The 72,089-nt window shown below is 44.9% G+C and overlaps 1 protein-coding gene across 1 annotated transcript; it reads right to left on the bottom strand.

The window, feature by feature from the left end:
• Nucleotides 1-32,568: 32,568 nt before the first annotated feature.
• Nucleotides 32,569-46,699, bottom strand: LOC147106264 (uncharacterized). The gene is made up of 5 exons (XM_086009752.1): nt 46,525-46,699; nt 46,160-46,216; nt 45,918-46,073; nt 42,403-42,474; nt 32,569-33,739 (listed from the first exon to the last, which is right to left on the bottom strand). Exons 1-5 carry the CDS (start codon nt 46,660-46,662, stop codon nt 33,632-33,634), a joined length of 531 nt encoding a protein of 176 aa, XP_085865878.1. The 5' UTR covers nt 46,663-46,699; the 3' UTR covers nt 32,569-33,631.
• Between the last annotated feature and the right edge of the window lie 25,390 nt (nt 46,700-72,089).

The raw sequence follows: 72,089 nt of genomic DNA, 5'->3' as shown, positions 1-72,089 counted from the left end.
GCAGGTTATTGGTGAGTAAGTGCCGCTTGATAGCACTGTTGATGACACCTTCCATCACTTTGCTGATGATTGAGAGTAGACTGATGGGGCGGTAATTGGCCGGGTTGGATTTGTCCTGCTTTTTGTGGACAGGACATACCTGGGCAGTTTTCCACATTGTCGGATAAATGCCAGTGTTGTAGCAGTACTGGAACAGATTGGCTAGAGGCGCGGCTTGTTCTGGAGCACAAGTCTTCAGCATGATAGCCGGGATGTTGTCGGGGCCCATAGCCTTTGCTGTATCCAGTGCGCTCAGCCGTTTCTTGATATCACGTGGAGTGAATCGAATTGGCTGAAGACTGGCTTCTGTGATGGTGGGGACCTCAGGAGGAGGTCTTTTAATAGTAAAAGAGTTGTCAGAGGAGCGGTGGGGCTGATTAGGGACCAAAATAGAGAACTATTGGTGGAGGCAGAAGGCATGGCTGAAGTACAAATGAATACTTTGCATCGGTGTTTACCAAGGAAGAGGACTTTGCCAAAGCTATGGTAAACGAGGAGGTTGCTGGGATACTGGATGAGATAAAAATAGATAAAGAGGAGGTAATAGACAGGCTGGCAGTAATTAAAGTAGATAAGTCACCTGGCCCAGATGGGACGCATCCTAGGTTACTGTGTGAAATAAGGGTAGAAATTGTGGAGGTGCTGGCCACAACCTTCCAATCCTCCTTAGATACAGGGGTGGTGCCAGAGGACTGGAGGTTGCAAATATTACACCCTCGTTCAAAAAAGGGGAGAAGGATAAACCTGGCAATTACAGGCAAGTCAGTTTAACGTCGGTGATGGGGAAGCTTTTAGAAACAATAATCCAGGAGAAAATTAGCTGCCACTTAGACAAGCTTGGACTAATAAAGGAGAGCCAGCACAGATTTGTTAATGGCAAATCGTGTTTGACTGACTTGATTGAGTTTTTTGATGAGGTAACAGAGGGTGGATGAGGGCAGTGCAGTTGTTGTTGTGTATAAAGGCCTAGAAATTCGGTTTTGGCGCAGTGAGGGCTTTAGCGCCGGAAGTTAGTGCCGGCGCTAAGTCCCCCTGCGCGCGCCAAAAATTCAGTAGCGCCGCGCCCAAATGGCTGCCGGCGCTACTGAGGGGTCTCATCGCCTCAAAACTGGCGCCACGCGCCGCATTGCGGCGCTATTCCGGCGCTGCAGCGCCCACTGCGGTGCGGCAGGCTCGGGAAGTGCAGGCCTCCTCCTTCCGTTAAGGAGGAGCTGCCTGCACCCGGCCGCGGCCCGCGATAATCTTTTTAAAAATGAGCCCGGCACCTCGGACAAGTGCCGGGCTTGCTTCTGTTCCGGGGGGGGGGCGGGGGGAAGTCCGGGGAGGTAGCTGCGGCCAGGCGGCCGGCGGGAAAGCGGCCGGCCGCCGCGGGGCCTTTAATGCGCCGGCGCAAAGTTCTGTAAGGCACCTCTGCCAGAACGTTGCTTGCGGCTGCCACGGGCGAGGCGGCCGCAACTCAATTTCCGAGTTCGGGCGGGTTACCATGGCAACCGGGACGCTGCGCACACCGATGACGTCATCGGTGCCGGCGCAGCGCTACCGGCCTAACGCCGATTTAGGGCCCCTGTCAATTTCTAAACTGGCCATAACTTCGGCGCTAGGCCCTCTAGCGCCTCAAAAGCGGCGCTAAGGCCAGTGAATTTCTAGGCCATAGACTTTCAAAAGGCATTTGATAAAGTACCAAATTTTGCTTGTTAGCAAAATTGAAGCCCATGGGATAAAAGCAGCAGTAGCAGCATGGATACAAAATTGGCTCAGGGATAGCAAACAGAGGGTTGTGGTGAATGGCTGTTTTTTGGACAGGAGGGAGGTATACAATCACATTCCCAAGGTTCAGTACTAGGACCACTGCTGTTTTGAGATACATTAATGACTTGGACTTGGGGGTACAGGGCACAATTTCGAAATTTGCAGATGACACAAAACTTGGAAGTGTCGTAAACAGTGAGGAAGATGGTAATAGACTTCAAGAGGACATAGACAGGCTGGTGGAATGGACGGACACATGGCAGATGAAATTCAACCCACAGAAGTGTGAGGAGATACATTTTGGTAGGTAGAATGAGGAGAGACCATACACACTAAATGGTACAATTTTAAAAGGGGTGCAGGAACAGAGCGACCTGGGGTGCTTGTGCACAAATCTTTGAAGGTGGCAGGACAGGTTAACAAAGCAGTTAATAATGCATATGGGATCCTGGGCTTTATAAATAGTGGCATAGAGTACAAAAGCCAGGAAGTTATGCTAAACCTATATAAAACACTAGTGTGGTCCCAGCTGGAGTATTGTGTCCAATTCTGGGCACCACACTTTAGGAAGGACATGAAGGCTTTGTAGAGGATACAGAAGAGATTTATTAGAATGGTTCCAGGGATCAGGGATTACAGTTACATGGATAGACTGGAGAAGCTGGGGTTGTTCTCCTTGGAGCAGAGAAGGCTAAGAGGAGATTTGACAGATGTGTTTAAAATTGTGAAGGATTTAGATAGAGTAACTAAAGAGAAACTGTTTCAATGGCTGAAGTGTTGATAACAAGAGGGCACAGATTTAAGGTGATTGGCAGAAAACAGAGGCGCCATGAGGTAAAGCTTTTTTACGCATCGAGTGGTTAGGATTTGGAATGCACGGCCCGATCCAGTGGTGGAGGCAGACTCAATTGTGGCTTTCAAAAGGGAATTGGATAAATACTTGAAGGAGAAAAAAATTGCAGGGATATGGGGAAAGAGCGGGGGAGTGGGATTAACTGGATTGCTTGTCGAAAGAGCCGGCGCAGACTCGATGGGCCGAATGGCCTCCTTCTGTGCTGTACTATTCTATGATTCTAGATGGTACTTGAATATTCATAATTCTGTCCAAATATAAAAGAAAATATTGGTAAAACACTCAGTGAAGTAATTTTAGAGAGAGCTGAAAGAGCAAAGCAGTGTTCCTGCCTTACCTTATTGAAGACACCAATCGGTGTGCCATCCATGCCAAAAGAGTGACCATTATGCCCAAAACTTCCAGCTGGCCTGGTGGATCGGGCAGAGCGTGTTTAAAACTCTCCACTTGTGGACATTTTCTCCAGACTTTAATCGTATTTTGGAAGTGACATTTAAAAACACAATTTTTAAAACTCTGTTTTTTATTGGACTGCAAACGTGGCCTCTTGTGCAGGCTGGGCCTTTATTGTGTATTTTTGTTAGTATTCCTTGATAGTGTAGCAGTAACGGAAAGGGAGCTTTAGACAGCCATTGTGCAGGACCCACTGCCTTTGAAGGGGGAATTGATGACATGTTCTGATGCACTGTTCTGATATGAAGGACAGGCTTGCATTCCTGTATCCATTGTGTCCCCCAGTGTTCTGCTGAATAGCACAGGCTGAGCAGTGAATTTAAAAGACTGCACAGAATTTGCAATTTGCAGCAATTGTATTATTTTTTTATTTGTATCATAGGCAGTTTAACAACAGAGTGCAGCAGGAGATAACTGAAATAGGAAGACCAGTCTCATCAATTTAATCCTGATAGTTTCAGGGAGCACAGATGTTTGAATGTCATTATCTATGCTTCTAATATCTACCCAGTCCTCACTCTTATATGGTCGATCTCTGTCTCTTCCCTTCTTTTCCTGGACTTCTCTCTCTTCATCTCTGGTTTTGGACCTTCCACAGCCATCTATTATAAGCCCACAGACTCCCCTAACTACCCTGATTATGTTCTTCCAATTATTCTTCTTGTAAAAATTCCTTCCTTTTCTCCAAGTTTTTCCATTTCTATCACACCTGCTCTGACAACCTGATGACTTCCTTTTCCATATCAGAGCATCTGCAATGCCCTTTGTCCTCAACCAAGATTTCCCCTCAAAACTAGTTGCCATTTCCTGGGCCTCTCTTCTCACCCCCTCTACCTCCACTCACAACAATGATAGGCTCCCCCATTTCCTCACCTTCCACTTCACCAGCTTCTGCATTTCTCAGATCATTTTTCATGACTTACAATATGATCCCACCACCAGGTTTTCTTCTCCCATCTCTGCTTTCCAGAGGGATCATTTCATCCAGGATACCATTGTTCATTCTCTCACCACCCTAAACTCCAGCTTCTCTTTCACTGGCACTTTCCTGTACAATCACAGCAGGTGCAACACCATCCATTCAGCTCTTTCCATAACACTGTCCCGGCCCCAAACACACTTACCATGTGAGACCACAGATTATATCTATTTCTTCCAATCAATAATACTGTATTTGCTGGTCTCCTGTACACTGGGGAGATCAAATGCAAGTGAGATGACTGTTTTGTTGCACAACACCATTCTGTCCGCAAGTATGACCTTGACCTCTGTGGGGCTCACCGCTTTGAATACCCCTCTCATTCCCACTCTGACCACTCCATCTTTGGTCTCCTACACTGTTCTAACCAAGCTCAATTCAAGCTTCATGAACAGTATCTCATCTTCCTACTGAGCATTGTGTAGCCCTCAGGTTTGAACATTGATTTTCGTGACGTCAGACCTCAGCCATATCTCTCATTTCCTTTTCAGCTGACAATGTGCTGTGGGACTGCCAGCATCCCTGGGGCATACATGCCAACCTAGAAAATGCTCAAAAGCTGACCAACTGTTTCAATAAAGCTGACACAGCACCAAAAAGCTGACAACTCAAGACTGGCCCTGATATGCGAAAGTAGTTACACAGGCTTTTTAACTTAAGAGGTAACTATATCCAACATTCCTTCACTTGCAGTGTTCGAAACATACATGGAAGCCTGAGGGGGAATTCCAAATGTTGAAGGCGCAAAATTGATGCTGCATTTCTAGGAGACCTGGAGGCATGTTCTCGTGGATGACTTTGAATTTTTACATTAAAAATGATGCATCTGATTAATTTTAAACGCTTTGGTACTTCAGAATTAATAATTTTTTCATCCTTAAAAACAGGAAAAACAAAGTGATATTTGAAATAACAACAGAAAACGCTGGAAAACTCAGTAGGCCAGGCAACATCTGTGGAGAGAGAAACAGAGTTAATGTTTCAGGTCGAAACCCTTCTTCAGAACTGAGGAAAAAAAGCAGGAAATGAAACAGTTTAAAAGGCAAGTTTGGGGGCTGGGAAATGGGGGAGGGGATGCAAAAACAAAAGGGAAGGTCTGAGAGGTGAAGAGACATTAAGAGATATTCAAGGCAAGACGAGATGGCAATAGGACAGGTAAAGAGACAAAGGATGGCTCTAGATGAAGTGTGAAATGCGCTGGCAGAACGAAAGACAGCTGCCATGTGGGAGAGAAAAAAAAAGGAAAAGGCACAAACCAAAGGTGATATTTGATTTCAATAGACCACTACTTATCCGAAAGTTACCTCACCCACATGCAGTCCCTCACCATCCCCTCCAGCTCCCCAGCGTTTCACAGAGATACTCTTTTTTTCCCTCCAGCGCACAAGAGCATACTGGCACCATTCTCCTTCACCCCCCTCAATGCTGGCACTCTTCTCCTTCTCTCCATTCAATGCTGGCACTCTTCTCCTGCTCCAAGCCAGTTAAGCTTGTATTCTTCATTCCTTTCTCCCAATTCTTTCTGCTTTTTAAAAAGTCATTAAAAATACAAAAACAAAGTCAATGACAGACTACTGTCCAAAAAGTTGATCAGTAGCTACAATATCATTGGCAGCATAATTTTTGAGGGTCCCTATCACATCTTGTAAAATTGTTATCCGTTACATTTTAAGCCTCGGTTTTAAAATTAAAAACTTATGGGGAACTAGGTGGTGCAGTGTGTGAGTACAGTGTCCTTTTCTGCACAGACCTGGATTTAAATCAGTTCCATCTAATGGGGTGAAAGTCTCTTTCCACTGTTTACATGAAATGAGTTAGAGCGTGTGTTCATTAAACAAGACTCCCCAAAATCTTGGCTTTAATTTGACAGTCTCATTCAGACAGGTCATAAGAATAGCTACTATAGAAAATGAAATACCATGCTAACTGTTCTCTTCTGGGAGTTCAGTTAAGACACATTGGCCTAGAAATTTGGCCATGTCCATTTTTGCCATACCCTGAATGGTGAGGTACAAGTACCTCCGATATTGGGCCTTGGGCCTCATTGCCATTGAGCCAGCGAGCTGCGGAGGTTAGCAGGCAGCTCGCCAGCAAAAAGTGATTTAAGATCAGGAAGGGAAGTGACTGAGTCAGGAGGGAGCAGTTGCAATTGGGGTGGGGGGAGCGGTGATTGGGGAAACACTGGTGATCATTGGGGGGGGGTGCAGAGATCAGTGGGGAATGGCAATCGGGGGGAGAAACCGGCAGCTGCCCGCGTTTTTTGAATGTGAGGTCAAGGGGAGTACTCCTGCTCCTCCCAGCTCCACATTCAAGTAAGTACATGTTAAAACCTTACTTTGTCAAACAGCAATGAGATAAGCAACCAGAGAATCTGTTTTGGTGATATTGGCTGAGCGATAAATATTGGTCAGATACTGGTAGAACTCCCCTGCTCTTCTTCCAATAGTGCCATGGGATATTTAACATCCACCTGAGCGGGCAGACAGGACCTTGGTTTTACATCTCATCCAGAAGTCGGCACCTTCAACGGTGCAGCATTCCCTCAAATAATACACTGATGGGTCAGCGTATATTTTGTGCTCAAATCCTGGAGTGTGGCTTGAACCCATGAACTTCTGACTCAGAGGTGAGAGTGCTACCACTGAGCCAAGGCTGGTCAGTTGTGCTTGGTGTGTAAAATAAATCTGTGAACTGTTCTATGGCTATATTTGCTGAATGACTGCAATTTTTGGGGATGTTTTGAAATACTCGGGTAAATTGAACAATCTCATGTTCCCACAAGGGAGCCATACTTGAAGCTGCAGACCAGCGAATCAATGCCTCAGTGTTTGGCCCTGTCTCTTATCTGTGCTCCTTTTGAGAGAAGTTCCTCCGCAAGAGCCTAGGATCACTGAATTTATCCTATTGAGTCCCGGGAAAACGATTCAATTTTCAAAGAACTCCGAGGCCTAGAATTTCAGTATAGCCAGTTTTGGGGCGCTAACGTTAGCGCCCGCCCGAAGTTAGCGCCCGCCCCAAAGTTGCGCCCCCTTGCCGGAAATTCAGTGGCTTCGCCCTAAGAGGTTGGTGGAGCGCTAAAAGAGGCGTTCCACTACTATCTTTAGGCGCTAAGCCGGCGGTGCAGAGGGATAGCGCCGAGGCGGGGCACAGCGCGGGTGCGGTCATGTTTTGATTGACAGCAGACCCCGTGGCGCCGACCAGCTCTTAAAGGGGGAAGGGACGATTTGGTCTGCTGCCACGCCCTGCACACTGCAGCTTTGCAAATAGGCCTCAACACTGCTGCTCAGCCCCAGGGAGTCATGGCAACGCCAGAGAAGGCCCGTGAGCGTGCCCTGCGCTTCTCAGAGGGTGATCTGGAAATAATGGTGACAGCTCTGGAGAAGAGGCGCAGGATCTTGTTCCCAGAGACTGGGAGGAATCCGAACCACCAAGAATACACCAGAGCCTGGAAGCAGATCGCCAACAGGGTGACGTTCACCGGCGATGCCCCCAGGACCCACAAACAATGTCGTAAAAAATACAACGACCTGACCAAGATTGTCAGGGTGAGTACCCTTTCCAGTCTCCTCCTCATTCTTGCATGTACACCTGACATGATGGGCAAAGGGAGCTGAAAGTCCTAATGGCCAGCCCTCAGCCAGCAGCTTTGGGACAGTCATGAGCATTAATTGCCCATTCTGCACTCTACACTCTGGCCAAGCTATTCCACCATGGGAGGCAGTGCACACTACATCAGGGCTACACTCTGGCCAAGCTATTCCACCATGGGAGGCAGTGCACACTACATCAGGGCTACACTCCGTACTTACAGCCCGTCCTTTCTCTTGCAGGCTAAAGTTGCCTATAATCGCCAGGCCCGTGCCAGGACCAGGGGAGGCCGTGCCAAGCTGCAGAAGCTCACTCGCCTGGAGGAGCGCGTGTGTGGGCTCATGGGAGCCCGGCTGATCGTGCCCACAGCGTGCGGAGTAGCCGACCCTCCACTGCCCGGCAATGGTAAGGACCTCGCCTTTTGGCCCTCTTGCGTCGCACTTGCGCATCCGAGCTACCTCCTTTGCCACTGTCCCACCAATGCGCTGAATGCCACCAGTCCTAACTCCCTCGCTGACGCCGTCTCCTCACTCTGAAGCTACTCTTGTGCATTCCTGCTTTCAGCTGGTGACGACCAGGACCCTGAAGCTGCCAGTGACAGCCCCTCCGAGCAGGAGGAGGAGGAGGAGGAGGAGGAGGAGCAAGAGCAAGACGGACCATCAGGGGAACACTCAGGTCCCGCAGGAGAGGACAAAATGATTGACACGTCCTCACTGGATGAGTGCCTGAACCAACTGTCGCAGGGGATTGCAGCTTCTGGGACCAGTGGCGTCCAGCCACCCAGGAGCCCTGCGCGTGGGCCGCGGCCTTCCCCCCAAAGGGGGGAAGGATCAGAGGGGAGTGCAGTTGATCGGGACACTCGCCGCCACCAACGTGGCAAGGTTCCCCTAGTTCGGTCCCCTGCTCCCCAGCGGGAGAGTCCCGACTCCAGTCCGGACACCTTCACCTCGGAGGAGGCGCGGAAGCTGGACAAGATGGCCGAGGATTCGGACCGGCGCCACACGGAGCTCATGAGCGTTGTGGGGCGCATGCCTGAGGCCATCGAGTCGCTGGCGACCAGTGTGCGCGAGTTCGGGGCATCAACTGCCGCGAGTGGCCGCATGCTCACTGATGCCGTCAAGACCCTGGCGGGTGTGATGCGGGCGCACACCAGGACAACAGGGGCACTCACTGCTGCCACACGCGCTGTCTCAGGCAGGCATCGCCAGGGCAGCCGCCGCGCTGGAGCATCCCAGCGAGCCGCCCCTCGGCTGATTGTTGCGGATCCTGCAGTGCGGGCCCGGCCGAGTGCCAGCGCGCCACAGCACCAGCCAGCGCATCCCAGACGCCAGCTTGCTCACATTGCGCCATCCGTCACCGCCACTCCCCCACTGGGGCGTCAAGGGCAAGCGGCTGGAGCTGATGTTGGCCAGGCTCAGGTGCGCCACTCAGCAGCCAGCCCCTCGAGGCCCAAATGCCGTGTAGGCCGCCCCCCAGCGGCATCTGGCGGAAGGACATCTGAGCCTCAGGCGCCTTCCCCCAGCCTCGCAGCAGCCACTGGGCAGAGCTTGCGAAGGAGCAGCAGGCCGGGCAGGGGAGGCAAAAGGCTGGACAAGGTCTCGCCCTCGCGGGCCACTCAGTAGAGGGTGTGGCCAGCTTTCGTTTTATATGGCGGTGGCCATCTTTCTTTTGCCCATGGTTGTTTGGTTCGTGGGCTTATTTTTTGTGTTAAGGCCAAGGTTGAGGCCAGGTTTGTACAAATGTGGAGTTACTCCTCCCCAGTTTGTAGGAGTGAGTCGTTTGTTGGGCTTTTTGTGGGGCCCGTTGATTGTTTTTGGGGATTCATGTAGGAAGGGGTTTTCATTTTTGTGTAATAAATAATTATCTTTATTCATACAGTCTCCATGGTTGTTCTTGTTAGTGTTTGGTGGCTTCGCCGGCTGAGGGCTTGCGGAGCGGCTGCATTCATCTTCCCTCATGGCCACAAGGCATTCCCTGACAAGGGGCTTAGAAGTAACGTGTAATAAGGTGGCGTCGCGCGGCCCTTGGCCCTGGTCGCTCCCTCCTGGGAACGTACTCCTGCTCCTCCTCCTCCTCCTCATGCTCCTCCTCCTGAGGTGCTGCTCCAACGTCAGGTGGCAGTGCCTGAGTCCTGCGGATAGCCAGGTTGTGTAGCATGCAGCAAACTACCACAAATTGGGAGACCCGGTCCGGCGAATACTGCAGAGCTCCTCCGGAGCGATCAAGGCAGCGGAACCGCTGCTTGAGGACCCCAATAGTTTGCTCGATGATGTTGCGGGTGGTTTGATGGCTCTCGTTGTAGGCCTCTTCAGCAGCGGTCCTGGGCGCGCGGAGCGGGGTCATGAGCCAGGTACACAAAGGATAGCCTTTGTCCCCGAGTAGCCATCCTCTTGGGGGAGGCTGTGCCTCGAACATGTCATGCACAGTACTCTGCCGCAGGATAAACGCATCGTGGTTGCTGCCTGGGAAGCTGGCATTGACAGCCATGATGCGCTGCTTGTGGTCACACACCAGCTGCACATTCAGAGAATGGTAGCCCTTCCTGTTGCGATACTGCTCGCCATGCTCCAGAGGGGCCCGCAAAGCCACATGCGTACAGTCAATGGCGCCCTGCACCAAGGGGAAGTCCCCGAGTCTTGCAAATCCCAAGGCGTGCTGATGCTGGCTCTGCAGGGCCATGGGGAAGGAGATGAATTGGCTTCTCCTTCTGAACAGTGCTTCGGTCACCTGGCGGATGCAGCGATGTGCGCCGTACTGGGAGATGTTTGCTATGTCCCCAGCAGCGGACATAGAAGTTCAATGCCACCGTCACCTTCACTTCCACCGACAGAGACGTCCTGCACCTGAGCTTTGGACGCAGATCTCTGCGAAGCAGGTGGCAGATCTCTGCAACCACCTCCTTTCGGAATCGGAGCCTTCTAACACATCGCGCATCAGTCATGTTGAGGTAGGAGCGCTGCTGGCGGTATAGCCTGACTGGGTAAGGCCTACGTGGCCGACGCCTGTAGCCCCCTCTGCCTCTAGCCAGGGCTGCCCCTCTCACAATGCGTCTGCGAGCCCTACGGACATGGCGCTGCAGCTCCGCGTTGGCACCCCATGCAACCCCCATCAAATCCTGGCAAACAGTCAAATTTCCAAAAGGCCACTTGCAGCGCTCTGGCCTGAGTCCAAAAATACCTGAGCTGTTGCTGCTTGAAACCAGTTAGCTATCCTCCTTGTTGTGTGTCCAGAAATGCGTTGCACAAGAGTGTTTGCTGCAAAATGGCTGGGCTTTATACTGGAGGGTACGTCCCCTTTAATTTGCGCCCCCCGGGGCCCGCGCCGGTTGTGTTGCGCTCCTTTTTTCAAACGCTCCGGCCGCCAGCCGCACAATGGGGCGGTCCGACTGAAGTTTGGAATCGGGGCGGCCAAAGGGCGTTGCACGAGGATGTGACGTCATTTTCTGCGTGCGCATCCGGGCGGGCGCTAAACTTTGCGCCGGCGCTAACGGCCAACTTAATTTGGGGCGAGGCGCAAACTGCGCTGCGCCCGGGCGCTACACGCACAGCGCCCGAAATTCACTTCTCTTAAGGCGCTAACTGCTGGCGCAAGCAACTGAAAATCCAGCCCCAAGACTCGACATAATATTCTGCTGCATTACGAGAACGAGAATAACTTTAAACATCCTGTGATGAAGAATTATCTGATAAAATGGCAGAAGAAAATGAAGAAAATCAGGCACCTGTCACCAGTGACCACTGTACCACATCAGCATTCATTGCAATTATAACCACTGTCAATTATCTCCGAGAATCAGCAGCATTAACAGCTGGGGGGATCTCTACATACAGTGACTCACGGTATGTAAAGATTCCTGGTCACAACCAGTCCAGACTATTTTGAAAGATCTTCTGTGGATGGAGTGTTTACTTACTGCATATACCCCCTTTATTTTGGTCTCTCTCGTTGGATCCCATTGCCACATTCTCTTATCCTGCTGGGACTGGATAGCCCAGTTTTATGAATGGGCTATTTTGGAAACATTGATGATGTAATCCATATACCAGAGTTTAGATTTGCTGGATTGTATTATTTTAATACTAGCTGTAATCTCTCGACATTAAAATAACACCGATCAGAAAATCTAGCCACAAAAAAATTATCAGCACAACAAACTTGAGATGTAAGCATAAATATATTAATAATAATTGTGAGAAAAACTAAAAATTGTTGCTATTTGTACCAATATAAAGCAAGTTTTGAGGCAGGACTAATTGGCAGCTTAGTGCAGACACCTGATAGTTTCTGATTTTTTGTTTCCCCTTTAGTGCCATGATATGACAAAGGGGACACACGGGATGATCAGAGTGGATTCTGTTACAAGGGACACACTTCACTCATTTCCTGTCTTTCAATCCTATTTGCATCTAATGCTGCAGAAAGTAAAAAATGAAGAGAGACTGCCATAAACAGGTTTTTTTGACATTAAAAAAAAATCCAGTCTAAATAAAGGTACGTTGTAGGAGCTGGACTTCTGTACCCATCGATTAGCTACACTTTGTAGCTTTGTTTTAAACATCTGAGTATATTTCCAAAAGGAACTTGACATTTATTCCCTGCAGCCACTCCTTCATGCAGTTGAGTGAAAGGTAGCTGAAGAAGCAAAGCAGGATGGGACAAGTGTTGTTTGCGTCTCCCCAGTGCTCTGGAGATTTCTTTGTATTGTATCACTGGTGGATATCAGTAGGTCTGTGGAAAGTATCTAAAATTAAAAGCTAGCCCTTTCAGAAAACGTCAAACGCTGTCACTCATCCAGAGATAAATTAAAATGGTTGATGAATCAATTAGAGATGTATGGGAATCCAAACGAGAAGGGTCCTTTCTTCCCATTTTTTTTTTAAACTACTATTCTTCCCCTCCATCCCCCCCAAAAGAAAGTTCATTGAACGGCTGGACATGTCCTCACAGGAGTCATATTTTTCACATTTTTATTTTTAGAATAATGGGTCTTGCACTATCTGCATAGCAATTTTTTCTAGTCTGTATTTTTCACAGCTCTCAAGAAAGAAATTGCCTTTGTTGTCGCTCTTAGTGCATGCGGATTTTTGTCTGGCCCTTAATACTGCACCATTAACTCCCCAGTGCGGCTGCAGATTGGGCAGGAAAAGTGCCACAGGTGAAGCGGTAAGGTCAAATCCACGATTAGTAAATGTGACCGGGCCCAACATTTCTTGGGTGGGTGGGGGGGGGGAGTGAAAGTGTCATTTTTGAAACAAATACTGCAGGGGAAAAAGTGTTTGTTTGAGGCAACTGTACAGGATGGAGAATATTTAGGAAGGGAGAAATGTTGAAAGCAGTTTCAAAATAAACTGCACCAGATGTGAAATATAAGAATGCTAATGACAGGCTGTGTAAAGTTGAATATTTATTGGAATTTCAATGTGTTAATGCAGAATTCTTTTTAATATACTATCCGATTTGATCCTTGTGTTGTTTCTCAATTACTGATTTAGTGTGGAAAACAAACATGTTTATATTTTTTTTAATGTATACTCTCATTCATTTACAGTATAGTAAAATTGAGACAGCAGGTATTTAATCTGCACATTATGAATACTTTGTGATAAATCTTTCTGTCAAGCATTTTCAATTTATTTTTAATAATTATTTTTAAATAAATGTATTTCTATAATGTGATACAAAATAATCATATACCCATGAGTCAGTTTCAAATTGATTTTTCATATCAGTTCCTTTCAAAATTTTGCAATTCAGTTACGTACAAATTATAACTTTTCTTAAAGAACATTAATGGCAGAATGCATAATAATCCAAGCCTGGTCTTGCAGTTGAACATCGTAATAACGGTATTAATATTCCCTTTTACTTAAAACAGATTATTCCTGTTAAGATATTGTTAAGCTAGATTAATCCCATACTGCTGTACCAATGCCTCGCAAGGCATGATGGACTACTTGACATGGGTGAATGGTTTAAATGTAAAAAAACTGATGCAGGACTGTGGGAATGCAGTACAAATAGATAAGAAAGAACAGAAACAGAATGTTTATAGAACAGAGTAGAGACAGTCTCAGGGCTGAATTTTGTTGAAAGCTAAAGTGAATTTTAAACAGAACTCTGTAAAAAGAAACAAATGACTTGTGTAGCGTGTGATCGCCTAGTTTTCTGTATTCTCATGACGACTTGCAAGTTTATGAAAATGTATAAATATTGTAGCCCCGTGAGTCTAGGGGCGCACTCTAGAGGAGACTTCCTTGTGTGCAATCACAAGGGGTTTCTCAGAGTGAAGTCCAGTACCGGTTACCGGAATAAAACTTTACTTATTTTACAGTTTCTGACTTTGTGTATTACTGAGAAAGTGACAATAGACTGACCGGCGTGTTTAGTCTTCTAAAGCAGCGAACCCTGATACCCCAAGTTAGGGGTAGATCCTCCTCACAGAAGTGAGGGGTTAACAATTCTGGTGACGAGGATGGGATTCCAAAGCACTTCGGTCCAAATCGCAGCAGTCTAGGCTGACAAGTCGCTTTCGGACTATTGAGCAACTAAGTGGCCACAGGTAAGATTTTTACCTTTTTGCTCTGTCTGTTACGAAGTGACTTGCCGCATTCGCTGTGATCCTGGCCTTGTGCCGACGGAATCTTTAGGTAAGAATTCGGGATAACACACTTTCTCAAAGTCAGAAGTTTTAGGTTAAAGTCCTTTGGGTTCGAGTCCCATAAAGTGTTAGGTTCAAGTCCTTTGGGTTCGAGTCCCATAAATAGGTTCAAGTCCTTTGGGTTCGAGTCCCATAAATAGGTTCAAGTCCTTTAGGTTCGAGTCCCATAAAGTGTTAGAAAACAGAGGTTATATTCCTTTGGGTGAAAGTCCCATAAAGTGGGGAAAGGGTTAAGTGCATTAAACCGGTTCGCAAGTACGTACACAAATTGGAAAAAAATCAAGTACGTACTAAGAGTGGGAAAATGGGGGTAGGAAAAAATAAGAGTGGGGAAAATGGGGGCAGGAAATATAATAATTGAACAAAATAAGAAAAAAGGGGAAAAAAGATAAACTTAAAGTTTTACCGACATGGAAGTTATTAACATCTGTGCCGAGACAAATAAAACACAAGATTTGCTGAGTGAAAGGATCCTTAAAAAATATGCTGGAATTTCAGTTTGTGTGAAAGTGTGACTGTTTTCCTGACTATGAATGTTTAAGATGTTATAGTATTTTTGTCTGAAAAGTCTGTCTTTAAAAGAAAGATTCTGTTATGTGTGTTTTAGCTCCACCCAATTCTCTGTGTTAAAAGCATTTTGATTTGATTTTGGAAGTTTTAAGAATGTGCGAATAAGATTGTGCCCCAAGAGAAAAAATCTTTGAACGACAATTTAAAAGTGATGGTGTGTAAAAACTGAGAGGAACAACAAACGTTTGTTTTTCAAAAGATTAAGTTTCAGTCTAAGGTTTAACCTTGGAGTCGCAGTTGCTATGGTGAAATCTTCTAAAGCAGTTTGATTTGATTTGTTTTGTGAAAGACTAATTTTCTCCAGTTATACTCAATGTTTTTACAGTATTTTGGAAAAACATCTGAAGAAAGGACAATAAGAAAATTAATATGACGTAATTTACTGTTTTCTGCAAGAGTGTGCTATTTTGTTTTGTTTGTCTGTTCATAGTTTTACAAAAGATGGGCTTCTGCCTTAAAGTTACAGTTGCCGATGTGCTTGGAAGAAAATTAATTTGAATGTTTACAAGATCTGGATTAAATTGGAGTTATGAGGTTAATTAACCTATTAAAACCAAACTTTCATTGTGGCCACGGTGAAATTCTGGTTGGTGTGAATTTGTGTAGACCGCATTGAATAATACTTAGCTTGTGAATTTTGCTCAATCCCGTCTTTGTCCATATTACCTCCGTGTTCATGTTTGGTTAAAGTGTAAAAACACAACTGTCTTTTTCGATCGGGAAAGTTTTTTAAGTTTACGTGAAGTAACGTAATGATGTGCATTTGATAATGTTTTGCTCCACCTTCTTAGAATTCTGCAAAGGAGTTAACCCAACTTTAGTATGAAGTTTAAAGATATTGGACGTTAAATAATTTAAGTTTCTTAATTTTAAGTTAATATTTCCCCAGTGACAGAAGGAATTTATGATTTGATAACTTAACCTTGGGCTCTAAGCAGAGTCACAATGGAGTCTCTTCTTTCTTTTGTTATATGGAAGTTACCTTGTAAACTAATTGCAGCACTTCTGTCACTAATGTTAAAACACTGTGTAAGCTACCTAGCCTGAGAATTACTTGTTTCTGAAATTGGAAATGGAGGATAAATTGATAGAAATGAAATTGAACATTGACAAAACCTGCCGGTACAATAATACTGCTGTTTGGATTTTGGGATAATTTTGAAATGACGAAATGGACTCAGGCACTATATATTGGGTTACTTTTGGGAAAATAAAATATCCTCTAAAATAATGATAAATAAAAAAGTGTTAATAACTTGGATCAAGTGAGAACGTTTGCTCTATGTTTTCTATCTTAAATATTGTACTGGACAGTAAAGTTTCTCTAGGACTCATGAATGAGATATGAATGGTAATTAAAGGAAAGTGATTGAGAGTGTAAGATGCAGTTAAGAATAGTAAAAAACCTGCCGAGTGTGTGCTCATTCATCTTCAGTGTGCTGTCCCTTTAAAAGCCTGTGCTTCCCTCTTCGAGGTCACAGGCTGCGCGCTTTCTCTCTCTCTCTCTCTCTCTTTCTCTCTCGCGATCATGACTGCGGCTAGAAGTTGTGATTGAAGTTGCATGGTGCGTGTGTGTGTCAACTAATGTGCAATGTGCAATGAATTACGAAATGAGAATGTACCCGATGGCTGAGAAATCGGCTAAAGACACGAAGGCAGCTGTGGATAAAGTAGAGCAGGATTAATTACGAAACAAGCTTTTGAACAATTGCCATACGATGAAGCATCAGAGGATGATGAAATTATCACTCAAACGTTGGTGAGATTGGGGGAATTATTGGCTTCAGCTCAGTCCCGGCAACAGCGATGGATTGTCAAATAGATACAAAATTCATTTTGAACCATTTGTCAAGGGAAGGGTATGTAGTATCAAAAGCAAAGATTCAATTTTGCAAAAAGCATGTAACATACTTAGGGCACATTCTGACACCAGATGAAAAAGTCCTGCTCTCAGAAAGGACCCAAACAATATCCCAACATCTGGAACCTACCACTAAAAGAGGAATACGAGCATTTTTAGGATTAATAAATTTCTGCAGGACAGATGGATACCAGAAATCACTAAACATACGAGGTCCCTAACTATACTAACAGGATCACAGGTTAGAGAACCATTCGTTCTATCAGAAGCACAAAGAGATGCGTTCAATTCTTTAAAACAAGCCTTAAGAGAGGCCCCGCCCTTAGGAAGACCAATGTATGATAGACTATTTAGGTTGTATGTGACTACTACCAATTACTGAACAAATTATCCACACAGCACATGACGTCGGCAAGGATAAGTAGATATGAGATTAACCCACAGAACATGTAGGTGAACCAATACATGACTGTGTAACAAAAATTGAGACCCAAACGATAATCAGACCTGATTTAAAGGACGTGCCTTTGAATACCCCAGACCATGAGTACTTTGTGGATGGATCAGCCTCTAGATCAGATACAGGTGAAGGACAGATAGGATACGCAATTATAGAATCACCAAATGTGGTAGAATCAGGTAAACTTCCAAATCATTGGTCAGCATAGCAAGCAGAATTACATGCGCTAGCAAGAGCATACGAATTATCAGAAGGGATGAAAGTAAATATTTATACGGACTCGAGATATGCCTTCGGATTAGCGCATGATTTCGGAATAATATGGAAAAGGAAAGGTTTTCTGACCACATCTGGAACTCCCATATTGAACCAAGTACAGGTAGAAAGATTGACACAGGCAGTATTACTACCCAGGGAATTAGCCATAGTAAAATACCAGGCACACACACGGTTACATACACAGGTTGCTGAGGGGAATAGATTGGCGATGAAGCTGCAAAATATGCCGCTATGTATATGGACCAAAAACAAATGCCCCAGTTGGAACAAAAGGAGGGAGGGAAGTAAGTATCCCTCTTGTGCCCCATCGTTGGAAGATGTACAAAAGCACCAGGAGGACGCTCCTGAAAATGAAAAACAAGAGTGGATAAAAGAAAATTGTAAAAAGGATCCTTTGACACAACTATATGCCAGCCCAAAGGGAAGGATAGTTGCTCCAAATTGAAAAATTCTTGGTACAACCCAAATTGGGAAAAAGTGGCACAGCAGACAATTGATCACTGTCTGATATGTCAGCAACACAACCCAGGAAAAGCCATACCAACAGTAACAGCAACAACTCCTATCCCAGACGGTCCCTTTTCAAATACTGCAGTTAGATTTTGTACAATTAGAATCAGCTTATGGATATAAATATGTACTAGTTATCATTGATGTATTTAGTAAATGGATAGAAGCCTTCCCAACAAGGAACAATACTGCGAAGACTGTGTGCAAAATAATACTGAAAGATATTGTGCCAAGGTTCGGAGTGCCAATACAATTGAGTTCCGACAACGGACCAAATTTTGTTGCAGAAATTAATGCTGAACTTTGCAATGTTCTCAATATTAGACAGCATTTACATTGCCCGCTCCATCCACAATCAGCAGGACTGGTGGAAAGGGCTAATGGAGCCCTAAAGCTAAAATTGGCCAAACTCTGTGTAGAAACCAAATTAAAATGGCCAGAAGTATTACCAATGAAAGACAGGATTATCACCAGCAGAAATTATCTTCGGAAAACCTTTAAGAACCCCGTTCTCGGCTCCCATCCAAGACGACAGACAAATAGATATTCATGTAATGGACAATCAGATGATGTCTTATTGTATGTCACTAACCTTTGCTTTAAAGTTGTCTCATCAACAGGTAACAGCCGTGACTAAACCAATACCAGAGGATGCCTGTCATCGACTCAAACCGGCTGATTACGTTTTCGTAAAGAACTTCTACCAACAAGGATTAGAACCCAGGTGGAAGGGACCCTATCAAGTACTGTTAACCACGCATACTGCAGTGAAGGTCGAAGGAAAGACAAAATGGATTCACGCTTCACACTGCAAGTTGTCATCACCACTCTTGTCATAATGGGCATAACCTTAACAGCGACAGAGGGACAATGCATCAATCGCTGCTCCAAACAGCATGGGTGCGCTGAATTTTCTTGCAGATGGGGATGTCGTGACAATTTTAATATTAACCGAGGGAACTGCATGAATGACTCTGCCAATGATGATAAAATTAAGGCATCCGCAATGTATTGTAAACAGGGACAGACTACATTGTGCACCTGTACCCAGAGACTTCCCACAGGACGCAAATGGTGTACCATAATTGACGAATGGTCAACCATCAGCACAACAGCCAGTCCGAGAGATAACACTCAGGAAAGGGGATACAACCAAGCAAAATATGAGTGCAGAGAAGGGTATAGAGCTAACGTACCAGGAATGGATAAAAACTGTGCTGATGTGAATGAATGTAAAAACATCACTAGATGCCCACTGGACCTCTTTCAGGTGGTGTTATCACATCAATTAAATTCTACAGGTCAGATGTGTGTAAATGTACCAGGAACATACTGGTGTCTATGCAATTTTACCAAACACTCTTTAAATAGAACTGGAAACTACAAAGGCCAGTATGATAGCCAATGTAACATCACTGTACATAAACCAAGATGGAAAAATTCTTATAATTTCCCAGGATGGCAGAATATGTATGATCCCGGAAGAAATTGGTCCCATAAGGACGTATACGTTTATGATCAGACCCACGTAAACGAGTGTTGTCATGGTCAGAATCGAGTACAGTTATCGGCACTAATAAATATAAATGGTTCCCTCATAAAAAGAGGAGGAAGGAAACTCCTGGCATCTCAAGGAGAAAATCTATACCAGAAGTGGCTCGAGAGGATACAATCTCTCTACAAAAAGGCACAAAATACCGAAAACCACCCATGGAAGAATAAATCACAATTATGCACTCCGAGGCCAGTGGGAACGGCGGGAGGTTTTCCATTGATGGCAGTCACATCTGATGACTGTCTGATATGCGACTTAATGCATAAACAAGCCAAACTTACATATGCTTCTGATAAAAAGTGCAACTTGACAAGGCACAGAATACGACCCTGGTCTGAAGAACATTGCACCGGAACCGATAACTGCAAGAAATGTACCAAAGTAGAAGGTATACCAATAACAATCGTACCGCATTTCGAATGGCATATAGAATCAAAAATTGGTGAAGTGGAGGTAGGGGCGCTTTTCCCCACATTTTGTGACACCACCATCTCCATAAATGGAAAAAGAGAGGGACAACACAATGAAACTATGTGGCCTACCAAACCCCACGATACATCAAAAGGAACTACTAATTGTCTGCAAACTTCAGAATGGGATCTAGAGAACCTAGCCAGACGATCATACCAGTGTTCTCTAACAGCACTTGAAGGGACTATGTGGGTGTGCAATCATACTGGATACCCATATTTACCAAATAATTTTAAAGGAAGATGTGCTATAGCATTTATTGTTCCAGCCTTCAGACTTGAAGATGAAATTCCGAGTGAAGACCCAACCTACAGTCAATGGAAAAAAAAAAGAAATTATGGGACTAATTTCACCATGCGCAAACTCTTGGGCTCAGATCCTTTCAAAACACACCACCAAAACTGGTGGAACCGACTCCTAGGAACTTTAATATCATCTTACGGAGTAATGATGGCATTAGATGAAATAAGAAATTTGGCACAGGATGTGGAGGATATTGCCAGAGACATAGCCATGGCATTGAAACTGATCAATAAGGAAATGGGCCAAATAAGAATGTTTGCCCTACAAAACAGGATGGCACTAGATTATGTTTTACATGCACAAGGAGGAGCATGCGCAGTTATCGGAGCAGAATGTTGTACGGACATTAGTGATTTCTCAAAGCAGATCCAAAACGAAACTGATTAAATTGAAAGAAAGGGAAAAGAGGCCAGAGACATTGATCACACAACGGGAAATTGTGGATGGGGACCGTTGTGTTTATTAGATGGACTATTTGGAGGACTGTTTAGAACCATCTTGGAATGGGTCATTTGTCTGGTTGTCTTATATGTACTAGTCTCGGTGATAATCAACCGACTGATTAAGTGTGGATCAGGAGGTGAAAAGCAGATGGTTATAATCAATCAACCTCAAGGAAATGTCAATGTCACACAGGATTGGACTAGGAGTAACATGAAAGAGCTGCAAGAATTAGAGGAAGATGATAGCATTTACGAAGATTTGGCATAATACGAAAATAAAATGGGACAAGAATGGACCCAACCCCTGGACATTGATAACGGGTTACCTTTGCTTGATTGCATGCTTATATTGTATATTGCATTTACTTCCCAACTGAAATATGGCGACTGACTCGGATAACCATATATGCTGTATATGTTCGGTGGAAACTATAAAGGATAAAAATATAATCTTTGAATATGTAATGTATGTATGGAATAGTTGACACCCTGTCCAGCATGTAGAGAAAAAGGTCGAAGTTATCATGGAATGATAAAAGGAGGGAATGTTAAGCTAGATTAATCCCATACTGCTGTACCAATGCCTCGCAAGGCATGATGGACTACTTGACATGGGTGAATGGTTTAAATGTAAAAAAACTGATGCAGGACTGTGGGAATGCAGTACAAATAGATAAGAAAGAACAGAAACAGAATGTTTATAGAACAGAGTAGAGACAGTCTCAGGGCTGAATTTTGTTGAAAGCTAAAGTGAATTTTAAACAGAACTCTGTAAAAAGAAACAAATGACTTGTGTAGCGTGTGATCGCCTAGTTTTCTGTATTCTCATGACGACTTGCAAGTTTATGAAAATGTATAAATATTGTAGCCCCGTGAGTCTAGGGGCGCACTCTAGAGGAGACTTCCTTGTGTGCAATCACAAGGGGTTTCTCAGAGTGAAGTCCAGTACCGGTTACCAGAATAAAACTTTACTTATTTTACAGTGTCTGACTTTGTGTATTACTGAGAAAGTGACAATAGACTGACCGGCGTGTTTAGTCTCCTAAAGCAGCGAACCCTGATACCCCAAGTTAGGGGTAGATCCTCCTCACAGAAGCGAGGGGTTAACAATTCCACCAAAAATAGAATTCTTCTGAGATTGCATAATAAATATACCATTTGCCATTAGTGATGGCGTTTCTCTATTGTCCTTTTTCTCAAAGTGAACGACTGTGACCTTGCAGGCACTGCGTGCATCAGTAAACGATGAAGGTTTTTCTCATGGGTGGCTGAAGGTGGCTGGGGTGGAGATTTTCAAGGTCACGCTGAGCACAAACCAAGGCAAGGATTAACTTGGCTCTTAAAACCTTAACTTGTGCCAAGCACATTTAAACAAGAACATATAAAAATGAAAATAGATATAATTGAGATTTTTTTTGTGTGTGTAGTATATGTAGAATGTACAATTCATTAACAAAATGTGATAAAGAACTGGTTAAGTATGAGATTAACTGCGTATGTTCAGTCCAGCTCTGGTGCAGCCAAAGGGAATCTTGACTTTAACTTGCTGTTCCATGATATTTGTGTGTGATATTCTATTTTGTGCATCTTTTTCTGTGGAGGGAAAGAAATTCTATCTGTGGTGAGTAAGTTACTGTGCTCTCACACAAATTCTTTAAAAGTTTGCCAGCAGGGAAGCTGTCATTACACTAACAGGGGGTTATCATTCGTGCAGTTCTCTTATCATGTCACCTTGTTTGGAATTTTAATCAACCCATTGGTCAGATTTTCCTGAGTCTTGAGATCCAAACACAGTGGGCACGGTCTTGCCAGTCCTGGGGAGGTGGGTATGGAAGCGGGACTGCTGGGAAAATGGCAGAATCTGAGGGCAGGTGCCCATCCTGCCCCAACCCGCCTCCGTGCCATCTTGCCAGGAGAAACATAGAAACATAGAAGATAGGAGCAGGAGTAGGCCATTCGGCCCCTCGAGCCTGTTCCGCCATTTAATGAGATCATGGCTGATCATCCAAATTCAGTACCCTGTCCCTGCTTTCTCCCCATATCCCTTGATCCCTTTAGCCTTAAGAAATATATCTAACTCCTTCTTGCATATATTTAATGAATTGGCCTCAACTGCCTTCTGTGGTAGAGAATTCCACAGGTTCACCACTCTCTGGGTGAAGAAATTCCTCCTCATCTCAGTCCTAAATGGCTTACCCCTTATCCTTAGACTGTGACCCCTGGTTCTGGACTCCCCCGCCATCGGGAACATCCTTCCTGCATCTCGTCTGTCTAGTCCTGTTAGAATTTTATAAGTTTCAATGAGATCCTCTCTCATTCTTCTAAATTCTAGCGAATACAAGCCCAATCGACCCAATCTCTCTTCATACATCATTCCTGCCATCCCAGGTATCAGTCTGATGAATCTTTGCTGCACTCCCTCCATGGCAAGAACATCCTTCCTCAGATAAGGCGACCAAAACTGAACACAATACTCAAGATGTGGTCTCACCAAGGCCCTGTACAACTGCAGCAAGACATCCTTGCTCCTGTACTCGAATCCTCTCGCTATGAAGGCCAACATACCATTTGCCTTCTTAACCGCCTGCTGTACCTGCATGCTTACCTTCAGCGACTGGTGCACAAGGACACCCAGGTCTCATTGCACTTCCCCTTTTCCCAATCTATTGCTGTTCAGATAATAATCTGCCTTCCTGTTTTTGCCACCAAAGTGGGTAACCTCCCATTTATCCACATTATACTGCATCTGCCATGCATCTGCCCAATCACCCAACCTGTCCAAATCATACTGGAGTTTCTCTGCATCCTCCTCACAGCACACACGCCCACCCAGCTTTGTGTCATCTGCAAACTTGGAGATATTACATCTAGTTGCCTTGTCTAGATCATTAATATATAGGAGGCGAGTAGCCGACCCGCGCCGGGTTCCATCTCCTTGGAAGCGGGAAGGGGATTACAGCCACTTAACTGCCTGTTAATAGGTAGTTAACAGGCAGATAAGAGGATTATCCCCATTTTACCCACACAAGTGCGGGCTTCCCGAAGGCTGTGAATCCCGCCAGGGTCACCAAGGCGAGCAGTGGATCTGCGGGGGTCTGCGGGGTGCAAAAGTGCGCTGTGAAGGTAAGGGATAAGTGCAAGTGTAGAGAGGTGAGTATGTGAGGTAAGTGGAAAGTGTTAGAAAAAGTTTACTTACCTTTGTTTCTTCCTGCAGGCTTCAATCATTGGGGATGCGGAGAGTCTCGCATCTCTGTGACAGAGATGACAGATGGCTGCTGCGTTCGCCGATGCAACAACCATCTAATTTCTGCTAAAGAAAGAGGTTTGATGAGTCTTGAATACAAGAACTCATCAAACAACAGAGAATGTCCGTGTTTGACAGCTTCACATTTTTGACAGATGAAACGTCATATGCTGACGTTCTGTATAACTGGCTTCCCCTTAATTGGCCTGCTAAACCTGCTGAATCTGAACTGCAACTAAACTGTGCCACAAGTATGTCACTGTCAATGATTGTGAAGATCACTTTGGCCTTATCTTTTATGCCTCCTGCTCATTCCAGGAATGGCGTCCTATGGGGAGGGTACCATGGTGTGCCAAACAAGGTAACCCTTCTTAGAATCAATTTGAGCATCATAGTGTCCACTTTGCAGCTATGAATCAGGAGGTCGGGTACTGAGCTGCTTAGCTACTTGCCAGCAGACTTCTCCACATTACGTTTCCTTTCACTTTGTTTCTGCTCAGGCCGCCTTTTCCCATTCAGCTCAACAAAAGCTGCCAACGAGTTGAAGTGCCTTTTGAGACTTTCCAAAGGCAAATGTTGACCACCTAGCCTTTAAGCAGTTGCATCCCTTTGAATTTTGCCTAAAATGTGATTTACGGATCCTCCCATCAGGCTTGCTCCCTGCACAAAGCTTAAATCTCCACAGGGAATTATGAATAATTATGCAGATGAGCTGACCATGGAAACGCGCAAACAATCAGCTCACTGCACTTCTGGCTAGCTTTCCACTACCGCATAGTCATTCAGGACTGAACTTGGTCAGGAAATCCTCATAATCTACATTAGGATGTTACTAAACCACAGGAAATATGGTAAAACGTTTAGTAAACAGTCTAATACAGGCAATCACACACAGAACAAACACCAGCTTGCCAAGCTAAATAATCATTTTATATGGATGTTCATTAAATGTAGAATTGGCTGTATTAAAATATTTACTCATTTAGAGTTGGCTGCAAACGCCAATAAACGTTCACTAGCAGAGAAATAATGAAACAGTCACGAGTCCTCTGATACAGATGGCACTACGCTGGTTAGAATCTATCGGAGAACTTTTAATTACTAAACCTGTGGCATTGACTATCTCTAGAATTCAGTGAAAGGGACCAATGGTATCCAACATGGTTTTCATTCAATGCTAAACATTGGTGTGAGGCTATTATAAGAATGGGTTCATTGTAAGTTTACCATAGTTACTGACCATAAGCCCCTGACAACAATCCTCCATCCAAAGTCCCCAGTTCCAACCTTAGCTGCAGCCCGAATGCAGAGATGGGCTTTGATTTTGTCAGTGTATACGTATGACATTGAGTACAAGCGATCAGCTGATCACATTAATTCGGATGCTATGTCCAGGTTGCCATCCTCATCACAAGTTACACCCAATAAGGAAGAAGTGTTCTATTTCTCATACATTGATGAGCTGCCAATCACAGCTGAAGAGGTTGGTAGGGCAACCAAACGTGACCCAGTTATGACAAAGGTGTATGATTATATAGCAAATGGATGGCCAAACCAGGTATCAGAGGAACATAGCCATCCATACTTCATTCATAGGAATGAATTGTCAGTGGATAAAGATTGTATCATGTGAGGAGCAAGAGTGGTTATCCCAAATAGGTTCAGGTATAAATTGTTAGGAGATCTTTATGACCAGCACCTGGGAATGTGCTTGACCAAGAGCTTTGCACACAGTTACTTATGGTGGCCAGGTTTAGATAAAAAGATAGAGTACATAGTCAGTCAGTGTACAACATGTCAATTGGTGAGCAAGAAACCACCATCAGTACCATTATAGCCATGGAAATGGCCTCCTAGAGTGTGGCAAAGGTTACATGTAGATTTTGCTAAGCCAGAAGGACAGCAATTGTTCATAGTGATGGATAGTCACTTAAAGTGGATAGAGGTGTTTCCGATGCTGTAGCCTAACAGACAGTCCCTTGAAGGGCCACCTGTTAGGAAAACCATGTCTACATGTGGCCTAAGCGCAGCCACCACTGGCTGCCCCAGAGCAAAGCAGTCGTGCAGTGAGGGGCCTCAAATACACATTAGGCCCCTTATTTTCATATGCAAAGCCTGTTTCAAGAGTGGGCACTGCATGTCGATTTTATTTGGCCTTTTCCAATAAAGGCTTAGGAGGTAGTTTAGTGGCCGAAGAACGGGCGACGCATGGCAGAATTTCTAGGCCAATGTCGAGTAAAATAGTGGATGTTTACTTTTCATCTGGCCCAGGAGCACTTGCTGCTGATACTGGGTGTCAAAAGTAGGAAAGTATTGCATTCCTCAAACCTGATGTCCCTCAACTTGATTGCAAAACAAAATCATAAAATAGAAATTTAAAAAACATTTATCCAGTTTTCTTTCATATAAAATGTATTCAACATTTTCCATTCCAAGTTAGCTGCATTCATGTGCAGTAGATTTATTAGCTATTGAAGTATATGACTCAGTTCTTCAAAGGTATATTAATAAATGGTTCTTATCTTCACACCTATTTTTTGCAAATATGTGGTTTGAGGCAGAGACTGCATTCTGCCCATTATCTCCTCTTAATATAGCAGCTCACTCTGTAAATTTTCCCACAGCTGGGCGAGTGGGTGAATAGGTCAGTGTGCTTGCCTGCATCTGAAGGTCACTTAGGAAGCAAACATGTAGTCAGACAAATTGTATGAACAGTCACTTCTATTTTCCCTTATCTAAAATGTTCCACATTTCAAATGAGAGCTCCAGAAACTCCTTGGGCTAGAAATTCATGTCGGGTGGTAGCGCAAAATGAGCGGCATCATAATGGTCGCCTGTTATATACACCACCCAGTATTCAGTGCCGTGGCAGTGATTCGAATTGAATATCAGGCGGCCGAACCCATACCGCTCATTTCAAGCTACGGCCAGAGACGAATTTCTACCCCCTTGTGTAACACAATGTTTGAAACATGGTAAAGCAAGCACCTTGCATAACTCTCAAAAAAGCTGCTTTAATGAATCTTTCATTTTTAACAATTACAGCCCTGTAAATTTGGTTTGCAATATTAGGATAGACTCTCCTTGGACCACATTGCCTCAGTGCTAGACAGATGCAGCGCACCCAAAATACAGGCCCACCTAGACATGCCAGCCTAGAAAACTAGCAAAAGCTGACCAACAACTACAAAAACAGTGACAGCTCAAAAACTGCTCTGAATATAGACGTGAAGTCAAGGAGTTAGACTGCGAGTGCAGTGGGACAAGGGTGGTATAACCTACACTACTGGTACACCTGACATTCCATCACTCTTTGCATTGGAGCAATAGTGATTTAGAAATTGCTTAAGGGGATGTGATTGTTTAACGCATAAAGATTATTTTCTATGGGAGCAGGTCCCTCCAGAATATGTTGATTGTTGATACCAGATTTTGTGTATTTTTTTTGACATTTTGGAGCCTACTGTAATTCTGACCAGTCCTTCCCTGACTCCACAAGAGCATCAATCTGAAAATGGCATTCCTTCTAGGAATTTCTCTTACTTGGCAGAAATGGAAGGTGAGGAGGTGGAGCAACAGAAGGAGAAGAAGATGGTCTGACTGCATCAAAAATATCTCTTCCCCATCTGATTGTATCTGGGCATCAGAAGGTACTGAACCAGGGGAGTTCAGCTGGAAACGTTGCTTCCATAAAAGTGCTATCCAAAAGCTCCGTGACATGCTGCATGGAGACCTCCATCCTGCCTCCAGAACTCTGAGCATGTTCCCCTCAGCAGTGAAAGTGACCATTGCCCTCAATTTTTATGCCCTTGGACCATTACACAATGCCACAGGATGCATCTGCAATGTATCAGTCTGCAATGTATCAGTCTGGTGCACACATGAAGTTGCAGATACTTTATTCACCAGACCTACCAACTTATAAACCTCCCAATGGACGCTGATTCTCAGTGGGAGAGGGCTGTATGTTTCTACAGATTGGTGGGATTTCCCAGGGTTCAGGGTGCCATCAACTGGGCCCCTATTGATATTCACGCCTCCTTTGTTGATCCTGTGTCTTACACGGCCACCTTGGTAGAAATGTACATCAACATGAAATGCCATGACTCCATTGTGCTGAGAAAGTCATGGAATCCTAGAATCATACAGCACAGAAGAAGGCCAATCAGCCCATCGTGGCTGTACCGGCTCTTTGAAAAAGTTATCCAATTAGTCTCACTCCCCTGCTCTTTCCCCATTGTCCTGCAAATTTCTCAGCCACAGAGTGAACACAAGAATTAGGAGCAGGAGTAGGCCATACGGCCGCTCGCGCCTGCTCAGCCATTCAATAAGATCATGACTGATCTTCAACCTCAACTCCACTTTCCCGCTCAATCCCCATATCCCTTGATTCCCCTAGAGGCCAAAAATCTATCTAGCTTAGCCTTGATTATACTCAATGACTCAGCATCCACAGGCCTTTGGGGTAGAGAATTCCAAAGATTCACAACCCTCTGAGTGAAGAAATTCCTCCTCATCTCAGTCTTAAATAGCCGACCCCTTATCCTGAGACTATGCCCCCTAGTTCTAGACTCTCCAGCCAGGTGAAGCAACCTCTCAGCATCTACCCTGTCAATCCCCCTCAGAATCTTATAGGGGAGAAATTCGGTATCGCCCCGTTTGGGGCGCAATTATCAGCCGGGCGCAAAGTTTAGCGCCTGGCGCTAATTATCACCAGATTGTAAACTTGGCTCCTTCCGCCCCTGGAGCTGATTTGAGCGCTAAATCAGGCGCTACACACCTCTCTTAAAGCGCTAATGCCGAGGAGCGAGGTGCTACCTCAGAGCGCTGGCGAAGCTCATGTGATGTCAGTTAGCAATGGAACACAAACACACTGTTGCCAGCCAGTTCTTAAAGGGGAGGGTCGATCTTGCTCTCCAGCCACACTCTGCTCAATGCAGCCTTGAATCTCGCCCTGGCGAGACCTGTACATCAATTCTGCTGGAAAGAACAATGGAGAGGCCCAGGGAAAGAGCTCAGAGTGCAGCCCCCATAGTCTCTTCTAAATCGATGCAAGGAAGGTCAAATCAAAATGAACCTGCAAAGTGCTGCTCAGTACCCAAAACTCCTTCACACAGCGTTGAATCTCTCCAGAAGTCTCTCTCTCACTCTCAGAATGTGTGGTGCAAAAATGTCACCAACAAAAAAAGGCAGGAAGCGACCGCCTTTAAATAGCGCTCCCCCAGTCCCTTCCCGACTGCAAAACATTCCCCTCTACCTGTCGTTGCTAGCGGCAGGCGGAAAGGCAGGGGGCACCACTCAATATCCGGTCCGGGGCGTTGCATGCTCGACTGACATCATGATCTGCGGGCGCAGGAGATCGTGGCAGTAGTGTTTAGCGCCACCGCAAAATGGTCAATTTTGCGAGTGGTGCAAACATCGCTGCGCCCGGGCGCTAGTTGCTTTGCGCCCTGTTAGCGCCCTAATAAGAGGGCGCTAACAGGAGGTGCTAATCAACCGAATTTCCCCCCCTAAATGTCTTCTGTACAGTCTCAAATTCCCTCTGGCTCTATCTCCATCAACCTCCTTTGCTATCTGTTCAAGCTCAGCCCCATGGTGTGAATGTTTTGCTTGACTTTGAACTGAGCTTTAAACGCCATTTCTAGTCTGCCACCGAGACTGACTTTTTCCATCTTGGGAACATCGGCCACTTATTCTCCGACCTTCTTTCCTCAAACTCTCATACTGGCTTTCATCTCCTTGAGGACTAGTTTCTCAAGTATTCTCTTCACCAGCCTTCAATATTCAGAAACTTTAGCCCTGATTTTTACAGGGAGCCTGATTTAAATATGTTAATGAAGTGTCCCACCTCTCCAAGACGGGACACTCGCACACCTCACCACCCGCTGCCGTAAAAACATCAACGGGTGTGTAAGTGGTGGGTTGGGGACGCTCCCCATTTTTAGGGTTTCACCCCCCCCCCCACCTCCACCTCCTCCTCCTCAAGCCCATCATGGGGGTTAATATTGAAGCCTTTATCTTATTTAGAACTCTGCAGTCTAAACCTTCCGCTACGTAAAGTTACACACACTCAACATCCCCATCCTTGTCCAATTCAATTTCAACATAATGGCCCGTTTTTTGCAGTCAGCCGCGAACGAGCGGCGCTCACCGTTCATTACGATTACAGCTGCTCCCAGACTTTTTGTGGGCTTTTGCGCAGCAATGTATGGTCATCGGGAGTCCGAAACAGCATGGCCTCCTCTACAGGGGATCTGAGACTGTGTGAACAGGACAAGCAACAACCTGACTCCTCAACCAATCAGAAACCTTAATGAGGCACGCATAGTCTAACCCAGGAACTGTAAGTTACAACATTCAATGCAAAATCATGTACAGAAAGCAAACTAAAGTGAGGGAAAGAAAGATGGGATTAAGAGAGAGATAAAAGAGACAGCAAGAAAAAGTAAAAACTTTTTAAAATCTCCAACATTAAAAGACTTCACACTTGTGAAAGTAGTTTCAGTGCCAGAGAGTATGTTTGCCAGTAATTAATACTTATCACACCGCTAAAAATTCACTTACACTTGAATCGACGAGCCCTAACTTTTCCTGGCATGTTTAGTATCTAGTGGGTAAATACAACAACTTCACACCCTTCATGTGGTTGAATGCCAAATCTCTTGATAAGGTACCAGTGCAGTGAAGCTTATGGAGAAGCAGGGCAACTCAGACAGCAACTTCCTGATTGCCACGTTTAACTGCACATGTGCAGACACCGGAAGTTGCTGCCCAATTTACTCCTTAATAATGGTCATCGCTGATAGCCTCTCCATTATTCCTACCGCAAAATCCGGGGCCAATAATCCTAAAATCTCCCACCATATTTGGGAAGTCCTTTCCAGTCATATTTGACTGCCTAGACATTCTATGCCTCTGAATTTGGATTCCTGATTGCACCCCCACCCCTCCACATCATCATCAGATGCCATTCAGCTATTGCACCTCTGACCTCTGGAATTCTCTTCCTAACCTGCTTTGGGTTGCTAGCTTTGTCTCTGCTTTCAAAAACCTTGGGTCCCCTCCATAAATTTCCTTCAGTTTGTGTTCAACATTCACTTTTCCCTTTTGTAAAGTGCTATGAGATATTCTTCTCCATGAGGAGTGCTAAGTAAATGAAAATTGTTGTAAATTAGAAATAGGTGAAACAAATAAACTGTGCTCCTAAATCATATTTAGCAGCACGGTGGCATAGTGGTTAGCACTGTTGCCTCACAGTGCCAGGGACCCGGGTTCAAATCCAGCCTCGGGTGACTGTGCAAACTCCACACAGACATTCTCCCCGTGTTTGCGTGGGTTTTCTCTGGGTGCTCCGGTTTCCTCCCACAGTCCAAAGATGTGCGGGTTAGGTTGATTGGCCATGATAAAAATTGACCCTTAGTGTTAGGGGGGATTAAATACGTGGGGTTACAGGGTTACGGGGATAGGGCTTGGGTGGGATGGCTGTCGGTGTAGGGACCGGGTGCTAGGGTTTGGATGATCAGCCATGATCTCGTTGAATGGCGGAGCAGGCTCGAAGGGCCGAATGGCCTGCTCCTAGTTTCTATGTTTCTATATTCATTATTCTAACTCTGGGAGGAGTGAGGAAATCACATAAGATTCTTTGGGGGAAACATTCGGTTGCTTTGTGTCTCCCGTTAGGGTGCTAACGGGGGCAAAGCAACTAGTGCCCAGGCGCGGCGATGTTTGCACTGCTCACGAAAATGACCAGACATTTTGCGGCGGCGCTAAACACTACCGCCACAATCTCCTGCGCCCGCAGATCGTGACATCAGTCGAGCGTGTAGCGCCCCAGACCGGATACTGAGTGGCGCCCCCTGCCTTCCGCTAGCAATGGTAGGCAGAGGGGAACTTTTGCAGTGAGGAAGGGATTGGGGGAGCGCTATTTAAAGGCAGCCGCTTCCTGCCTTTTTTTGTCGGCGACATTTTTGCACCACGCAGTCTGAGAGAGATTTCTGGATTCAACGCTGTGTGAAGGAGCGTTGGGTACTGAGCAGCACTTTGTAGGTTCATTTTGATTTAACCTTCCTTGCATCGATTTAGAAGAGACTATGGGGGCTGCACTCTGAGCTCTTTCCCTGGGCCTCTCCATTGTTCTTTCCAGCAGATTTGATGTACAGGTCTCACCAGGCCGAGATTCAAGGCTGCAATGAGCAAGGTGTGGCTGGAGAGCAAGATCGACCCTCCCCTTTAAGTACTGGCCGGCGCCCGTGTGTCTGTGTTCCATTGCTGACTGACATCACATGAGCTTCGCCAGCGCTCTGAGGTAGCACCTCACTCCTCGGCATTAGCGCCCTGAGAGAGGTGTGTAGCGCCTGATTTAGTGCTCCAATCACCTCCAGGGGTGATAAGAGCCAAGTTTGCAGTCAGAGGCGATAATTAGCACCAGGCGCTAAACTTTGCGCCCGGCCGATAATTGCGCCCCAAACAGGGCGATACCGAATTTCTCCCCCTTAAAGCATTAAATAAAAGAAGTAATAACATAGAATGCTCAATATGTTATGAACAGAATGATTAAGTTTATTATATATGCAAGTCAAGTCAATCTGTGACTAATCCACCCACTCACTCAGATGTTTCTTTCTAATATACAATGTTCACACTGAAAAATGGGATACTTGAAAACATAACACTTCAAATTTGTTATCCATAGAGGAAAGCCTCTATGGGCTAACTTTACAAGTGTGTGCTCCGCCTGCTGGGAGTGTGCATCAGAAATTTATCACGTGCTTCCCATGATTTGCCATCTATTATTTTTTTTTTTTTTTTTTTAAGAAAGGACAGAAAATCATGAGGCATGCAGCTGAATTCCTGATATGCACTTCAAGTGGGCAAAACTCCCCTTCAAAAACAATTTTAACAAATTATTATATATTAATTATATCATTTCATTACAAAATATTTTAAACATTTGTAGATTAGAGGTGAAGCCCCAAGTCCATTCACTGACACAATGCAGACACTGACGGAAACAAGAGGTTTATATGGCCTAGATACTTAGGAGAAAACAAGTGCCTTTAAGAGACGCAGCACGAGTTTTCGAGGTTCTTCGACCTAGTTTCCTGCCCCTGACCCTGCTGTCATGTGTAATTTACAGCTGGACCAATGAAGGTTTGACTAGTGAAAGTAAAAACCAGTGAGTAACTGCAGTTCTCTGAAAGAAAATTGTGCATAATCTGCCTCCCTCATTACAAAATAACTTACCATTCACAAAAAGTGAATGTTGCTAAGTGATCACAAGCACATCAAATAAATAACTAGATGAATGGCATAATCAAAAACAATTAGGATACATTATTAAAAGATTGTGTGCATTAAAGATGAAGCTGTTTAATAATGTTTTAGATTACTTCAAGATAAATAAAGGAATATTGCTTATATGTAAATGCATTGCATTGCTTAAATGCTCTGCACACTATCTCAAATACAGATGGATAATACAATGGAAAAATTAAGCTCTAGAAGGATGAGCTTCAAAGGGCTGAGTGACCATTTCCTTTCTTGGCTTTTGTTATGTTCTTAAAACCTATAGCAGATTAAAAACCTATGTTATCGGCAAAAATGACAACTATGCGGATTAACATCCTGTGAAAGGCAGCTTGTTGGTTATTTCGAGAAGGAGATTTCGAAGAGCGTAGAGTTGAAAGATGATCTCTGACACAGTGGCATGTGATGAGCCCTTCACCTGGAAATTTTAAACCAGAAGTACAGGTAATTAGTAATTGTTATTTCTGGAGTATATCGGGTCTATTATCTGTGGTTCCTGAGGGAAGAAGTAAGTGATAAATAATAGCCTCTTTTTAGGTTCTGCATCGCATTTCAGAAAAAATCTGTTTAAAATATTTACTGCAGATATCAACCAAAATAAACTTTTTTTTAAGAATTGGTATATCTCATCGTAGTAAGAATAGTGAAAAGGTACAATTATATTTGCATGGACTGACTGCTGGCCATAGCATCAGTGAACTCAAAATAAATATGCTCAATAAACCAGCTTAAGATCTATTTCATTTCCTTTCCAGTTTTGAAAAAGGGTTCACCCGAAACGTCGACTCTAATTTCTCTCCACAAATGTTGCCTGGCCTGCTGAGTTTTTCCAGCATTTTCTGTTGTTATTTCGGATTTCCAGCATCTGCAGTATTTTGCTATCAGCTTAAGAGCTCTGCTGTGTAAATCATTAGGATGTGGATTGCTGCCCACAAATATGGTGATTTCTTAAGTAGGCCATGAAGGGAGGCATCCAGAAGAAGCAAGCCCCTCCTCCACAGAAAGGGGTGTAAAATTCCATTGGGCACAGAGGACAAGTGAGTCAACCCAGGCCACTTTCCTAGCAACTGGTTACAAACCCCTTTGGTAGATGTCTGGCAACAACAACAACTTGTATGTATTTAGCGCCTTTAATGTAGTAAAACATCCCAAGGCACTTCACAGGAGTGTTTTAAACAAAATTTAACACTGAGCCACATAAGGAGAGAATAGGGCAGATGACCAAAAGCTTGGTCAAAAAGGTAGATTTTAAGGATCGTCTTAAAGGATGAAAGAGAGGCAGAGAGGTTTAGGGAGAGAATTACAGACCTTAGGGCCTTGGCAACATGGCCACCAATGGTGGTGCGATTAAAATGAGGGATTCTCAAGAAACCAGAATTAGAGGAGCGCAGATATCTGGGGGGGGGGGGGGGGAAGTGGGGGTGGGTGGGGTGGGGGCACGGTTGTGGGGCTGGAGAAGATTACAGAGATAGGGAGGGGCGAGGCCATAGAGGGATTTGAAATCAAGGATGAAAATTTTGAAATTGAGGTGTTGCTTAACTGGGAGCCAATGTAAGTTAGCGAGCACAGGGGTGATGGGAGAATGGGACTGGGTGTGAGTTAGGACACGGGCAGCAGAGTTTTGGATGACCTCAAAGTTTAAGAAGGGTAAACAGAAAAATAGGAGCAGGAGCAGGCCATTCGGCCCTTCGAGCCTGCTCTGCCATTCAATATGATCGTGGCTGATCCTCTATCTCAATACCATATTCCTGCTCTCTCCCCATACCCCTTGATGCCTTTTGTTTCTAGAAATCTATCTATCTCCTTCTTAAATATATTCAGTGACTTGGCCTCCACAGCCTTCTGTGGTAGAGAATTCCACAGGTTCACCACCCTCTGAGTGAAGAAATTTCTCCTCATCTCAGTCCTAAATGTCCTACCCCGTATCCTGAGACTGTGACTCCTCATTCTAGACCCCCCAGCCAGGGGAAACATCCTCCCTGCATCCAGCCTGTCTAGCCCTGTCAGAATTTTATACGTTTCAATGAGATGCCCTCTCATGCTATTAAACTCTTAAACTCTAGTGAATACAGGCCTAGTCGACCCAATCTCTCCTCATACGACAGTCCTACCATCCCAGGAATCAGTCTGGTGAACCTTCGCTGAACTCCCTCTATGACAAGTATATCCTTTCTTTGGTAAGGAGACCAAAACTGCACACACTACTCCAGATGTGGTCTCGCCAAGGCCCTGTATAACTGTAGTAAGACATCCTTGCTCATGTACTCAAATCCTCTTGCAATGAAGGCCAACATACCATTTGCCTTCCTAACTGCTTGCTGCACCTGCATGTTTGCTTTCAGCGACTGGTGTACAAGGACACCCAGGTCCCTCTGTACATCAACATTTCCCAATCTATCACCATTTAAATAATACTCGGCCTATCTGTTTTTCCTACCGAAGTGGATAACTTCACATTTATCCACATTATACTGCATCTGCCATGTATTTGCCCACTCACTCAATTTGTCTAAATTGCCTTGAAGCCTCTTTGCATCCTCCTCACAACTCACAATCCCACCTAGCTTCGTGTCGTCAGCAAACTTGGAAATATTACATTTGGTTCCCTCATCCAAATCATTGATATATATTGTGAATAACTGGGGCCGAAGTACTGATCCCTGCGGTACCCCACTAGTCACCGCCTGCCAGCCCGAAAAAGACCCATTTATTCCTACTCTGTTTCCTGTCTGTTAACCAATTTTCAATCCATGCCAGTATATTACCCCCAATCCCATGTGCTTTAATTTTGCACACTAACTTCTTATGTGGGACTTTATCAAAGGCCTTCTGAAAATCCAAATACACCTCATCTATTCTACCAGTTACATCCTCAAAAAACTCCAGTAGGTTTGTCAAACACGATTTCCCTTTCATAAATCCATGTTGACTTTGTCTAATCCCGTTGATATTTTCTAAGTGTCCTGTTATCACATCCTTTATAATAGATTCTAGCATTTTCCCTACTACTGATGTTAGGCTAACCACTCTGTAGTTCCCTGTTTTCTCTCTCCCTCCTTTTTTAAATAGTGGGGTTACATTTGCCACCCTCCAATCTGCAGGAACTGTTCCATAATCTATAGAATTTTGGAAGATGACAACCAATGCATCCACTATTTCCATGGCTACCTCTTTTAGTACTCTGGGATGCAGATTATCAGGCCATGGGGATTTATCGGCTTTCAGGCCCATTAATTTCTCCAGCACTATTTTTTTACTAATACTAATTTCCTTTAATTCCTCCTTCTCACTAGACCCTTGGTTCCCTAGCATTTCTGGGAAGTTATTTGTGTCCTCTTCCGTGAAGGCAGAACCAAAGTATTTGTTTAAATGCTCTTCCATTTCTTCGTTCCCCATTATTAGCCAAGGCATAGAATACAAGAGCAGGGGGGGTTATGCTTCAACTGTATAAAACACTAGTTAGGCCTCAAGAACATGGGAGGCCAGCCAGGAGTGCATTGGAATAGTCAAGTCTAGAGGTAACAAAGGCATGGATGAGGGTTTCAGCAGCAGATGAGCTGAGGCAGGGGTGGAGACGGGCAATGTTCCAGAGGTGGAAATAGGAGGCCTTAGTGATGGTGCATATATGTGGTCAGAAGCTCATCTCGGGGTCAAATATGACACAGGTAACCTCAGTGCAGTAATTATTTTAAGTTTTAAAGTAGTCAGAATTTGTTCAGAAAATATTTATAATGGTGACAGCTGGTACACTGTATGTTTCACTCTTAAACTACCAGCATCTCCACACAATTTTGTATTCCCTGGGCCAGACCTTTTTCTCAGATTTCAGCTGATGCATGCAATGTGAGGCTGAATATTTAAAGGCCCTTTCAGTTTCAAATTAAACATGAAATTTCCTACAAATAATTAAAAATGTAAATCAAATAATAAATTTAAACGTTGCATCATCAGCCGGTTTCCTTAAAGGGACCACGGCCACATTGCGTTTGACAGTTGTTCTGTCAGTGTTTGACAGCATTGAGGTGCTTCAAACACTGACAAGCACTGCACAAAGGTGGACGGTTGCACCCAGGCTGTCCAATGACTTCCTCCATATGCTTATGGAGGGAGTCACAGCACGCAGGGAGGTTCTCTTCCCTTCCAAGGGCAGAAGAGACCTCCCCAGATCACCAACGCAGCCTGGTTGCACATTGCACAGGAGGGCAAAAGCAGGGATGTTGTCAGGGGTCCTTTCAATGATCTCAGTGGATCACGAAACGTTACTGCAAAGCCACACTCAACCTCATCCTGCTGTGCCACTCAACACATCCCCATCACTCTGCCTTTCCTACCCTACTCCTGCACATCCTTACTCACACCAACTTACCTTGTACCTCCACCCATCCCTCTCTATCTACATTATCACTTCCCCATCTCCCTAGCTACCCCTCACACTCACCCTCATCCTACTGCAAGCATACCAAGTAACAACACACAAGGGTAGGCACTCGAAAGGTTTAGCCAATGTTCCTGTGAAGTTTTTGGTATATTTTCAACACTGCCCCTTATTGGATAGATCTGTGATCACCTTTGTGTTGAATCCGTGATTCTTAAAGTATGATGTTTTCCAATAACTACACGGAGGCTGTAACTTAACAATCAACAGGTGTTTACTGGAGGAGGGTAGTCTAAAGACTGGCAGTACAGAGGCATGCTCAAGGCTTATATACAGGTGTGGTCACTGCCGGTACTACAGTATACAGGAGCTGTAAAAGTAGTTCTCTCTTAAAAGGTACATACACTACACTTTGGAAGTGTCTTACTGAGTTCCAGTGAATGCTGAGACATAACTCTCCCCCCTCATAAGAACATAAGAAATAGGAGCAGGAGTAGGCCAATCGGCCCCTCGAGCCTGCTCCGCCATTCAATAAGATCATGGCTGATCTGATCATAACCGCCAATCTACTATCACAGAACCATCTCCTGAATCTAACAGAATTAGACACACGAAATAGGAGCAGGATCAGGCTACACGGCCCCTGGGCCTGCTCCGCTACCCACAGGGCCATGACCGATCCGAACCTAGACTCATGTCCAAATTCCTGCCCGCTCCCCGTAACCCTTAATTCCCTTTACTTCTAGGAAACTGTCTATTTCTGTTTTAAATTTATGTAATGATGTAGCTTCTACAGCTTTTTGGGGCAGCATATTCCATGGACCTACCACCCTCTGAGTGAAGTAGTTCCTCCTCATCTCAGTTTTGAAAGAGCAGCCCCTTATTCTAAGACTATGCCCCCTAGTTCTAGTTTCACCCATCATCGGGAACATCCTCCCCACATCCACCCGATCCAACCCCTTCACAATCTTATATGTTTCAATAAGATCGCCTCTCATTCTTCTGAACTCCAATGAGTAGAGTCCCAATCTACTCAACCTCTCCTCATATGTCCATCCCCTCATCCCCGGGATTAACCGAGTGAACCTTCTTTGTACTGACTTGAGAGCAAGTATGTCCTTTCTTAAGTATGGACACCAAAACTGTACGCAGTATTCCAGGTGCGGTCTCACCAATACCTTGTACAACTGAAGCAATACCTCCCTATTTTTATATTCTATCCCCCTAGCAATGAAAGCCAACATTCCATTGGCCTTCTTAATCACTTGCTGCACCTGCATACTAACCTTTTGAGTTTCGTGCACCAGGACCCCCAGATCCCTTTGTACTTCAGTACTTTCCAGTTTCTTGCCATTAAGATAATAACTTGCTCTACGACTTTTCCTGCCAAAGTGCATAACCTCACACTTTCCAGTATTGTATTCCATCTGCCAAATCTCTGCCCACTTACTTAGCCTGTCTATGTCCCCTTGCAGGTTTTTTATGTCCTCCTCACTCACTACTTTCCCTCCCATCTTAGTATCATCTGCAAACTTTGATATGTTACACTCGGTCCCCTCCTCCAAATCATTAATATAGATTGTAAAGAGTTGGGGACCCAGCACTGACCCCTGCGGAACACCACTAGTTACTGATTGCCAGTCTGAGAATGAACTATTTATCCCAACTCTCTGCCTTCTGTTAGATAGCCAATCCTCTATCCATGCCAGGATATTACCCCCAATCCCGTGATTTTTTATCTTAAGCAATAATCTTTTGTGTGGCACCTTGTCAAATGCCTTTTGGAAGTCTAAATACACTACGTCCACTGGTTCCCCTTTATCCACCCTATATGTTACTTCCTCAAAGAACTCCAGCAAATTTGTCAAACATGACTTCCCCTTCATAAAACCGTGCTGACTTTGTCCTATTAAATTATGATTATCCAAATGTCCTGTTACTGTCTCCTTAATAATGGACTCCAAAATTTTACCTACCACAGATGTTAGGCTAACCGGTCTATAGTTTCCAGCCTTCTGTCTACTGCCCTTTTTAAATAAGGGTGTTACATTAGCAGTTTTCCAGTCCGCCGGGACCTTTGCTGAGTCCAGGGAGTTTTGGAAAATTATTACCAATGCATCCACAATCCCTACCGCCACTTCCCTCAAGACCCTAGGATGTAAGCCATCAGGTCCAGGTGATTTATCCGCCTTGAGTCCCATTATTTTACCGAGTACCACTTCCTTAGTGATTTTGATCGTGTTTAGCTCCTCCCCCCCTATAGCCCCCTGTTTGTCCAGTGTTGGGATATTCTTAGTGTCTTCTACTGTAAAGACTGATACAAAATATTCATTGTGTTTTTGCCATCTCCATATTTCCCACCATTAATTTCCCAGTCTCATCCTCTAAGGGACCAACATTTACTTTAGCCACCCTTTTTCTTTTTATATAACTATAAAAACTCTTACTATCTGTTTTTATATTTTTTGCTAATTTACTTTCATAATCTATCTTCCCTTTCTTAATCAATCTTTTTGTTATTTTTTGCTGTCTTTTAAAGTTTTCCCAATCCTCTATCCTCCCACTAGATTTGGCTACCTTATATGCCCTTGTTTTTAGTCGAATACTATCCTTAATTTCTTTACTTAGCCACGGATGGCTGTCTTTTCTTTTACACCCTTTTCTTCTCAGTGGAATATATTTTTTTTGGAAGTTGTAAAATAACTCCTTAAATGTACACCACTGATCATGTATCATCTTACCCTTTAATCTATTTTCCCAATCCACTCTACTCAATTCCGCTCTCATACCTTCATAGTCTCCTTTATTCAAGCTTAGCACGCTTGTTTGAGATCCAACCTTCTCACCCTCTAATTGAATATGGAATTCAACCATGTTATGGTCACTCATTCCAAGGGGATCCTTTACTAGGACATTTTTAATTAATCCTGTCTCGTTAGACAGGACCAGATCTAAGGTTGCTTGCCCCCTGGTCGGTTCAGTTACATACTGCTCAAGAAACCCATCCCTAATACACTCAATGAATTCATCCTCAAGGCAGCCCTGCCCAATTTGATTTGTCCAATTAATATGATAGTTAAAATCCCCCATAATTATAGATGTTCCCTTATTACAAGCCTCAACTATTTCCTGATTGATACTCCGTCCAACAGAGTTGCAACTGTTCGGAGGCCTATAGACCACGCCCACTAGTGTTTTTTTCCCCTTATTATTCCTTATCTCCACCCAAACTGTTTCATTATCCTGATCTTTTGACCCAATATCATTTCTCTGTATTACAGTGATTCCTTCCTTTATTAACTCACTATAGTAATGAGTGTGAATGGAATGGGTTGGACATTAAAGGGATGTTTCACGGTGCTGGTGTGGGATGGTGTCAACCTGGCGCATCATGTAGCAGCCAGGGTTTACAGCGTCAAGTGAAGTAAATCTGGCCATGGTGATGCCATCGCTGGCCTCCCGGGCAGCAATGTTGTCAGGGGCTGATGCCCTATGTCCTGTGCAGCATCAGGCGATGGCGGAGAAGGTTGGTGTTGTTGTTGGTGATGTTGGTGTGCCTGGTGATGTTGGTGTTGGGGCGGAGCGTGGAAGGAATCAGAGGAGCAAGGTGAGATAGTTTCTAGGGCACTGATGTTGCTGCAATAGATGTCAGCTGCAGGTGAGATGAGAGAGCGATCTGTCAATAGTGAGAGAGGTTGTTCCAATGAGGTGGCACTGGATATACAGTTGCCTCTAAACACTTGAAAGCTAAAGAAATCTCTATATGCCTTACAAATGCAGTATCCAACCGTTTCTGAACTCTGAAACTGACCATCTGCAACATGGCATCCTTCACACCACTTCTGCAGCTGTCAGCTTATCAGAAACATCAGGGCAGACTCAACTCATGCCAAGGTGAGCTGGTGTGTTCTCCGAGCAGCGGGTAACCCGTGGGGGAGCACGTAAAATTGGAAGGAAGCCTCAAAATACCATTAAATTGGCTCTTAACAAGCCATTTAATGAGCTCAATTGTCTCCCCCGCCGCTTAGTGTTGAGTCAGTCCTCCGCTGACAGACCCGACGCATGGGAGACTCGCATGGAGGTGGGTTGACGGCGGGTTTTCTACCCGCTGTCAATCTTTGCTATTTTGACAGTGAACCCACCTCCAAACCTGCCCTCTGAGCGCCGGCAAAATCAAGCCCTTAGGAGGCTGCCAATGAGCTAGGCCCTGCAGCACTCCTGCCAACCTTTATACAGGCCACAAAGTGGTTTCGCTACTACCGTAGAGACATTCTCCAGGCAGGTACCAGCAGTAATGAAAAAGTGGCAAATTTGTTAAAACAAGTTGGTGAACGTATATTTGTTCGAAAGTTAATCAGCAATTTTGGGTTGCTATTGAATATGACAGTTTCAACAGCAGCAAGACTGGAAGCCAGCATAAGGTAACTATTTTAGGAAGCAGTTCTCCACTGCAAATGGGTTGTGAAAGTATGATTCATCAACCTACTCTCGCCATGTACATACATTCTTATCATCTACCTGCCTTTTGGACTGCAACCTTCCCTTCAATAATTAAGAGTAAACATGAATAAAATAGGTCATCTTAAGGTTTTGCAGAGGCATTGAGACTAACAAAAGCAATGCTTTCAGAATGATTAATGGCATTGCAGGCTGGTATTTGAAATAAATCTAAAATAATCTAAATGTAGTTGTGAAAGACCCATTACCGTAAACTTTTCTTCTTGTAATTTCTCCACGACTTTTTCTGCCGCGTGATCCTTAAATGACTTGCATCGTCCCTGTAATTTAATAGATAGTGGTTATAAGTTTATGCATTTTGTTGTTTCTTCTGGGGGATGACTTGTCATAATTTTGTGTGCAATGTTAGATTAGGTTAATCTTACTAAATGGATACATTTGCACACACACAGACAGGGATGTGGTGTACGCACTTTTCATTTTTGAAGGCTACAGACCTGACTTCAGAAGTACAGAATGGCAAACAACACAAGGTCAAGGTGAAATTTGCAGCCACCTTCTGATAAAGATTGTAAACCTCCATGGTGGTCATTGTCATGAAGAGCTTTTAAAAAGTGCTTGGATGTGCACTTGAGGTGCCATAAACTGCAAGGCTACGGACCAAGAGCTCGAAAGTGGGATTAGGCCGGATAGCTCTTTTTCGACCGGCGCAGACACGATGGGCCAAATGGCCTCCTTCTGTGCCGTAAATTTCTATGATTCTAATGGAGGTTTTCAAGATGAGAGGTTTTGATAGAGTAAATAGGGAAAAAATATTCCCTCTGGTGAGTAGGTCAATAACTAGAGGTCGTAGATTTAAAATCATTGGAAAAAGATCTAGAGGGGAGATGAGGAGAAATTTTTTCACACAGTGAGTTGTCGGGATCTGGAACGCTCTACCTGTAAAGGTGGTGGAAGCTGATTCCATAAATCATTTTAAAACAGAGTTGGACAGGTATTTGAGGATCAACAACTTACAGGGTTACGGACAAAAAGCAGGATGTGGGATTAAGCACGGCCGCTCCTTTTAAAGAGCTAGCACAGGCACGATGGGCCGAATGGCCTCCTTCTGTCCTGTAAGTTTCTATCAATCTATGAGTGGTTAGGATTTGGAATGCACGGCCTGATAGGGCGGTGGATACAGATTCAATTGTAGCCTTCAAAAGGGAATTGGATAAATACTTGAAGGAGAAAAGATTGCAGGGATATGAGGAAAGAGCGGGCGAGTGGGACTAACTGGATTGCTCTTCGAAAGAGCCGGCATAGACTTGATGGACCGAATGACCTCCTTCTGTGCTGTACTATTCTATGATTCAATAAGAGCTATTTTTTTACTATCTGATTATATTATCAGTAATTCATTGTGAGACCAAAGGCTAGAAATTACTGTTGCCAATATTAGCGGTCGGACGCTAAATGCATTTGTAGAACATTCCTTTCTCCTCTATTGTAACTGAGGTGTTTACCAAATTTAAATAAATTAGATAACACCTAATATTTACTTATATGGTTCGGTGTCTAATTTTGATTGGTAATGTTCCTGTGACGCGCCTCGAAATGTTTTACGACGTTAAAGGCACTATATAAATGTAAGTTGTTTTTTATTCGTTCCTGGGATGTGGGCATTGCTGACAAGGCCAGCATTTATTGCCCATCCCTAGTTGCCCTTGAGAAGGTGGTGGTGAGCCGCCATCTTGAACCGCTGCAGTCCGTGTGATACTCCCACAGTGCTGTTAGGTAGGGAGTTCCAGGATTTTGACCCAGCGATGATGAAGAAACGGCGATATACTTCCAAGTCAGGCTGGTGCGTGACTTGGAGGTGGTGGTGTTCCCATGCGCCTGCTGCCCTTGTCCTTCCAGATGGTAGAGGTCACGGGTTTGGGAGGTGCTGCCAGAGAATCTTAGCTATGAGGAAAGGCTGGATAGGCTGGGTCTGTTTTCCTTGGAACAGAGGAGGCTGAGGGGAGACCTTATTGAGGTGCATAAAATTATAAGGGGCATAGATAAAGTGGATACAGAGGACCTATTTCCCTTATCAGAGGGGTCAAAAACCAGGGGGCACAGATTTAAAGTAATTGGTGGAAGGTTTAGAGGGGATTTGAGGGGAAATTTCTTCACCCAGAGGGTTGTGGGAGTCTGGAACTCACTGCCTGAAAGGGTGGTAGAGGCAGGAACCCTAACCACATTTAAAAAGTACTTGGATATGCACTTGGGATGCTCTAACCTGCAGGGCTACGGACCAAGAGCTGGGAAGTGGGATTAGGCTGGATAGCTCTTTGTTGGCTGGCATGGACACGATGGGCCGAAATGGCTTCCTTCCGTGCTGTAACTTTCTATGATTCTATGAAGCCTTGGCGAGTTGCTGCAGTGCATCTTGTAGATGGTACACACTGCAACCACGGTATGCTGGTGGTGGAGGGAGTGAATGTTTAAGGTGGTGGATGGGGTGCCAATCAAGCGGGCTGCTTTGTCTTGGATGGTGTCGAGCTTCTTGAGTGTTATTGGAGCTGCACTCATCCAGGCAAGTGGAGAGTATTCCATCACAGTCCTGACTTGTGCCTTGTAGATGGTGGAAAGGCTTTGGGGAGTCAGGAGGTGAAATACTCGCCGCAAAATACCCCGCCTCTGACCTGCTCTAGTTGCCACAGTATTTATATGGCTGGTCCAGTTAAGTTTCTGGTCAATGGTGACCCCCCAGGATGTTAATGGTGGAGGATTTGGCGATGGTAATGCCATTGAATGTCAAGGGGCGGTGGTTAGACTCTCGCTTGTTGGAGATAGTTGTTGTTGCATTGGACAGAGGAATACAGTAATGTTACCACAATCATTTCTAGGCTGAAAAACTGTAGTAGTACAGCACCACGTAAGGATCAAGAAACAAGAATATTTTTTTTAATACATTATAATAACATATGATTCACCATTATAGTTTTCAGTCCAGTTTAATGGGATTCTCATCCTTGTTTTCAAATCCCTCCATGGCCTCACCCCTCCCTATCTCTGTAAACTCCTCCAGCCTACAACACCCAGAAATCTCTGCATTCCTCCAATTCTGGCCTCTTGCACATCCCCAATTTTCTTCGCTCCACCATTGGCGGTCTTCAGCTGCCTAGACTCTAAGCTCTGGAATTCCCTCCCTAAACCTGTCTGCCTCTCTCTCTCTCTCTCTCTCCTCCTCCTTTAAGACACTCCTTAAAACCTGCCTCTTTGACCATGCTTTTGGTCACCTGCCCTCCTTATGTGGCTCAGTGTCGAATTTTGGTTGATAATCGCTCATGTGAAGCGCCTTGGGACAATTTATTACATTATTCTTCTTCTTAGGCAGTCCCTCGGAACCGAGGATGACTTGCTTCCACATTAAAAATGAGTTCTCAGGTGACTGATGAGTCCAATGCGGGACCTACAGTCCCACCCACCCACAGGTGGGGCAGACATTAAGGGTGCTATATAGATTCAAGTTGTGGTTTATTCTCACATATGAAATATTATACACATCAGAAATTATGATGTGTATGTAAAAATATATTCCAAAATGCTGCAAAATGCACCAAATAAAGTATTTTAAAAAATCAACAATTTCTAGTATTTTTTAGTATTGCCTCTTTTAGTATTGCCTCTGCCACTGCTCACAGAGTGGAGTCTTGTCCAAATGAACTGCAAGTGAGGTAGTTTGATAGGATGCTTACATAGATAGCTTAGATATAGAAAAATAAAGCAAACTTACACATTTTGTGTTTGACTTTATCTTCTGGATGTAATCTTTGATTTTTGATAGATCCTTTTTGACAACTTCAGGAGCTGATAGGTTTTGTAGATTTTTCTTCAAGAAAACACGATAAAATCCCAAAGCCGCCTTCATAACAGTACATTTGCCCTTTCTCTGTAAGTAATAGTAAACATTTAACGATTACATGGGGATTTATATCTAACAGCATTTGATAAACATTGATGCATAATTAAACTTACTGTCATATTCACAAATTCGCAAAGTTGTGGTAGGATTCGTCCGTCAGTCCCAGTAATCTGGAAAAATAAAAATGAAAGGATGACGTGCCACACTTATAGGCAGAGTGTAAAGAACGATTCTTTTACGAAATTGTTATTAAAAGCCAATGACCGTTTAGTAAAATAATGTTTATGTAACTTTACACGCATGAGGAAAATGTTAAACCACCGAAAACACGATCGAGCTTTCTATATGCACTATTCTTTATATATGAAAAGATTGTGGAAGATATAAATCTATGCAAACTGCTAAAAAAAAAGCGCATTTTTCTATTTCTGTAAATTTAGAAAGGTGCTTTTCTGGCAGATAAATCAAACTGAATCACCTTCTTGGTGACCCTTTCCACACACGAGCAAAAATCCTTGATCAGCTCATCTGGCACATCTGGTTTGCAGCCCGACCCCACGCTTCCTGCAATACTGGGGATGGAAGCCAATAGGAGCCAAGCGGCCGGAGAGAGCATGGTGCTATTGCTGGGCGATCTGTCTGCACACACTCACTTTCACCGCTCACAGCGGGTTGGAAGCCTGGCTCCTCCCCTATTTATAAGCAAGTGATTCCCCCGGAAAGTCTCACTTCACAATCACGTCATGTTCAGATTCCCCTTCCTCGTCCCACGGGGAGAAATGTGGGGCAATTGGTGTAAACATTTCCATTTGTTTTTACTTTTCGTTTACGGCACGGTGGCGGGGAGAGCCCCTCCACTTATCTAGGTCACCTTTAGCTGTTCGTGCACTGATATTTCCCTGTCACTCAGAAGGTACTCAGCGTGGTTAAGGGTTAGAGCGCAGAAATCACTGATAATACTCCTTGGTGTGGTGTCAGATAATCATCTTACTATCGAAAGAGAAGTGAAAGTTATGTAAAATTGTAGTTGCTAACTATCTCACCAGGTAATTATCAATAAGATCTTTATTCTGATACTGACTTCAGAAATCAGTAATGTACTCATTCCCCACTTTTGCGTGAATTTGTTTCCGATTTTGCCAGATACAAGTACTCAGGTTCTGCCTCCGCCCCCCATTCATTTATCAGCGTGATAAGCCTTTATGCCTTTATCGACCCTAATCAGCCATAACATTTAACATAGAAACATAGAAGATAGGAGCAGGAGTAGGCCATTCAGCCCCTCGAGCCTGCTCCCCATTTAATGAGATCATGGCTGATCATCCAAACTCAGTACCCTGTCCCTGCTTTCTCCCCATAACCCTTGATCCCTTTAGCCTTAAGAAATATATCTAACTCCTTCTTGAATATATTTAATGAATTGGCCTCAACTGTCTTCTGTGGTTGAGAATTCCACAGGTTCACCACTCTCTGGGTGAAGAAATTCCTCCTCATCTCTGTCCTAAATGGCTTACCCCTTATCCTTAGACTGTGGCCCCTGGTTCTGGACTCCCCCGCCATCGGGAACATCCTTCCTGCATCTAGTCTGTCTAGTCCTGTTAGAATTTTATAAGTTTCAATGAGATCCCCTCTCATTCTTCTAAACTCCAGCGAGTATAAGCCCAATCGACCCAATCTCTCCTCATACGTCATTCCTGCCATCCCAGGTAGCAGCCTGGTGAATCTTCGCTGCACTCCCTCCATGGCAAGAACATCCTTCCTCAGGTAAGGCGACCAAAACTGCACACAATACTCAAGCTGTGGTCTCACCAAGGCCCTGTACAACTGCAGCAAGACATCCTTGTTCCTGTACTCGAACCCTCTCGTTACAAAGGCCAACATACCATTTGCCTTCTTAACCGCCTGCTGCACCTGCATGCTTACCTTCAGCGACTGGTGCACAAGGACACCCAGGTCTCATTGCACTTCCCCTTCTCCCAATCTATTGCCGTTCAGATAATAATTTGCCTTCCTGTTTTTGCCACCAAAGTGGATAACCTCGCATTTATCCACATTATACTGCATCTGCCATGCATCTGCCCAATCACCCAAACTGTCCAAATCATTGCTAGAGATAAAGGACCTTCTGAACTTTTCAAATCCTTATTGAGTTAATTAAGGTAAAAAAAATGTGTGGTATTTGATGATGTTATCCGAGCTACAACTCTGCTGGAGACAAACTTTATCACAAACTCCCTCTTAGAGATTGCAGGCCATCAGCAGTGTAATGAGGTTCCTGAAAACTAAATGGGTTAGCATAAGGTTTTCAATAAGGCGCTTGAATATTGAAGTCAAGGGTCATAGGTTTATTAAGCATACAGTACATGCCATAGTACTTAAAGACCCACTTCAAGGATCATACAACTGCACCTAATGATTTGGTTGTGGATCGTAACGTGGTACAGTTCTGAGTTCATTATCTTAGGCCTTTACGAGTCCAAATGCTCATTACAAACTGCCATTTTTTATACATTACTCCCACTCCCTCTGTGTGACAATCCACACAATTCAGCATTACAGGAAAAGTTCTGATATCCGGCACCGACGGGACCGGCGTGTTGCCGATCTATCAAAAGTGCCGGACATGCAAAGTCAACGTTGAAGCATACGGAGATGAAAATCTCTGTATTTGACAACAAACACTGTTGCTCAGCAACAGCTTGTAAACACTCGGCCCGTACCTTGAAGCGTCTCTGAAGCTGTTGCGAAGCTCCAAAGACGGTTTCCAGAGCCTGCCTGTTAACAGAATGCTAGGAGAAGAAAAAAAACGAACTAAAACGGCTGCTGATTTCTGCTGTTAGAGCAAAGTTTCCGGCCACACAACCTCCGGATAAACCAAAGTTTCCAGTACATAATTATCTCAAAGTTAAAGTGTGCCATCTTTCGGATGAAACTTTAAACTGAGGCCCCGTCTGCTCTCTCAGGTGGACGTAAAAGATCCCATGGCACTATTTTGAAAAAGAGTTATCCCTGGTGTCCTGGCCAATATTTATCCCTAACAATCAACATCACTAAAACAGATTATCTGGTCATTATCACATTGCAGTTTGTGGGAGCTTGCTGTGCGCAAATAGGCTGTCCCATTTCCTACATTACAACAGTGACTACACTTCAAAAGTACTTAATTGGCTGTAAAGCGCTTTGGGACATCCTGAGGTCGTGAAAGACGCTATATAGATGCAAGTCTTTCTTTCATATAAGGAGAATTTAATTGATTTATCCCTTATAAATAACTTTAGTTTTCCTTACATAACAAGCTCTTTTTCAGTTGGGCTAACAAGTATAACTCCCTTACTTCATTATCTTATTGATAGTTTCACTCTTGTTCCGTATAATTGCTATTCTACCAAGTGAAATCTTTAATTGTAAGTCCGTCTTTGTTTCTGTATCATTCGTACTAATTTAAAAAGATGATGTATGTCCAGATGTTTTCCTTTGCAATAGTAACTGTTTCCCCAACTTATTAACTGATTAAAGTACTCTGATACTCATGAATCACTATGCAATGGCACGTCTTTAATTAAGTCTCTCATTATTTCAAAAGCAAAATACTGCGGATGCTGGAAATCTGAAATAAAAACAGAAAATGCTGAAAATACTCAGCAGGTCAGGCAGCATCTGTGGAGAGAGAAACAAAGTTAATGTTTCAGGTCGATGACCTTTCATCAGAACTGGGAAAAGTTAGAGATGTAACAGATTTTAAGCAAGTACAGAGGCAGGGAAAGGGTGGCGGGTGAGGGGAGGAAAGAACAAAAGGGAAGGTCTGTGATAGGATGGAAGGCAGGAGAAATTAAATGACAAAAGTCCCAATGAAGCTCAACATTAGCTCAAGGAACAGCACCTCATCTTTCGATTAGGCACTTTACAGTCTTCCGGACTCAACACTGAGTTCATTAATTTCAGATCAAACCACTGCCCCCATTTTCTTGGACAGCAGCTGTTGGTAATGATTCTGCTATTCCCATTTACACTTCCAAACCCATCTTTTGTTTCTTTACTTGTCCCATAAAGAGGTGAGATGAGAGTGACTGCCCTTAACATCAAGGCAGCATTTGACTGAGTGTGGCACAAAGGAGCCCTAGTAAAACTGAAGTCAATGGGAATCAGGGGAAAAACGCTCCACTGACTGGAGCCAAACCTAGCACAAAGGAAGATGGTTGTAGTGGTTGAAGGTCAATCATCACAGCCCTAGGACATCACTGCAGGAGTTCCTCAGGGCAGTGTCCTAGGCCCAACCATCTTCAGCTGCTTCATCAATGACCTTCCCTCCAACACAAGGTCAGAAATGGGGAAGTTCACTGATGACTGCAGAGTGTTCAGTACCATTCACAACTCCTCAGATAATGAGCAGTCCATGCCCGTATGCAACAAGACCTGGATGACGTTCAGGCTTGGGCTGATAAGTGGCAGGCAACATTCACGCCACACAAGTGCCAGGCAATGACTATCTCCAAAAAGCGAGAGTCCAATCACTGCCCCTTGACATTCAACAGCATTACCATTGCCAAATCCCCCACCATCAACATCCTGGGGATCACCATTGACCAGAAGCTTAACTGGACCAGCCACATAAATACTGTGGCAACAAGAGCAGGTCAGATGCTAGGTATTCTGCGGCAAATGTCTCACCTCCTGACTCCCCAAAGCCTTTCCACCATCTACAAGGCACAAGTAAAGAGTGTGATGGAATACTCTCTACTTGCCTGGATGAGTGCAGCTCCAACAACACTCAAGAAGCTCGACACCATCCAAGACAAAACAGCCCGCTTGATTGGCACCCCATCCACCACCTTAAACATTCACTCCCTCCACCACTGCCATAGCGTGGCTGCAGTGTGCACCATCTACAAGATGCACTGCAGCAACTCGCCAAGGCTTCTTCGGCAGCACCTCCCAAACCTGCGACCTCCTCCACCTAGAAGGACAAGGGCAGCAGGCGCATGGGAACACCACCACCTCCAAGTTCCCCTTCAAGTCACACACGATCCTGACTTAGAAGTATATCGCCGATCCTTCATCGTCGCTGGGTCAAAATCCTGGAACTCCCTACCTAACAGCACTGTGGGAGTACATTCACCACACGGACTGCAGCGGTTCAAGAAGGCAGCTCACCACCACCTTCTCAAGGGCAATTAAGGGATGGGCAATAAATGCTGGCCTTGCCAGCGACACCCACAGCCCATAAATGAAAACAAAAAAAAGTGAACAGGTCTGCAGAGCACAGAGCAGTCTGCACAAAGTGGCATTAAATGGAGTGCACTTAAACTGAGTGTTTTAATTGGGAATTCGGAGAAGAGGGGGAAGTGCCTAATTGGAGGAGGTATCAGCGGCGGTGGAACCTTTGTTGACATCCAAAAAACAAGGAGTGATGTCACAGGACAGCAGGTAGGTGATTGGTTGGTGAGTATTAAGGTTTTTTTTCTCTCATTTCTCTCTAACCTAGGACAGTGGTTTGAACTAGGCGTGGGAAACTATAACATACTGTATTAAATTTATACCATAACTAGTTAAATTAATTAATATAACTATAAATAATCATTGAATAAAGACTTTAACTTATTAAATAAATAAAATAAAGCTAGACTAAGATATGGCAGGGCAGGTTGTGTGTCTGGACTGCAGTTGTGGGAGTTTGTGGACAGCGCGACTGTCCCGAGCGAACACGTCTGCAGGAGATGGCTCCATCTCGAATCTCTCCAACTCAGAGTCATTGAACTGGAGTGTGAGTTGGAGACACTCCGACACATATGGGAGGGGGAGGAATTTCTGGACAGTTTTATCCAGAAAACAGTCATACCCCAGAGGAAAGCACAGGTTCAGGAAAGGGAGGGTATGACTGTTAGGGAGCCGAGTAGCAGGGATTTAGGAGAGGTTGAGAATGAGGTCCTGCAGACACTGGTCCTGACCAACAAGTACGACGTACTCACTACCTGTGAGAACAAGGAGAAAGACTGCAGGGAGGACAGCCACAATGCAGACCAAGGCACAGTGGCTCAGAAGGCTGTCTAAGGTGGGGAAGAGCAGAGCAGAAATGTGATAGTGATAGGGGACTCTATAATTAGGGAGATAGATAGCGTCCTCTGCAGCCAAGAATGAGAATCCCGAAGGGTGTGTTGCCTACCAGGGTAAGGGCTATCTCGCGGCAGCTGGAGAGCAACTTGGAAAGGGAGTAGGTAAATCCAGTTGTCGTGGTCCATGTTGGAACAAACGACATGGGTAGGAACAGGGAGGAGGTCCTGCTGAAAGAGTATCCGGAGTTAGGCTCTAAATTAAAGAGCAGGACCTCGAGGGTAATAATCTCTGGATTATTGCACGAGCCATGTGCAAATTGGCATAGAAGCAGACAGATCAGGAGAATTAACACATGGCTAAAGGGCTGGTGTGGGAAAGAGGGGTTACTTTTCATGGGCACTAGCACCAGTTCTGAGACAGGAAGGAGCTGTACCGATGGGACGGGTTCCACCTGAACCGGGATGGGACCTGTGCCCTAGCAGAAAGGGTAAATAGGGAGGTGGCAAAGGCTTTAAACTAGTAAGATGGGGGGAGGGATCTACAAGAAAAGTAACCAGCCTAAATATAAACAAAACAGGAAAAGAGAGCACAGGAAAGAATAAAGTGAGGGAGGATATTGATGGGCAGGGAATAAATAGAGTTATAGAACAGGAGTTTAAAAAGATGGTTAAAAGTAAAGTACAGGTAGACTATCCTTTATCCGAAAACCTCGGGACCAGCCGTGTTTCGGTTTTCGGAAAATTTCGGATTTCAGAAGGTATTTTATAAGACTGGGAAATTTGTCGGGGGTGGGGGTCGGCGGGGGGTCGGGGGTAGGCGGGGGGTCGGGGGTCGGCGGGGGTCAGGGTGGGGTCGGCGGGGGTCAGGGTGGGGTCGGCGGGGGTCGGGTCGGCAGGGGGTCGGGGTGGGGGTCAGCGGGGGTCGGGGTCAGCGGGGGTCGGGGTCGTGCGCACGACTTACGCTGAACGAAAACACTTTCGGTTTTCAGAGGTTTTCTGTTTTCGGAAGTGCGGATAAAGGCTGGTACACTATCCCTTATCCGAAAGGGTGGGGTTCGGTGGGGGGTCGGGGGGAGAAAAGAATATCGGACAGGCCGCTGCAGCTATCGGACGGGCCGCTGTATTGTTGGGTTCACTCTCCCGGTATACCTCCTTCACAACTGCCCGGCTCGGCCTGCAATCTCCTACCCAGGAGGGAACTCAGTGACCCTCTGCCCTGCTCAGCGTAAGTCGTGCGCCACTCTGGTCATGTCGTGCGCACGACTTACGCTGAACGAAAAAACCTTCGGTTTTTAGAGGGTTTCGGTTTTCGGAAGTTCGGATAAAGGATAGTCTACCTGTAATAGGAAATCCTATTAAAAATTAGCTAAACTGTCTGTACAGCAATGCACACAGTGTACATAATAAAACAGGGGAGCTGGAGGCAATCATGCATAGTCGGGATTACTGAGACATGGCTACAGAAAAATCAAGACTGGGAATTAAACATTGCAGGGTATAACATATTTAGAAAAGATAGAGAAGGAAAAAGGGGAGGTGGAGTAGCGGCACTTATTAGGGATAACATAATGGCAGTAGAAAAATATGACGCAGCTACCAGCAAGACAAAAATATAATCCATATAGAGTCATAGAGTTATACAGCACAGAAAAAGGCCCTTTGGCCCATTGTTGCCACGCCGGCCATCAAGGCCTATCTATTCTAATTACATTTTCCAGCACTTGGTCCGTAGCCTTGTATGGATAGAGATAAAAGATAATAAAGGATCAATCACACCAATAGGTGTAGACTAGACCACCTAATAGTGGAAGGGAGGTGGAGGAAGAAATATGCAGACAAATTAGGAAAATTAGTAAAAAACATAGAATAATAATCATGGGTGATTTCAATTACCCCGATATTAATTGGACAGAAGAGGTAGGTAAAGGGGATAAGGGAATGGAGTTCCTACAATGTGTACAGGACTGCTTTCTAACCCAGTATGTAAAAAGCCCAACAAGGGAGGATTCGCTATTGGATCTAGTAATGGGCAATGAACCAGAGCAGATAAGAGAAGTAAAAGTAGGGGAATATAGTGACCATCATATGATATGCTTTAAGATGATAATTGAGAAGGACATAAGTATGACAAAAACCAGGGTAATAGATTGGAGAAAAGCTGATTTTGAGGGGCTGAGAATAGAACATGGGAAAATAAAAAGAGCAACAATATTGGCACAAAATGATATAGAACAGCAATGGGAAACATTTAAAATGGTGTTCAACAGAGTGCAGGAAAAATATATTCTGCTAAAAGGAAAGAACAAACTAAACACTAATGAGACTCCATGGATGAATAAAGCCATAAGGGAACGATTGAGGGTAAGGAAAGAGGCATACATTAAGTGCATAGACAGCAGCGGAGTGCATGATAGGGGAGAATACGAAAAGATTAAGGGAGAAGTCAAAAAAAATTAGGAAGGCAAAGAGGAACTATGAAATTAAATTATCAAGGAGCATAAAACAAAACAGTAACATATTTTACAGGCACATCAATAAAAAAGGAAGGTTGGGATGGGAATAGGGCCATTAAGGGATCGACAGGACAATACCACAGGTAACGATAGAGAGATGGCAGAAATATTAAATCATAATTTTGCTTCAGTATTTACCAGGGAGACAGAACAGGTGGACATGACATTGGATGATGAGATTAGTAATGAGCTAAGTGCATTTAAAATAAAAAGAGGGGATAAACTAAATAAACAAATCAAACTCAAAGAGGATGAAACCCCTGGTCTGGATGGATTGCATCCATGCATTTTAAAAGAATCTAGGGAAGAGATAGCAGAGGCATACTACACATATTTAATAATTCGTTAGAAAAAGGTGTAGTGCCAGAGGACTGGTGGATAGCTAACATAATACCAATATTTAAACAGGGAGATAGAACATGTACAGAGAATTATAGACCAGTCAGCTTAACGTCGGTGGTACGAAAAATAATGGAATTCCTACTAAAGGAGAAAACAGAACATCTAGAAACCAAAAATTTTATAATGAATAGTCAGCATGGATTTCAAAAGTGAAAGTCTTGCTTGACCAACCTCATTGAATTAGTTGAAGAGATAACAGAGAGAGTAGACAATGGTAATGAAGTAGATGTAATTTATCTGGATTTTCAAAAGGCCTTCAATAAAGAACCCCATAATAGACTGATGAAGAAGGTCAGAAAATGCAGAGTCAGGGGACAAGAATCAGAATGGATTGTTAGCTGGCTTCAAGACAGAAAGCAGAGAGTAGGGCTAAAAGGTAGCTATTCACAATGGCAGAAGGTGGGCAGTGGTGTTCCACGAGGATCAGTGCTGGGACCACTGTTGTTCACAATTTATATTAATGATTTAGACTTTGGAATCAAAAGCACAATTTCTAAATTCACGGTTGACACCAAATTGGGGGGATAGTCAGTACTGAGGAGGACTGCAACAAATTACAAGAGGACATTAATAAACTTGCAGAATGGGCATATAAATGGCAAATTAAGTTCAACACAGATAAATGTGAGGTTATAGGAATTAACGAATTCCTACGAATAACTGAGATCGACACCAGAGAACAATTAAACAGGTCTTTACTCAACGGAGATGCCACGAGGACTGCCTGGGCAGTCCCGTGGTTTGCGACGTGACGTCATCGCGTTTGCCCGCGTTTTCCCGCGCTCTTAAAGGGGCCACGCCCCATACATGCAAACTCTATATACAAAACACAGTAATGTCTAACACAATGGTATAGGTTTAGGCTGGTGTTAGAACATCATTAAAGAGAATTATGTACAGTTAGCCAGAGTCAGAGTTCTGCCACATGCGCCCCCCCAGAATTCACTTTAACGGACAAAGTCAAATGGTGAGGGGGTCTGACGAGCCTGTCAGAATGACTCCTGTACTCTCGAGGCGGAGGCTGCAGGGCGGCTGGCGGTCTGGCGGGTGGTCGCACTTGGTCCGCCGTAACGACGATGGGAGGCCGACCCCGTCTCGGCGGTTGTGCTGTCTCGACGGGGCGGTCGAGGTCCAAATGTGCTGGCTTTAAGCGGTCGACCGAAATGTAGTCCGGTTTACCACCGACATCTACCGTGAAGGTTTTGTCCCCTGCTTCCAACACGTGGGAAGGACCAGTATATGGGGCCTTGAGCGGATCCCTATGTGCGTCATGGCGAATAAAAACTATTCAGCCTTGTGAAGCTCCGTGGGAACGTGTGACCTCTGCAGCCCGTGGTGCGTAGTGGGCACCGGTGCGAAACATCTGGCCACCTCTTCGTGACTAGCAAGCTGGGCAGACGCGGACTAGGGCTCCGTCGATGTTGGTAGAAGTCCCCTGGGACTCGCAGCAGCTGACCATACACGACTTCTGCTGAGGAAGAGTGAAGGTCTTCTTTGGGGGCCGTGCGAAGGCCCAACAGGACCCACGGTAGCTTGTCTGCCCATCCAGCGTCCTGGAGGCTGGCCCTCAGGGCGGCTTTCATTGAGCGGTGGAAGCGCTCGCAGAGGCCATTTGCCTGTGGGTGGTAGGCTGTGGTGCAGTGTAATTTGACACCGAGTCCTTGGGCCACTGCATTCCAGAGTTCAGAGGAAAACTGCGGTCCCCTGTCCGACGAAATATCTGTGGGCACTCCAAAACGGGCGATCCAGGAGGAAATGAACGCCCTGGCCACGTCCGCCGAAGTAGTGGATGACAGGGGGACCGCCTCTGGCCATCTGGTGGTGCGGTCAACCATGGTCAGGGTGTGTGAAAAACCATGGGAGGGTGGGAGTGGTCCTACCAGGTCCACGTTGACATGGTCAAAACGTCGCTCCGGAACTGTGAAGGTGGCCAACAGAGCTTTGATGTGGCGCTGTACCTTGGCCCTTTGGCAGATCACGCAGGTGTTGGCCCAGTCGCGGACATCTTTATGCATGCCATGCCATACAAATTTCGCTGACATCAGTTTCTGAGAGGCCTTTATTCCAGGGTGTGACAACGCACGTATGGCGTCGAACACTTTGCGGCGCCAGACGACCGGCACAGCAGGGCAAGGATCCTGTACGGAGACGTCACACAACAGCGTGGTGCCTGCCGAATGGAACTTGACGTCGGCCAACTGGAGGCCAGTGATGGCCGTTCTGTAAGCTTGGACTTCCGGGTCTGAGGCTTGGTCCGCTGCCATGAGGGCGTAGTCGATGCCCAAATGAACCGTATTGACGAACGCGCGAGAGAGGCAGTCTGCCAGCAGGTTGTCCTTACCGGCCACGTGCCGTATATCCGTGGTGAATTCGGATATGTAGGTCAGTTGACGCTGCTGTCGGGCTGACCATGGTTCGGCGGTCTTGGACATTGCAAAGGTCAGCGGCTTATGGTCCACAAAGGCGGTGAGAGGATGTCCTTCCAGAAGGAACCGAAAATGGCGGATGGCCAGAAAAAGGGCGAGCAACTCCCGGTCAAACGTGCTGTATGCTCTCTCGTTCTGCCGTAGTTGACGGCTGAAGAATGCCAATGGCTGCCACGTCCCGTTCACCCACTGCTGTTGCACGGCACCGACTGCGTAGTCCGATGCGTCGGTGGTGAGGACGATTGTGGCCCTTGGCAGCGGGTGCGCCAGCATAGTCGCGTTGGCTAAGGCGCTTTTGGTGTCGGCGAACGCTCGGGCCATGTCATCCGTCCAGTCTACCAGGTTCTTGCCAGTCTTGCCCTTGAGGGCCTCGTACAGGGGCTGCATGAGTAGTGCCGCCTTAGGCACGAAACGGTGGTAAAAGTTTACCATGCCTAGGAATTCCTGCAGGGCCTTTATGTTCTGTGGGCGTGGAAAGGATGCCACCGCCTCTACCTTCGAAGGTAAAGGAACCGCTCCCTCTGAGGTGATGCGATGCCCCAGGAAGTCAATTTGGTGCAGGCCAAACTGACACTTGGCTGGGTTGATAATCAGGCCGTGTTGGCTGAGGCGTCGAAAAAGGGTGCGTAGGTGACAGGTATGTTCTTCCTTAGTAGGACTGGCAATTAGAATGTCATCCAGGTAGACGAAGAGGAACTTGAGGTCCCACAGCACAGAGTCCATCAGGCGTTGGAAAGCCTGGGTGGCGTTCTTTAACCCAAACGGCATTTGTAAAAACTCAAAGAGGCCGAATGGGGTGATGACTGCGGTCTTCTGGACATCTTGTGGATGAACTGGGACCTGGTGGTAGCCCCGGACGAGGTCAACTTTAGAGAACACGGTGTTCCCTGCCAAATGGGCAGAGAAATCCTGGATATGGGGGATCGGGTACCGATCGGTAGTGGTGGCGTCATTTAGGCGTCGATAGTCGCCGCATGGCCGCCATCTGCCGCCAGGCTGTGGGACGATATGGAGGGGTGAAGACCAGGGACTATTCGACCGGCGTATAATCCCTAGCCGTTCCATGGTTGCGAACTCCGTCTTTGCGGCCGCCAGCTTGGCAGGTTCCGGGCCCGCGCGTAGACCAGGGGGCCGTTGGTGGTGATGTGGTATTCCACACCATGTTTCGTGGCTGTGGAGGAGAACGTGGGTCTTGTCAGGTCAGGGAATTCGCCGAGCAGGTGAGCAAACTCATCAGGAATCGGGAATGCACAGGAGACGGTGCGTGACGTAGTGTTACTGCGGTAACACGGAAGAGAATTAAAAGTTGCTGCGTTGATCAGCCGTCGGTTCCTGACGTCGCCCAGGAGGCTGTTGGCACACAGGAAATCCGCGCCGAGGAGGGGCTGGGAAACTTTGGCCGTAACAAAATCCCAGTGAAAACATTGCCCCCCGAGGCACACCTCCACTCGCCGTCTGCCGAAGGTCCGAATTGCTCCGCCATTGGCCGCTTCAAGGGTGGGGCCGTGATTCCCCGTCTGCACATCGAGGGCGAACGCAGGTAAAATGCTGCACTGCGCTCCGGTGTCGCACAGAAAACGACGACCGGAGAGAGTATCGGTGATGAACAGCAATTTTCCTGCATTGCCGATCGCCATCACGGCCGCGGTGTGCCCGTTAGACCCATTCCTCGTGGTCGCAGTGTCAGTTGTTGTTTTTTTGGGGGAAAACTGCAGGGAGGGCTGCAACGCTTCGCCTTCGCGCCGAACTGCGCGTGGTAGAAATACAGTCCAGCAGGCTGACGAGCTGGGGCAGCGTCTGCGGGGAATGGGTGCCTCGTGGCGGCGCAGTACTGCCAAGTTACAGCGAAAATTTTGTCAGCCTCCGCTGCGAGTGTTGCACAGTCTTCAGTTTCAGATCTGGCCAGGGCAGCTTGTACCTGTTCAGGCAGTTGGCTGAGGAAAATCTCACGGAATAGGAAACATTCCCGTTCTGAGCCCAGGAGTGTGAGCATTTGGCTCATCAACTCTGAAGGCTTGGAGTCCCCGAGCCCGGGCATAGCGAGTAATCGACGGGCACGCTCCGATTTCGTGAGCCCGAAAACCTGCAGTAACCGCGCTTTGAGGGTTTCATACTTGCGCTCCGTTGGGGGGTTTTCGAGGAGGCTGACGATCTGAGAGGCGGTAGAGCTGTCGAGTGCGGAGACCACATAAAGATACTTGGTCTGATCCGCATCGATGTTCCTCAGGGCGAACTGGGCCTCAACCTGAATAAACCACGAGGGCGCTTGCTGCTCCCAGAACTGCGGTAGCTTCAGCGAAACGACGTTTGCTTCCATGCTGTGCTCTTCTTTTGTGAAAACGTTCACAAAAACAGGGTCACCAATGTAGGAATTAACGAATTCCTACGAATAACTGAGATCGACACCAGAGAACAATTAAACAGGTCTTTACTCAACGGAGATGCCACGAGGACTGCCTGGGCAGTCCCGTGGTTTGCGGCGTGACATCATCGCGTTTGCCCACGTTTTCCCGTGCTCTTAAAGGGGCCACGCCCCATACATGCAAACTCTATATACAAAACACATTAATGTCTAACACAATGGTACAGGTTTAGGCTGGTGTTAGAACATCGTTAAAGAGAATTATGTACAGTTAGCCAGAGTCATTCAGTGGTTCTGCCACAAGGTATTACATTTTGGTAGGAAGAATAGGGAGGTCAATTATTACTTGGAGGGTGCGAGTGTAGGTGGGTTAGAGGAACAAAGGGACCTCAGAGTACAAATACACAAATACAGAGAGAGTAGGAATAAATGGGTCTTTTTCGGGGTGGCGGGCAGTGACTAGTGGGGTACCGCAGGGGTCAGTGCTTGGGCCCCAGCTATTCACAATATATATCAATGATTTGGATGAGGGAACCAAATGTAATATTTCCAAGTTTGCTGATGACATGAAACTAGGAGGGATTGTGAGTTGTGAGGAGGTTGCCAAGAGGCTTCAAGACGATTTAGACAAGTTGAGTGAGTGGGCAAATGCATGGCAGATGCAGTATAATGTGGATAAATGTGAAGTTATCCACTTCGGTAGGAAAAACAGAAAGGCAGAGTATTATTTAAATGGTGATAGATTGGGAAATGTTGATGTACAAAGGGACCTGGGTGTCCTTGTACACCAGTCACTGAAAGCAAGCATGCAGGTGCAGCAAGCACTTAGGAAGGCAAATGGTATGTTGGCCTTCATTGCAAAAGGATTTGAGTACAGGAGCAAGGATGTCTTACTATAGTTATACAGGGCCTTGGTGAGACCACACCTGGAGTACTGTGTGCAGTTTTGGACTCCTTACCTAAGAAAGGATATACTTGCCATAGAGGGAGTGCAGTGAAGGTTCACCAGACTGATTCCTGGGATGGCAGAGCTGTCGTATGAGGATAGATTCGGTTGACTAGGCCTGTATTCACTAGAGTTTAGAAGAATGAGAGGGGATCTCACTGAAATGTATAAAATTCTGGCAGGGCTAGACAGACTGGATGCAGGGAGGATGTTTCCCCTGGCTGGCGGGGGGGTCTAGAATGAGGGGTCACAGTCTCAGGATACAGGGTAGGACATTTAGGACTGAGATGAGGAGACATTTCTTCACTCAGAGGGTGGTGAACCTGTGGACTTCTCTACCACAGAAGGCTGCGGAGGCCAAGTCACTGAATATATTTAAAAAGGAGAGAGAAATATCTAGTCACAAAAGGCATCAAGGGGTATGGGGAGAGAGTGGGAATATGGTATTGAGATAGAGGATCAGCCATGATAACACTGAATGGCGGAGCAGGCTCGAACGGCCAAATGGCCTACTCCTGCTACTATTTTTCTATGTTTCGATGTTTCTAAATCACTATAAGTTGCGTCACAGGTTAGCAAAGCCATAAAAAAGCAAACCAAGCACTAGGGTTTATTTCTAGAGGTATAGAATTGAAAAGTAGGGAAGTTATGCTAAGCCTGTATCGAACCTTGGTTAGACCACATTTAGAGTACTGCATACAGTTCTGGTCACCATGTTATATAAAGGATATAGAGGCACTGGAAAGGGTGCAGTGCAGATTTACAAGGATGATACCAGAAATGCGAGGGTATACATATCAAGAAAGGATGAACAGGCTGGGTCTCTTTTCTCTTGAAAAAAGAAGGCTGAGGGGTGACTTAATAGAGGTCTTTAAAATTATGAAAGGTTTTGATAGAGTGGATACAGAGAGAATGTTTCCATTTGTGGGGAAGAGCATAACTAGAGGCCATCAATGTAAGATAGTCACCAAGAAATCCAATAGGGAATTCAGAAGAAACTTCTTTACCCAAAGAGTGGTGAGAATGTGGAACTCGCTACCACAGGGAGTGGTTGAAGTGAATAGTATAGATTCATTTAAGGGGAGGCTAGACAAACATATGAGGGAGAAGGGAATAGAGGGTTATGCTGATAGATTTAGATGAGGAAAGACGGGAGGAGGCTCAAGTGGAGCATAACCGCCGGCATGGACTGGTTGGGCCGAATGGCCTGTTTCTGTGTCGTATATCCTATGTAATCCATTACCATCTCCTTTTGCTTTGCACCATCATCCCTTTTGTCCTTTAATCTCTCCTGCCTTCCACCCTATCACAGACGTTCCCTTTTTTCTTTCCTTCCCTCCCCTTTCCTTGCCTCTGTACTTGCATCTCTCACTATTTCCAATTCTGATGCAAGGTCATCGACCTGAAACGTTATCTCTGTTTCTCTTTCCACAGATCCTGCCTGACCTGCTGAGTATTTCCAGCATTTTCTGTTTTATCTCTTATTACTTCATCCTGAAACTGACCATTTCTGCAGGGTCAGCCCTGGCCCAATAGACCAGTGGTACTTTAAATTGACTTATACCTCCCTGCTTAACAGGCAACAGCGAAGAGTTAATATTACTACCATATAAAGAGAAATTAATAGCAGTATAGCATTAGTAGACTTCAGGACAGTCTGATTAACCCGTTAATGAAAAGTGGAATTAAATAGATTTAAATAAAGATTAAACGCAAATTAATTATTGATCCTTCACGGTAAAAGACACAAAAAGCATCCCAATAATAGTGGAAAATCAAGGGGCAAAAGGGAGGGAGGAACTTCAAACAATCACTATCACTAGAGAAAAAGTACTAGGCAAACTAATGAGACTAAAGGCTGACAAGTCCCCTGGACCTGCTGGCCTGCATCCTAGGGTTTTAAAAGAAGTGGCCGCAGAGATAGTCGATGCGTTGGTTGTAATCTTCCAAAATTCCCTGGATTCTGGAAAGGTCCCAGTGGATTGCAAAACCACAAATGTAACTCCCCTATTCAAGAAAGGAGGGAGACAGAAAGCAGGAAACTATAGGCCAGTTAGCCTAACATCTGTCATTGGGAAAATGCTGGAATCCATTATTAAGGAAGTAGTAGCAGGACATTTAGAAAATCATAAGACAATCAAGCAGATTTTATGAAAGGGAAATTGTATTTGACAAATTTATTAGAGTTCTTTGAGGATGTAATGAGTAGGGTGGATAAAGGGGAACTGGTTGATGTAGTGTATTTGGATTTCCAAAAGGCATTCGATAAGGTGCCACATAAAAGATTACTGCATAAGATAAGAGCTCATGGTATTGGGGGTATTATATTAGCATGGATAGAGGATTGGCTAACTAACAGAAAACAGAGAGTCGGGCTAAATGGGTCATTTTCAGGTTGGCAAACTGTAACTAGTGGGGTGCCACAGGGATCAGTACTGGGGCCTCAACTATTTACAATCTATATTAATGACTTGGATGAAGGGACTGAGTGTATTGTAGCCAAATTTGCTGACGATACAAAGATAGGTGGGAAAGCAAGTTGTGAGGAGGACACAGAGTCTGCAAAGGGATATAGATACGGTAAGTGAGTGGGCAAAAATTTGGCAGATGGAGTATAATGTGGGAAAATGTGAGGTTATCCACTTTGGTAGGAAGAATAGAAAAGCAAAATATTATTTAAATGGATAGAGACTACAGAATGCTGCGGTACAGAGGGGTCTGGGGGTCCTCGTACATGAAACACAAAAAGTTAGCATGCAGGTATAGCAAGTAATTAGGAAGACAAATGGAATGTTGGCCTTTATTGCAAGGGGGATGGAGTATAAAAGTAGGGAAGTCTTGCTACAACTGTACAGGGCGCTGGTGAGATCACACCTGGAGTACTGCGTACAGTTTTGGTCTCCTTATTTAAGGAGGGTTATACTTGCATTGGAGGCAGTTCAGAGAAGGTTCACGAGGTTGATTCCTGGGATGAAGGGGTTGTCTTATGAGGAAAGGTTGAGCAGGTTGGGCCTATACTCATTGGAGTTTAGAAGAATGAGAGGTGATCTTATTGAAACATATAAGATTCTGAGGGGGCTCGACAAGGTAGATGCTGAGAGGATGTTTCCCCTCGTGGGGGAATCGAGAACTAGGGGGCATAGTTTCAGAATAAGGGGTCGCCCATTTAAGACGGAGATGAGGAGGAATTTCTTCTCAGAGGGTCGCTAATCTTTGGAATTCTCTACCCCAGAGAGCTGTGGAGGCGGAGTCACTGAATATATTCAAGGCTGAGATAGACAGATGTTTGAACTACAGGGGAGTCAAGGGTTATGGGGAGCGGGCAGAAAAGTGGAGTTGAGGCCAAGATCTGATCAGCCCTGATCTTATTGAATGGCGGAGCAGGCTCGTGTTGCCGAATGGCCGACTCCTGCTCCTATTTCTTATGTTCTTTTGAACCTGGTCGCCCATCACTGATAAAGACTACACTGGCTGTCACCATCTACACTGCCCTCCTCTATTAACATAAAAGTGGATCGAAACAGATTTAAACTGCCCACTAACATATATACATTGCAAAAAAAGCTGTTTGTTCATCCCATTTTCTCTTTTTTACCCTATTTTCACCTCCAATTTCTCACTCCCATTTTATTAGCTTTCCTTTTTTTCTTCATTTCTTATTATACCTTATCTTAACTATTTTATATTTTTTCTAACTTTTGTATGTACACATACTTTACTTTTTGTTCTCACCTTTAGACAATGGCACTCAAATTGCTCAAAATTGATCTCTGCCTTAAACAGTGATTCTACAACCAATCAAAACAAGATTGATATGGTCACATTATAAACATAACCATTTTAGCTTTCGATACATTTTCAAGTGCCAACATTGATGTTTTACTGTGCCCTAACCAGGTGTACTTACAGAGTAAAATTTACCTGCCCTTATACTGCTGGTGTATTTTCTACTGTTTGTATAGAGATGATAGGATAGTTCGCAATTGTTTGTTTTCAATCATAAATAAATTGAATGGCAGTGATACAAAAGACAGTGTCAGTCTTTAACAAACTTAGTTAAAAAAAAAAGCAGGCATTTACTACCAGTAGTTGTACCTCTTGCAGATGATCGCACTATGGTCGGAAGAGTAGAGCGCAGAATCATACAAGGAAATTCGTATGTGTACTTTGAAGGTACTTGCATATGAAGCATCTTTGGTCATTGAGCAGCTATTTTGTAGTTGCATCTCAGAATCTCTTACAGATTTTAGTAGAGAAGTTTCTTTTGGCATCCTTACATTTTCATGTGGTTTAGAAATAGGTGCAATTTTCCTATACTTTATAGAATGCACAGGCATTATCACAAAACTGACTTTCAGTTTGACTGTGCAGAAAATAACAAAACTGTTAGCAACGCCTTCTTTACCAAGATGGTGATTAAAATTAGACGAAGGTCAGCTGGTGCATAACAGAAAATGTATGCAAGGACCCTGCGACGGTATGGGTTAAGAATAAAGATGAGTCACTAATATTTATTTGAAGTAAATACAATTTGACATAATGTAACTAGTACAAAAATGTTTTCAAAAATAAACATATAGGCCCAGATTTCCTGGAGACTTGCAGCACTGGAATGGCGTCTCTATGGAGTTGGGTTCATTTTCCAGCACAAAGGTCCCAGGCAATTATAGCGTAAGTGAGTTATGCCATTATTCACGCAGTGCCATCATTTCCCGGGACTATTGCGCCGTTCCGCCAATACGCTCGCCAAAACTGTGAAACATTGATTATCATAGCTCCATTCCCTATTCAAGTCAAATTTCCTGGATTTATGCTAGTTTTCTCGCCACAGCCACTTAAACTGAAAACCAATAGTGCAGGCGGGGCCTTGGTCACCTGGTATTGACGTGATTTATAGCTCTCGCATGATTCTCAGACTGGGAGGAATAAAAACACTATGGAGCTTCATCTCTGCAGTCTGGAATCACATGAATGGGATTTTCATGTATGTATAATAAAAATAGGCTTTGACATTTCACTATGAAAAATAAGTTGTTATTGTGAAGTAGAGCTCTCAAGTTAAGTGCAAAATCATTAAATCAGTTTATTTGATCTTTGAATGTATTTACATTCCTGTGTTGAAAATAATTACTTAAAGTAAAATGAAATCTCTGCTCTTTCTTGATATCTTTAATTCTGATCTAAAATCCACTTCTTCTTCATCATTGTGTTAGGTTTAGTGTATATTGTGTGCATGGTGTAAGGCACTAAAGTGCCTGCATATGCCCTTGATAAAAGTGAGGATTTTTAAAATCTGAGACTTTTTATGTAGTTTAATTTAGCTAATGTCATCTTCTAAATAAATGGTAAAAAATCCAAATCTCTACTTTAGGATATTCCTGAAAAATGAATACACCAGCCGAGTGTGTCCACAACTCAAACAATTTTCTGCAACTGATCCAGACCAGCTCATTGAACGGATTTGATATTCAGAATTCTATGACTTCAGTCATGCCAATATTGGCCCGGATTTAATGATCAGCAGTGAGGGAACGGTGCTTGCCGTTCACTATGCTGACAGCTGCCCACAGAGTTTTTTCGGGCTTTTGAGCGGAGACTTGCTGTCTTTGGGCATCTGATCCAGTGCAGCGCCCTATACAGTGGATCTGTGGCATCTGTGAACAGGAAATCAACAGCGAGGCTCCTCAACCAATCAGATTGATGAATCCTCACTGAGCCACACAGAGTCTAAACCAGGATGTATAAATTAGATTTAAATCATGTACAGAAAGCAAAATAAAGATTGGGAAGGAAGGATTTGGATTAAGAGTGAGAGATAAAAGAGACAGACAGAAAAAGTTAAAAAAAAAAATTTAAATCTTCAACGCTAATTAAATTCTGAAGGCATGAGACTCCACACTTGTAAAATTAAATTTCAGGGCCAGGGAGGTTGATTGGCAGTAATTATGACTTATCACGCCATTAAAAATTCACTTGCATCTAAATGCACCAGCCCTAACTTGTTCTGGCATGTTTAGTGGGTAACTAGTGGGTAAGTACAGCAACTTTACGCCCTTACATTGATTTCAATGCCAAGTCTATCGGCGAGGTACTGTTGTAGCGCAGCCTGTGGAGGAGCAGGGTAACTCGGACCCCAGCTTACGGATTTCCGCATTTAATTGTGCATATCCATAGTTTGGAAGTTGCCGTCTGATTTACTCCATAATAACAGTGAGCACTGTTAGCCTCACCGTTATTCTCAATCCGGGCCATAGAGCTGCTTAACAGATGAGGTCAGCCATTGGCTGCACCATTTCTGAGGTCCCCGATTCACCATTATGCTCGCCACAGTGTATCCAAATGCCTTTTCCAGGAAATTTCAGCGTTAGTTCGCAACAGGAAGATTGACATAACTTATGCCACCATTCCATGGAATTCTGGGCCATAACGCCTTTCAAATTTAAACTCGTTCCTTATCCATCGAGAGCTGAATATTTTGTCAGTACTTGGCTGGAGTTATACTACAGATACCAATTTCAGACAAGCACCTGTACAGTGGGACCTTAAGTGAAACAGCCCCTAGCTACATTGTTGACTGTCCTTTGCTGCAGGTTGCACTGAGCTCGATAATGTCGCAATGACACATCAGATAACAATTACTAAAGCTGCCAGTGGCCATACCAAATTCCACTTTACAAAAAGAATTCCAGTACTTTCAGTGCAGAATTATTTAACAAACGTTGCAGTATTAAGTAGTCATTCTAAGCTCTGACATTTTTTTACACTGCTTCTAGAAGGTGAAGATGTTAACAAAGTACAGTGTATACATAACTTTTTGCCTCTAACATTAAAGTGCTTTTTTTTGGAGGGGACAAAAGGTGCAAGTTGGTGTAATGGTTTAACATTACAAATTAATAGCTTGAATTATGTAAGGACCAGTTGTGATCAAGCAGATACATTGCATTGAAGTATGGTTATTCTGAAGAATGTTGCTTTGGATAAAGACTGCTGATGTTCATGTTGATAAACTATGTATGTCCATTTCATTCACAAAATCCCATCTGGTTAAGTTAATTTATTGAAATATAATAATATTTCATTGTAAACTGAAGTGGAGCTTGTTTAGATCTACATATGGGTCTGTACAGGTGAAATATTGTAACAAAAGCCTCTAAGAAAGTGGTTTCCTTTTTTGTGCCAGATAATTCTTCTTCCCTCAAAAAGTTATTGGCCCAGAAATTTGTTAGCCCCCAAAAACGGGCACAGAGATCGCGAAGCACGATCAACCCGCACCCGTTCAGAGGAGTAGGCAGCATGCGAACTTCGTGCTTCCTGCTCATTTCCATGATGCACCAGCAGGACCTACAGGTGGGGGACAGGTGAGCCTGCATAACCTCACCCCCATGGAGGAGACAGTGCTGGTCATTATTGGGAGGGGCATCGCTGAGTCCATAGCCAGCGGCGGGACTGAAAGAATACAAGATGCTGAACAATTTGCTGAGTGGCTGAACAAATATCAGGTGCTGTTTCCAGGCAACAGTGTAAACTCCAATGGGAGCAGATAGCCGCTGTGGCGAATGCCAGCAGTGTAGCTCCGAGAACGTGGACGCAGTGCAGGATGAAGTTTAATGACCTCTCACGAATGGTCAAGGTCAGTGAATTCATCTTCAAAAGCCATATCCCACCATCTGCACCACACCTCCAGCACTCACCTAACAACAATCTCTACCAAACACGACTCATACCTCACATTCATATCTTCAACTCACCCTCACACATGTACCACTGCTGCAAGCCTCACACCCACACCTCACAGCTTGCACACACTGTCAGCTATTGAACCATGACAGGCATATCACCCAAACACATTGCGCCACACTCACTGACACACTTCCCTTTCTCTTGCAGGAAAAGGTGGTTCACAACCGGCACCAGCAGGACCTACAGGCGGGGGACAGGTGAGCCTGCATAACCTCACCCCCATGGAGGGTGCTGCTGTCCTCGCTCAGGCTGACAGCATTCGTCCTCCCACCACTGCAACTCTGCCAGTGCCCTTGCTGTTGGCTGTCAACCAGGCAGCTCCGACCGCTGCTGCCCATGCCGAGATGGTGCAGTCTGCAGCCGGGCCTTCTATGCCCAGAGCTGGTCGAGGTCATCCTGCAAGGCCATCTGCAGTCTCCCCCACTGAAAGTCAGCAGCCTTCCACCAAACAAGCTGTAGCCACTGGGGTAGCACTTCATAGGAGCACTAGGACAGGCAAAGGCACACTGAAGACAGGCACTAAAGGAATGCACAAGGGTGATTAGTTAACTTTGTTATGTAATATTGGATTGGTTGATGTATAAAGTTGGATTGGAATGTTTCTTTTGTGGTGGCTTTTATTTCAGCATTGTAGCCAAGAGGATGCTGTGATGGTCAGTAACAGAGGGAAGGTAAGGTGTGGAACTATTGTTGAATGGGGAATTGGGGTTGCATTCACTGGTATCGCAGTCGTATAAGTCGATCATGGACAGCCTGGGCAGAAAGGGGCTGTCTGGAATGCCTCCTCCCTTCCGCTTCCTCCTCTTCTGCTTTTTCAGCTTCATCCTCTTCCGCTCCTTCTGCTTCCTCCTCCTCCTCCTCCTCCTCCTCCTCTCCCGCTTCCTCTTCCTCCTCCTCCTCCTCCTCCTCCTCAGCTGGTCGCCATATGCCTGGTGGCAAGGGCTATGCAGCAGACCACAACGAATCTTGAGACGCACTCTGTACTGAGTACTGTAGGGCTTCTCCAGTGCGGTCCAGGCAGTGGAAGGGTTCTTTAAGGATGCCAATGGTCTGCTCTATCAGATTCCGTGTGGCAGCATGGCTCTCATTGTATGCGGAGCAGAGCGGAGGCATGAGCCAGGTGGTCAGCGGATACCCCTTGTCGCCCAGTAGCCACCCTCTGGCTTGTCATGGTGGCTCAAAGACTGAGGGAAAAGTGGACTGGCACAGAATAAGAGTATTATGACTACTGCCAGGACACCAGGCATTCGCCATCATGATGTGCTGAGCATGGTCGTACACCAAATGTAGATTCAGCGAGTGGTAACCTTTGCGGTACAGCTCAGCATTTAGATTCGACACCCACAAAGCCACATACGTGCAGTCGATGGCGCCCTGTATCATGGGGAAGCCCGCTATCCTGGCAAAGCCGCGTGCATGCTCCGCCTCCTCTCTAGTCAGAGAAAAGACAATGAACTCCCCTCTCCTGGCATAAAGAGCATCTGTCACTTCTCTTATGCCACAGTGGACGGCAAACTGGGAAATGTTACAGATGTCGCCTGCTCCAGCCTGGAAGGATTCCGATGCGAGGAAATTCAGGGCCACGGTCACTATCACAGCCACTGTCCTTGCCCTGGTATGAGGCGACAGGTCTGGCTGCAAGAGGTGGCAGAGTTCTGTGAGCACCTCCTTTGTAAAGTGCAGATGCCTCACACACTGCTCCTGGCTCAGGTTGAGGTAAGAGAATTGCTCTGGGAAGACCCTAGGTGAGTAAGGCCTCCTGCTGAGAGCCCTTCTCCCCCTCCTCCTCCTCCTCCCTCTGCCAACAGCTTGTCCTCTTCTTTGCTGTCTCTGCTCCATCTCCCTGTCATGCTGCAGGCCAAGGGGGATGACAACTAGAGCACCCATGACTGGGAGCAAGTGGAACCAAGGCCTTCTCCTCTTCCAGCACCACTCCCTGTCACCTCACCAACTTTAGCAACTCTAAAAAGCTCCAAACACTTCCACAAACTTACTCAGAGCCAGTAGAAATTAATCAGCAACTAAGCTTAGCGTGGTTGCTGATCCCTTTAAATATTGCTGGTAGTGGGCCCTTGCTGCTGCTGAACACACGTTCAGCTGTGCGAGGTTAACACAGGGCATTAGCTCCAGTGTGAGGATGAAATGGCAACGCTGGCGTCAAATCAGCGTTGTACGCTGATTGACGTCATGATCTGCCTTTTCTACGTACTTCTAGCGCACGCTCCCAGCGCGGACACTGAGGTCCTTACCAAGATGGCGTCCGGCACGGCACACACCAGAAGTGTGTACGCACGGCGTGGACGCCATTTTCATCATAAAACAGCAACTGTAGCGCCAAAAAATCAGGCACTACGGAGCTGAATTTTTTGCCCCTTAACTTCCTGTAAAGACCAAGTCATTCCAAGACTTGAATTCTGCCTCCACTTCTGGGGAGTCCCTATTGGCACCTCACATAAGCTACTGGACATGACACTGGAAAAATGTTGTCATCTAATAGATCATCCTTCTGGCCTCCAACCTCTCTTTCCATCATAATCATTCCTACCTTGCTGTTTTACTATCGTTATTGCTCCTCTGAACTTCCCTCTTTTATTCCTCCTGTGCTTCAAATATGCTCCATATGTCTATTTCCCGACTGCACCCTCAATGTTTTGGAATCAAGATGCATTGCACCATCTCTTTAACTCATTCTTTCCCCACTTGCTTACAACTGTGAAAACCCTTACTTCCCACTGTCTTTATTTTCCTGTTGCATCATACAGACTTTTAAAACCATCAATATTACTTATCACAGAATCGTAGAAAAGAAGACCATATGGTCCATTCCACTTCTGCCAGTGCTAGACCCTTGAGTCAGGTAGTCTCTCTGTTGGCTCCTCCAGAGGTGTGAAACCCTGGGAAGCTATGCTACAGGCTGAGAAACTTCCATCCCCAACCAACACTGCTTTCCGGGATTGAATATTGCCAGAGCAGTCTAAAAAAGAAGGATGCTCAAACTGAGGGTCACTATGCTGGTAAGACATTTGACATTTTTACTAAAACTTCAAAAAAAAAGTTGCCTTGACTATTATTTTCTCCTATAAAATAGAGGAATACTTTGAACCCTTCCCTTTGAAACAAAAAGCTGCAGATATGTTTTCCAAATGCCAGTGGAGTTTTGTTTTATTTTATTTGTTTGTGTTTGATCACATTTTTGATGAAACCTTATATTTTGATCTTATTTTTCCTGATAACCCAAAATAAATATTTGGGGATTTAATGTAGGATGTCAATTAGAAGTGGTAAATTCATATAAGAAATTAATGTTAAAGGAAATCAGTAGGACTTATGACATGAGATTTCATTCTTTTGATTTCTATAATGATGTGAGTCGGCCCTGATCTTTTTTTACAAAACTTTATTGCCATTGAAAACTGCGTAAAATATAAAAGACTGATCAAAAGCTGTTATCAATACATAACTATGGAAATTATATATGCACAGGGTGCAAACATCTGGCACTCACCCCAGCAACATTTTTTCCCAGAATAATTCTAGTTACAAAAGTCCTGACAATTTGAAGATGGGCAATGCACTAAAGTCTGATCTCCACATTATGGTATCA

This window comes from Somniosus microcephalus, chromosome 16 (genome assembly GCF_052327205.1).
Source record: "Somniosus microcephalus isolate GS21.2 chromosome 16, FLI_Smic_1.0, whole genome shotgun sequence".
In the NCBI taxonomy this organism is placed as follows: domain Eukaryota; kingdom Metazoa; phylum Chordata; class Chondrichthyes; order Squaliformes; family Somniosidae; genus Somniosus; species Somniosus microcephalus.
This window is presented reverse-complemented; position numbering and strand designations above follow the sequence as displayed.

Excerpts from the sequence above, each read along its gene's own strand:
- LOC147106264 (XM_086009752.1), bottom strand. The coding sequence starts at position 46,662 with ATGCTCTCTCCGGCCGCTTGGCTCCTATTGGCTTCCATCCCCAGTATT. Across the intron at positions 46,074-46,159 it reads GCGAATTTGTGAATATGACA|AGAAAGGGCAAATGTACTGT; the intron begins GTAAGTTTAATT and ends TATTACTTACAG. Across the intron at positions 42,475-45,917 it reads TAAAGTCAAACACAAAATGT|GGACGATGCAAGTCATTTAA; the intron begins GTAAGTTTGCTT and ends ATTAAATTACAG.